Here is a 71,001-nt window from a genome sequence, read left to right on the forward strand (position 1 = left end):
GAATCGGATGGTATTACACATCACTAGCTTGGCCCCATATTTTCAGCATCGTGTTCTGACATGCTGACTCCATTACCATTGTCTTTTATACTAATATTGTTTTTCACACCAGAACTCCCTGTGGGGGAAGGAAATCCTTGAAGCCATTCACTCAAACCTTCAAAGAAGGACCTTGAAGAGCACTCACAGAGAGTGTGGGAAACTTTGGAACAGGGAATAATGCTAAAAAGCTGGCTTTCCCCTTTTCCCATCTGTATGTGCACCACTGTTGTTTTCCCACTTCTAGCTGTTACATAAAGCTCCCTGCCTGATGAAAAAGGTTTATCCATTTTTCCATAGTGTTGGAAACTTCCACCAGTTTCTTTCAAAACTTGTGAAGCAGAGATAACCCATAAACCTGCAATACAGACTGCAGCTTTAACCACTGGCACTGAAGATTGGGGTGGGGGAAGCTGGGGATTAGAGCAGACTGCAAGTTCCTATAGCATGCAGCTTTTCAGGCTTTTTTTTCTTTTTGCCAGCTAAATGCTTAACCTTTGCTAGCAAACACCTCTCTTAAATGCCAAATCTTTGCAAGTGTTACATCGCAAAAGTCCCTAGGAAATGACAATTTACACTGCTTAAGAAACGTGGTAAGTGGTGTTTTTAGTTGTAGAATCATACTATTTATAAAAATAATAAATCACTCAAGATTTGTTTTCTCCCCCGAGCAGACGTTTTTTTCTTTCACTTCCGCTTTGACATATTCCACAACCCACACGATCATTAAGTGACTACACTTTTACAGGAACTTCCGTGGTAAAATAAAAAAAATTCCATCTAAAACCGAAGATACAAAGCCGTGTGCATGTCTTGTGGCTGCTCATTATTGACCCTGATTAAGAGCGGTGCACTGCTCTCTGAGCTTCATACTAAATGGAAACTGCTGAGTTCTATTACGTTTATTATTTAGCTCAAGATTATCTGCAGTATGTGCTTCAGGAATCACATCTTGGACCAGCCCAAACCAGAGTTGCTCATGTCTTGCGAAACATTGCATCTTCGCTGCAAGATCAAACAGAGGAGGCTCTCAGACCCTTCCTGGACAGGATTGATATTACTTCTGTAGATGTTGCCAAGAGAATTTTCAATGGTGTCATGGATGAAAAATTTGCTGATGGAAATACTAATTGGGGAAGAATTATGACCATATTTACTTTTGGGGGTCTTCTCACTAAGAAGCTTCAAGAACATGGAGTTCAGCTCACTGGAGAGGAGAAGGAGCAGATCTCTTATTTCATTACAGAGTACATCATAAACAACAAAGCCGAATGGATAGATGCAAATGGTGGCTGGGTAAGTTTCAGTTCAGCATCTTTTAATTTTTCCCCAAAATATAGAGTCAGAGATTTTTCTTAATTAAGGAAAACTTGTTACAGACACTTTCAAAAACATTTTATTAAGGGCTTTATGTGGTGGCTTAGTTTATGATGTCTGTAATGTCTGCTTGAGACTTACAGAGAAATCTTTGCTTCTGCTTTAAATGGAACAATGCTAAAAGACATCTTTCTTTTGAAAAAGGCACTTTCTGTTAACAGTCAAAATCCTAGAGTGAATCATAGGATTGTACAATAATTCAGGTTTAGAGAGACATTAGGAAATCATCTAGTGCAACCTCCTGCTCCAAGCAGGTTAAACAAGGCATTCCATCAAAACTTCCCAATATTAAATCTAAAATTGAATGCATCCTACAGTTAGTGTAGCAATTATGCTTTCATAGAGGAGTTGGTCCAAAAATACTGAAGTTCAAAGTAAGGGAAGAATACACAGGTCTCATCCTCACAGTTAAGTCAGTACTTCTGCTGTGGATTTCATGAAGCCATTATTTAATCCCCCAAATCAGTTGACTTAAACACATTTAGAGGTAAGAACGACTGGAGACAAATCTCTTCTGTTTGTTTGGGCTGAGATAATCCTAGAAGTTCCATATATCAATGGTCGAAGCTGAGAAAAGCATTTGTCAATATGTGGATTACTTCGTCAAGCTGCTGAAATTCCCTTCTGCTGGTAGAGGGGAGGTCCCTTTTGCTTTGCACAGTTTCATCCCACCAATACCTTTTTCTATCGCAGTTAGGGGAAGCTGAGTAACAGTGACATCAGAGTTAGTTATTTCCCTGGTACTTTTTTTTTCTTTACCTATTTGTAAATGTTACTTTCTCTTTCCATCCCTTTCTAGTCCTACTTCTCTTATATTTCCTATTTGCTATTACTTTTTTTTTTTCCCTCAGTTGCTTTTTAGTGTTTTTCTTTTCCTTTATTCTCCTTTTGCTTGTTTTGATTCTTCTCTGGCTGGTAACAGTAAAAAAAGGGTGATAATGAGTCATGGACCCTTGATGCATCAGATTTATTGTAGAGGCTTCTCTCTTCATCTCTTGCAAATAGAGTCATTTTTATTTTAAAGAAGTATCAACTCCAGGCAGCATTCTGTCATAACATGTGGCCCATCATAGTAGAAGAAGGAGGCTTAAAGGAAGATATTTATAATCATATTATTATATCAGAAACACAGTACTTGTATCTTCATTTAAGATGTGGGCTCAGATGATATAGTTCACATTCATTTTCTATTTACACAGGGAGGGCACGGTCTTGACTTGGAGATAAAACAAACACTGAGCAAGGTGCAGCTATTTTCACCTACTCATTTTAAAGCTCTATTTATCTTTTTGAGGCAGAGCTCCGAAGAGCTGCCTCTCTATGCACAATGGCGTAGCACTTCGTTAATCTGATACTAGCACAATGTGGTCCATTTTTCCTGTACATGTTGCTTCTAAGCTGTCCCTAACTGTGCATGTTCTTTTCCACAGGAAAATGGCTTCCTAACAAAGTTTGAAAGAAGATCACTACTGTCTTTCTCCAAAATTACAGACATATTTGTAGCTCTTTTTTCCTTGTTCAGAGAGTACTACTGAAATAATGGACCTGCCATTCATGCACAATCTAGATATTGCCACAAGCTTCATTGCTAAGCTTTCCTCCAAGCAGTATCAACTAGAAAATAATTTTACTGTTTTTTGTTAATTTATTTGTATTTATTTTGACTAAATGCAAAGTTTAGCATGCTCTCCTAATTGCCAAACCTAAAGAAAAGACCCCTCTGAAGAGGAATCGACACAGCAACATGCAGCAATGCAAGCCAACCTTTCCAGGCAGGACTGCTTCGAGAGAGAGAGAGATCGTCCCCCACATCCAGACAGTTCTTGGAATCTCTGTTGCACCTCCATGAAAGGACATTGATTTACTGAAATACAATCCAATGGGTTAGGAAACAAACTTTAATCTCATTTGTTTTGTAAATGAATACTATTGTAATGCATTTTTATTGCAACATTTGTATAAGTAAAAGGAGGGGATTCCTCTGAAGAAAAAGGAAATGCAAATTCCAGTGTAAAAGTGGGTACAAATTACTGGCACAAAGCAATCTTCATAGTTAGAACAAATAGTGGAAACTATCAACTTGGACTTGTACACGCACTCACTGTTAATGCAAGGGTATGTGTTTCTTTGTTGCATTTTTAATTGCTCATATCTACAGTGACTGTTCCTTCAAAATTTTGTAATGTAGTCACCTGAACTTTTTTAAACTAGATTTTTTTAAATAGAGAAATACAAATTATTTTAAAATAAGAAATTTGTGTAAATACACTAATATTTTTGAAAAATACATTAAAATCTGTATTTTAAAGTCTTATGATTGGCCTCATCTCTTTCAGAAAAACTGGAGGAAGGGGAAAGATCTACCTGGGTAAGATAACTCTCAGAAAAGCTGTTACAGAGCTACTGGAGAATCTAAGTAATAGATGGGTTTGAGCTGAAGCCCAGGGATGTCAATACTTTAATTTTCTGTAGTACTCTTAAGTGTTATATGGTAGTTTATACAAGAAATGGATAGCTTTTTGCAAAATTAATGAACTGGATCAGCTTCAATGACAGTAATTGGTGTTTTGGGATACACAGCCTAGTCAGCAAATTCACAGGTAGTTCCTAACAGATTTCCAGACTTTTATAGTCTGGGACAACTATTGTTTTGACTCAAGTTCCATTTGCTTTCAAACTTTAAACTGTCAAGAATTCATTTTAGAAGGGTTTTCTTTAGCTGTAGTGACTGCCCTACATTTGGGAACTAAGACTAGGTCTAAATAGTCTTCTTTTGTAGACATGGTGGGAGGTGAACCGAACAAAGGCAGCCACGGGCGTGTGGCACACAACAGCAGTATTCCTCGAGACAAATCCTCTATACCATGAAGGCTTTATGACACCAGCAGAATGAACCAGCCTCCTTCTGGTATTGGGCTCTCTCTCCAACTTGCTGGGTTTAACTAGAGAACACACGCACGTGTTAACATTCGCAAGAAACAGTACTGCTCCCTCTTCCTCTCCCATGAAAGCAATAAAGATGATTTAGCATGTATAGCAGGATTTCTGAGATTAATTTTGTTGCCGTTGAAGAAGAGATGGCAGCTTCCTGAGGGCATATGGCAGCTAAAGGAAAACATCCCCTTCAGGACAACTATGGAAGTTTCTGTCAGGAATGACATTTTAAATGTATTTTGTCATATTTATTTATTTATAGTCTCAGTCTTCAGGACAAGGGCAATAGTTCTTATTCAGTTCCCTTTCTTATGCCATTTAAAGCTCTTACTGTGTTATGGCTAATACCAGCCTGTTAATACTATATTCACCTCCTTTTATACTAATCTAGTAACTTATTTTATACTAGGGAGTACAATTTTTGAATTAAATATAAAAGACTATCCAACCCTCTAAAATGTCTAGATGTTGTAATGATTTGATAATTGGCCTTTCATGGATTTAAATAAAAGAAACTTAGACCACTGATAATTCCTTAAGCTCTAGATTATCTTCACTAGGACATAAATAATGTGTTTGTTCTGCATTTAAGAGCAAGAAAAGCTGGGCTGAGAGGCTGCACCTCGAGTTCTGTGTTCAGTTTTGGGCCCCTCATCGAGGCCCTGGAACGTGTCCAGAGAAGGGCTACGAAGCTGTTGAAGGGCCTGGAACACAAGTCCTATGGGGAGCGGCAGAGGGAACTGGGGTTGTTTAGTCTGGGGAAGAGGAGGCTCAGGGCAGGCCTTACTGCTTTCTACAACCACCTGAAAGGAAGGTGTGGGGAGCTGGGGTTGGCCTCTTCTCACAGATAACTAGTGATAGGGCTAAAGAGAATGTCATTTAGTTGTGCCAGGGGAGGTTTACGTTAGAAATCAGGAGACATTTCTTCTCAGAAAGAGTAGTCATGCGTTGGGACGGGTTGCCCAGGGAGGTGGTGGAGTCACTGTCCCTGGGGGTGTTCAAGGAAAGGTTGGACATGGTGCCTGGGTACATGGTTTAGTGGGTGACATTGGTGGTAGGAGGACGGTTGGACTGGATGACCTTGGAGGTCTTTTCCAACCTTACTGATTCTACGAGTCTATGAATCCAGAACGAGTCCAGAATCTAAACAGACTATGTCTTAAAACAGCAGTGATAACAGTTAAATCTTCTAAAACAGTATAGATATGCTTTATTAAACATCATGGGTTTATGTATGACACTGTCCGACATGTATTGCCCCCCATTCCAGGGCAGTGCTGTTTCACCGACAGCAGCTGCCAGGCGGTATGTTGGAGAACACAATGCTCTTTCCAGAGCAAAAGATGCAGCCAACAAGCCGCACGTGGGACAGCCGGTGACATCAATACACACAACAGTTAGATTGAGATGTTTCTCAGTAACACCTACAGCAGATGTATGAAAGTGCCTATTCCCATATTCCTGCCAAGGGAGAAACCAAAGGACACTTGCAGCGTCTCCGTTTTGACACCCCCATCACCCAGGCCAGCACCCGTGCTGTGAGGGGGAGTGAGGCTGCCATGGGCTGGTGCCAGCGCAGCGCTTTCTGTTCCTCTCAGGGCACAAAATCTCCCCTGCATTCCAGGTCCACCAGCCACCGCCAGAGCTTGTAGGGATGTGAAACCATCTGGCAGGCAGCGGTCAAATATCCTGCTGAAGTGTAATTTCCCTTTCTATAGCAAAATTAGGAAAGGGGAAATTCTTTGCAATGAACGCTAGATTGACATTGAGCCTTGAAAATGGTTCTGCATGGCACAGGGCTCACCCTGACAGGCTGTGGTGGCTGGTCTGGAGCAGAGACAGTGGGCAGAGCACACCAGGCCTCCAAGCCACGACCTTTCGCTGGGAATCACCCTGCAGGGAAGGCTGACCCCATGGCAGTGAGGGACAGAGGAGGTGGCTGCCCCAAGCAGGGATGGAGCCCTGCCAGGCTGCGTGGCCACCGGGCACCTACCTTCCCCCAGACCTGGCCAGGGCACCCTGCCCAACAATCCCCTCCCCGGACAGCGGGGCTGTGCTGGGACCTCAGCTGGCTGGAAGCCACCCGAGAACCCAGTCCAGTAGCTCCACAACGCTGCCCCGAAGCGCTGCGGCCCGGCTCCCCGGGGCTCATGGAGCCGCCGCGGGAGGGCGGCGGCGGCGTCCCCGAAATGGCGGCGGCGCTGCGGGCCGCCAAGCGGGCGCTGCGAGCGGAGCTGCGGCAGCGGCTGCGGGCGCTGGGCACGGCGGAGAAGCAGCGGCAATCCCGCCTGCTGAGCCGCAAGGTGGGTGCGAGCCGGGGCCCTGCCGTCACCCGGAGGCTTCCAGGAAGAGCGGAGCCCGGGGGCGGCTGGGGAGGACCGCCGGGGGGTTTCCAAGGCCCGCTGGGGGCCCAGGAGGTGACTCGGGGGCGCCGCCAGCTCCTCGGCCGCTGCCCGGATCCCTCCTGGAGCAGCGGGGTCCGCTTGGCCATTGCCGTGCCCCGTCCTAAACCGGCTGCCGCCCTCCCCGGCGGTGATCAGGCCGGAGCAGGGCGCTGGGAGAGGACGGGGCAGGGATTTCAGCCCCTCACAGGGATTTGGGGTGGCTGCTGCGAGCGGTGCTGCCCAAAACGCCGTCACGCGTGCGGTGGGGCATTTGTGAAACTGGGGACGTGCTCTGTGTTGAAACCCAGCGCAGTGGGGTTTCACGTGGGTCCGTGGTGGGTGTTTATCTTAAAAAGTTCGCGTCGGCCTCGTTTTATAGCGAGCGCTGTGTAAAAACTTAGCGACTGTCTCACCCCGGCCTTTTGCTTAACTGGCTGTAATTTCCCTTCTGTGTCCTTCAGTGTATTTCTTCCCGGCAATTTTATTTCAAATGTAATTTTTATACTTTAAAAGGTATCAAGCGGGGTTTACCTAACTGGTGTCATAGCACAGCGTGATACCAGTGTGTTCTTTTGAAATGTTCTGTTTGCATTTGGATTGCAAAGTTTTTATATAGATGTATTTTATCATTTTAATAAACACAATAAAATTTTATTTTTCAGTCACTGCATGTAATAGAACAGTCATCCTTTTTTTTTTTTTTTCAACACCAGAGTGTACTTCCAGATGATCTATGTTTATATTGTTATTTTCCTGCCAAAGGATCTTAAATCATATAAACTTTGCTTAATACTAATGTGTAGCGACCTCATGAATGTGACATGGCAGCACGGAAACTTTAGGTCATAGGTTTAGTTGGAACTCACGTAAACTTTTTCATTGCTTTCATATATATATATTACATATATATAATATATATATATTACATCCTACTACAATACAAATATATTTTAATAATCTCACACCCTAGACTTAAATCACAATTTTTACAAAATACTGTCAGAGTCCTCTGCCAACTTTATAAGCACCCAGGCCATATACAGAAGTTTTTGGAGCTCTCAGCCTTAGTCTAACTGTAGCTGATAAATTCAGCAACCGGACACTTATTTTTCTGGGTGAGGACATACTAAAAGGTAAAGCTTTTGTTTTGCTTAGAATAAGTCATTGGGAAATATGACATATAAGTTGATGTTATCATGCCGTTTTAATAATACGGCACAAGTTGAATCATGAGCTTTCTTCAGACACAATGGCTTTGCACAGCTGACAGAAAAGAGAGTCAGCTTCCTTATAGGAAGGTAATGCAGCTGACATGAAGAAATTCTTGAAAATTATGAGAAAATACTTGGAACAATATGAGGCTGAAAGTGTAGCTCTATAATGTATATAAGTAAGCGTAGCTAATAAAAGCGAGTATGTTATTTTATAGGACCTGAACAATATTTTTAGTAGTAAAATGTCATCTCAAAATGATCTTTAAATTCAAACCAAAATTGCTTATCTTCTGGATGACTATTCTTTTTTAATGTGTCTATTCACGATTAAAGTCATGCTGTTTGCATGCTCTAATTCTGCAGCAACAGCCATCAACTGATGTGAACAAAGGGCACACAATATTTGTAAGTGCGGAAATTTTCTCACTCTTCTCAGAAACTGCTTAGAGTCTTAGCAGCTTCGTCTTCACGTTTCTGAAAACATTTGAAGTCATGCCTTTCTGATAGCTTGTGGTTTTACATCTCCAACCTCACTTCTTTCTGTAGTGCATAATCATTGTGTTGTTGGACATGTCAGAACAGATTTGACCCGTGTGGTGCCCACAGAACCTCTTTGACAGAGGAGAGTTTTGCGTTTCAGTTTCTCAATGCTGTCAACCCATGAAAAGGTTCAGCTCAGGAGCCCCTCAGTAACATGAATTACAGGCATTGTCTGGAGTCTGCAATTTGACTAAATAGTTGGTTTTTTCAAACAAAGGCTGCCATGGAAATTCTGTTGTTTAAGAGCTTAATCACTTAGTTGGAAAAATCCATGTGCAAGGTTGAACAAATTACAAAAAGAAGTAAAGTACGCTTTTGAATTGTTAGGCACTTCTATGGCCTAGCAACACATTACCATAATTTGGGCCAGCGTGTTTCATTATATCTTGCCTTACAAAATATATCCATCTTTTGAATATTTCGCCTGGGCTTTTAGCTGGTGTGCTAGAAAGAAAAAAAAAAAGAATGAAAACCAATTCTCAACTCAGATATGGGCATATATCTCTCAAAACAGGGGAAGGGCAAGGGGTAAAGCTCAGGAGAGCAGTTACCCTGCAGTTACGCAAACACAGAACGGAGGATTTGGTGTAAGCACAGTTTCTCAATTGTCTGAGATATTTCTGACAGCTTTTTGCAAGTGCGTAGAATAAGCATAAATCACATTTAAGTCAGAAGGGACACATTTGTATTTGTCATGTCTTGATGTAAGTAACAAAATATATAAGGTACTGAAGAAAGAGAAGACAAGCCTTAAAAAAAAACTCCTCACAAATTTTAATGTGGAATTTAACCTGGAATTGGGCAGAGACATAGTAAGGTATGAATCTGTTAACACTTTTACACCATATAAGCATTTTTTATTTTCCTTCCTACATTCGATCTTTCATAAGTCCAGCACAGACAACCTCATGAAAATAAAAAAAAAAATGGCAAGGCCATCTTTCCTTCAAGCTCTGAAAAATGTGCAGTAATAAGATCACCTATCAGAAGCAGGTGGTGTTTGTAGTCATATATCTAAATTTGCTGGAGGTAAGGCATTTCAGATTTAAAAAAAAGAAAGAAGGGCCTGATCTTGCAAGACTATGAGCTCAGCAGTCAACTGCTTTGATGCTAATTTTCTTTTGAGTTATTTTCATTGATGCACTTCTCATCCTGCCTAGGCCCAGTTGTGAAATGCAGCATGTAAAAAGGGTGGAAGAAAAGGAATGCAAAATCCTCATGTCTTGTATAAGCTGGCAGTTCTGACCTGCTGTATCTTTCTCAAGTGATGTTTGGTGTTTGAGGATGCCTGCACTATATGGCACAAATATTTAAAGGATCCGGACTGTCTCTAAAACTGTTTTTTGATGGCCCAAACCTGTCTTACAATTTTTTGTTCACTGGGTGCAAAAATTTGCCCATTTTGATTTTGCTCATGGTAGCAAGTAGGAAACAAGTCAGTTTATTCTCTTTGTGATTCGTGGTAGTTTGTATCTCTATTCTTTCCAATGGATATTTTTCTCCAGTTGTGTTTTTAATTAAAATAAACTCGATCGTTTCGTAAACTTCTCATAAACTCATTACAGCAATTTCCTGTATAGGTGATTGGGCATTCAAGGTACCAAGAATCCAAAAGAATTGCAATCTTTCTGAGCATGCCAGATGAAATCCAGACAGAAGAAATCATTAAGGACATTTTTAAGCAAGGCAAGGAGTGTTTCATCCCACGTTACAAACCTGACAGCAATCACATGGACATGCTAAAGTTATCATCAGCTGAAGACATTTCTTCACTTACTTTGACATCCTGGAATATTCTTCAGCCTAGTGACGATGACAGTGCAAGAGAGGAAGCTCTTGCTGGTGGTGAGTGTTTTCCTCCTACATTGCAGGGTTGTTGATCAGGAGTAGTCAGGATGCTGGTAAGAAGTAATCAGATAGCGAGAATTAAATTAAATGTTATGCTTTGGTCTAATGTGTTGTGGTAGAGATGCTGAAGTCGATGTCAGCAGGTGCTACTTTCTCTTGCCTGTTTTTCTCTAACCTGTGCCACCCCTGTGATATGCCAGCAGAGCTGGCAAGAGCAATACTGCACAGTTGATCCAACTGAAAATAGTCTTCTCTCCAGATAAATTCACTCCCTGGTCCCCTTCCACGGACAGGCTCAATGCAGTCTTGGGAAGCACAGCACAGGGCCTCACGGGGGCAGGGGCTTGCTAGGAGTTGCTTGGGCTGCCATTGAAAGTCATAGGGATTCGCAGATATTTTCAGACACACTCTGAGAACTTCAGTTTCCACTGCCTGAAAGGTACAGATCTTTTCAGGTGATGCCTGTAGGCTGACAAGAGGATTTTCTGAAATCTTTGATCCTGCAAATTGTATTGCATGGATGAATCACAGTGCTGATGTGGAGCCTGCCAATGCAGAACAGCTTTCTGGACTGAGACCTTAGACTGAAAATAAAAAAAACTTTCTTGCAGGCTTGGGTAAACATTGCAAACTCTTTTCGATCATTGTCTCTTACATTTTTGTTTTGATCTTAAAATGCTGTCTCAGACACTGGATTCTTCACAGAGTTGGAAAGTTACAAGTTCATTTAGGTTTATCTATGACATACGTGTTTTGGTCCCAAAAGAACCTCTCTCTTAACCTAAAATTCCCCAGCTTTTACAGAATTGTAAACAAACTTACTTTTTCTGTGTCTGCATTAATTATTTTCATTCTTTTTGTAAACACATTAACGTCTTCCTGAAACATCTGCAGAAATGTTTAGTGGATCAGGCTTGAAACCTCAGGCTGGGGAAGTTTTCTTTAGATGGAAATTTACCATGCTGACAGCTTCCATACCTCACAGACTCACCAGCTTTTTAATGCTCAGTACAGGAACATAAAATTTATATGAATCTGTTTGGTTGAACTGGGTTTTGTGTTTGTTTTGGGATGCCAATGTGCTTTCCCAGAACACTGCCCTATAGCCAATCATGCTGGAAGCATTAGCTCTAGTACGTAGTCGTCATTTATCAGCATTTTCACTGTGTTTGTTTCTCTTTTTTTTTTGGATCACTACCTCTTTCTTAATTCAGAATCTTTTCCATGTCCACAATTTAGGCAGCGATGGATTTAACTGCTTCATACATCTGTCTTCTTTGCATTTAATATTTAGCACTGTTACTTGTTTTCCTTTTTTTTTTTTTTTTCTGTAAATTTCTGTATATCGGTGGTATCTAGTGGCTTTTGAAGGTAACCCTTAAAGTGTCCAGGGTTCTGTTGATTAAGTCTGGTTAGGTACTTGGGACAAACTTTTGCACTACTAACAAGCTGCTGTTTGTTGAGTTTAACAAGTCTGTTGCAGAGATCACAAAGGAAACATACAATTTTAGGTGTAATGGGAGCAGGGACTACCAGGTGCAGAGTGCACTGGGATGGACCTGCTGCAGATGGCCCAGATGTGGCAGTGAAGATGCAGGAAGGCAGGAGCAAGCTGTGGTACCTGGCTAGCCCTGGAGCTGCTGTTTCATTCTCAGCCCTAGGGTATGCTTATGGGCAGAGAGCGACGCCAAGAGAGCTACAGCGGTCCTGTGAGTCCTACATTTAGGCTGCTGACTGCAGTGAGAGATCAGGGGAAGAGTTGTAAGAGGCATTTCACAGAGATCCCATGTATCGTGTTTTGAGGAGCATAGAATGATAAGAGTGCATTTGCTCAAAATTACTCATACTTCTGTTTTGATGTAACTTTTGAAATGGTATTCTGTTTTTCTGATCAGCAGTTGTAACAACTGATATAAGGCCACGTCAGTCTTGTCCCGTCTGAAGCTTGAGTTTAGTCTGTTTATACTCTATAATGCAGGAATAATTTATTGTGAATTGGAAGTCAGATCCTGGTCCTTTTTCCTTGGAAAGCTTTTGAAGATTAGAGAGTAAGTTTAGTTTTTTTTGCACTATTACATAATTGTACACATACACTCCAATTTGTCCCCACAGAAACAGACACTGTATCTCAGTGCATCTTTGAAATACTTCTGCTATATTTTTGTGTCAGTTATATCTTTTGAACTTTGGTACATTTGCAGGAATGCAAATTGCCTTGCTACTACATTTGTCCTTCATTGTTGGAATTATGCATGGATGAAACATTTATCTTTGTGATGTTATCAAATACTGTGGTGATCTGAGGCATTTACATTGTTATAAAGAGATGACATGGTGTTATACTAGTAATGTTCCCATTGCTTGCATAAGTTGCTATGTAATTTCCAAGGAATACCCTGCAGGTACATAAATAAGTCATGTCACTACTGAGTGTATTCATCTTGCATGACAAAAAGCTTAAATGCAGACTGTTGTTAACACTTCTTTCCTCTTTTTAAGGCAAAGTTATTGTGAAGAACAGCTCGAATGTAAAACTAGGTATAATTTTTACATAGTTTCCCAATCTTTGGTAGTACTCGCAGGCCATGTTTACTGGACATGAGCCCCTCCTCTGGGAGATGGTCCTTTTTCTGTTGGATCAGGATTTACCTGTTTTCATCTTGACAGCACAGCACATTACACCTTGTTGTCATAAACAAAGATCAGTGTAGGTTCTGTAGTAGAAAGTCTGTTGTCTTCTCTACCATGCATGGATAACTATTTTAATATGAAAAGTTCCTTTCTTCAGGTCAGTGGACACAGAAACAAAGAACAAAGGTGGAAGAAGTTCAGATATATTACTTGGAGTAAGGGTGTATGTAAGTGCACGACTTGTTTGATTTCCAGGTATGCCCACTCTAAGATTTAGACAAGTTTTGGAACAACCCAGTGGTACATTTTCTCAATAGGTCTGAATTCACATGCTTATATCCTTGCCCACCAGAAATATAAATATGCACTGGTATAGTTTGTTGCCCAAGGTAATACTTTGGATGAAACTTTAGGCAGGTTGCAGCAATTGTTTACACGAGTGTAAACACCTTGCACAACTATGGAAGGAGTAAATCAGATAAAACCATGCTCCCTGTTTGCTTCTTATCACGACTCCTACAGAAATTTAAAGGACACCTTCCCAGCAGCTCTCATTTCAATGTGGTTTAGGGAGGCGGTATGATTCAGCAGGCTGGACATGGGTTTCCTCATTTGTAATGTTATTTATTAGTATTTAAATCTACTCTTGAGTGCTATAGGTGAAAAGCTAAGTTGTTCCTCCTAAAAAACAATTATTCTTACTGGGACTTGAAAAAAATGATTGGGTTGAATATGTCCCTGTGGTAAAATTCTTGGAGGTGACTTTTTTGAAGGGAGTCAAGTGACCAACTTCGGCCTCAGGGATCTCAGCTGGAAGTCTTGCATCCAGTGCATATTACAATTAAATGTCCATAAGCAAATTGTAGAGTGGTAGTTGAAGATGTACAATAAATTATAAACAACTTTTAAAACATTCACCTGGATGATGGGGAGAGGAATTTGGGCCTAGACACTTGTTTTTGGCTGAAATAGGTATTAGAAATTGTGGCTCTGAATCTGCTAACTCTAGTGGGTTGTGAGGTACTCTCTGAAGAAATGCAAGAAGCAGGATTACATGTACAAACTTAGTTCAGCCTCTTTATCTGTGTATATTCTGCCCCAGTCTTCAAGTAGGCCATTACATAGTCCTTGCCCATTGGATCTGGAGTCATTCAAGATGAACCCCGATGCAATAATCTAGACTCTTTCAAAGATGCAAAGGTTGAACGCTGTTAATGAATGCCGCTAATAAGTATGCATTCAGTCATTGTTTTTTCCCTTTTGTTCAAGTTAGAGCTGCAGGCCTTTTTTGCTGTGCATTATTCAAACTATGACACAAGTCTTCATTTCTGTATGGGCTCTTTATCACTATAATGTGATAAAGGACCAGCAGAGGCTCAGGACCCTGGGTTCCAAGCTAGGCTGTAGGGAGGAGTTGCCCCCAGTGAACACAAACTCTTTTGCCTGTCTTTCCAAACAATATGGCTTCTTCTCTGTTCCCTCCAAAGTGATTGCTTCCCAGTCTTGTCTCATCCTTGGGCTGGACCCCTCTTTTCCAAGTTTTAATTTCTCTGCCAGCAGAATGCCTGCCTCCATCCCTCCTGCTCTTTGCCCGGAGTCTCAGTCTCCCTCCCTGTGTCCTTCTTGGCCTTTCTGACCATACTCCCCATTTCCTTTTCCTCCCAGTCATAGGCTGTCATTTCCTGGGCAGCTGGGCCAACATAAATAGCTTGGCACCGCCAAAAGGAAGGAGATCATGTGCTTTCTCTTCTTTCGCTTGTCTGGGTCCAGACATACATGATTCCCTGTCCCAGTTTTCTCATTTTCTTCCTCACTGTTGTGGCTTCTTTCTCATGGCCTTAGAAAAAAAAAAAAAAAAAAAAAAAAAAAACCTTTTCTGTTAAATAGTACTTGTACTAAACAGCACAAAATTGATTCTGGAGTACTGTGTTCAGGTCTGGGGCCACCAGCACAAGAAAGACGCAGAAGAAACTTGGAGAAGAGAAGGCTGTGGGGATACCTCACAGCAGCCTGCCAGTGCCTAAAGTGGGCCTACAGGAGAGCTGGGGAGGGACTCTTTGTCAGGAAGTGTAGTAACTTCAGTTTAAACTGAAAAAGGGGAGATTTAGATTAGATATTTGGAAGAAATTCTTTACTATGGGGGCGGTGAGGCACTGGAACAGGTTGCCCAGAGAAGCCCTGTGCCTGGAAGTGTTCAAGGCCGGGTTGGATGGGGCCTGGGCAACCTGGTCTGGTGTGAGGTGTCGCTGCCATGGCACGGGGTTGGAATTAGATGATCTTTGAGGTCCCTTCCAACCCAAACCATTCTGTGATTTTGTGACTCTCAAGCAGAGTTTTGTGATCCTTTCTTTTGGGCATCGCTGGATTAAATCAGCCGCTGTCCTGTCTTGTTGCCTTCTGTTTGTCCCAGACCTCTGCTGTGGTGCCGGTACTGTTATCCGTGTGGCACCACTGCAAGCTGCACGGGGAAACCCTCCACCAATTTGGACTGGTGCAACTAAAGGCTTGGCAGGAAGCTGGTGATGAGGGGTTGCATAAACTGGTGACTTTCCAGAAGAAATGTTAGTGAAACTCCAGCCCTCATTTCCTTCCACGTTTCAGTTCCCAGTCTCGCCCCAGTCAGAGGGACTGGGGCAACCCCTGCAATAAAAGTCCTTCTGAGTCCTCACAGCTCAGAGTGTGGATCTGAGCCTGCAGCTCCATGTGCTCTTCTTTGCCTCACTGCTGGCCTAGGGAGTTCTCCCTCCCTGTAATTTCAGCGTATTCCTACACCAGCCTCTCTGTGGCAAGCTGGATCAATGAGCTTCTCTGGATGAAAAAAACATTTTCCTCCTCTCTGCCTGTTTTGGTTTGGAATTTTGTAACCCAGATAAGTGAATGCATCAAGTTTGCCACGTGGCCATCCTGATGCAAGGTGCGTGGGGTGGGATTGGGTAGCCAGAATGGAGACAGTGTCCCTTATAAACTGGCACTAGTTCCTGATGAGCTGTGGGGCTATCCATGCGCTTGCAGCTCCAGCACTGGTACAGAGGGCAGCATCCTCAGGGAGGCCCAGCATTAACCCTAACAAATCTTTCCTAAGCCTGTGCAAATGGCAGATTTTCAAACATTTACAATATTTTATAAGACCAACTCAAATGGATTTGAGTGGCTAAAGCCACATCGTTGACACAGAGGCTACTCTGATCAAGTTTTCTACTTGCCTCAAAACATGGAGCAATGGAAGTTTCCTGGTCGTTTTTTGCTAGCATTGTTCTTAGAAACCAGTGAACCATTTTGCCTTGAGTAAAAAAGAACATAAAAAACCTTGGTTTGTCATAAATGCCCAGACTGAAAAATATAAGCACTTGGAAATACAGCATCTTATATATAATGGGGAATGCTGAATAATCTGGTACTACTCTCCTGGAGCATAATGTATTTTTGCTTCCAGAAATGAATGCATTAAGAACTGGACTTGTATTTTGTAATTTAATTTGGAGACTTCCAGAATTTTTAGTTTTGGAAACAGTAGTGGCCTACTGATGACAATATTTGTGTTGTCTTCATATTAATTAGTAAGATGCTAACTAGATAACCAGTGATATAAATACCAGAATATTTATTAAGGAAAAATCCAAAGTTCAAAGTGAGGAAATGCTAACATATGTCTATCAGTGACTTATTGCTACTTCATTTTCACATAGGTCTTTGTACGTTAGCTTTTGAGGTTAGAGGAGTTATATTTTTCTGTCCTTACAACCTGCAGAATACTTTGAGCCTTGCTGTAACATAAATGACAGTAATATGCTGGTAGCAGGAATGGACAGGGACAGCTTGCCTGTGTGGATTGTATTTGGTTTATAAGAGGTATTTACACTGGGAAGTGTGAACCTCTTGCAAGCAAAATGCTGTCTACCCCTAGACTACAATTCCGAGCAACTCCAAGTAGTTTGAAATTTTTCCAGAATGACCATTAGCCCCATTTTAGAGTTTGCCATTGGGATCTGCCCTGCAGAAACATTTTAGTCTGTGAAAGCTCTGTTTCACCTGTCATTAAAGTCCCACAATTTTGTTGCACATTCGAAGAGTCTGCATGTGCTGCCAGGACTGATGGCCTTTTGATGACATTGGTATTCTCAGTCATTCCAAATTTTAGCAAAGTTCTTTAGAAATGTGGCTGAGGTTGTGGCAATACAGTCTTAAGAGGAAGAGATTAATTTACAGCTGCAAAGTAAAATAGGATGTAAAAAAAAAGATAATGGGTTAGAACCCACTTCCCCTCCTGCCCCCCCACCCTCCCCAAAATGCACCAGAAATTGGAAGATTTTGAAATATAAGGCTAATGAAAGTTTAGAAATAAAAATGCAGTGTCTTGAAGCACAGGGAAGGTCTAATAAGCTACTTCAGACCCATTGGAGGTTGTAGAGTTGTACATGGAGGCATAATGGGAACATAGAAAATGGTGTTAATCAATCTGAAAAAACGCTTGTGGTAAATAATACTTGCGGGTAACTGTGAGATATTTAAGTGATATATGCAGATTGGAAAGTATCTGGAATAAATGAAATACAGGTTTGTGGAAAGCAGACGTTAAATATTACTGCTTAGTTAAAAAAATGTGAAGTGATCGAGGGTAGTATTAGATTTTCTTTTCCTCTGGGAGTCTTGATTAAAACTTACAGTACAATATATGTCAAGGGGTAGATTACAATTTAAAATCTTTTTACACTGGTCATAAAAAAGAAAATCTGAGACCATGGGATGAAACAAAATTGAAAATCGAGGCTTAGCTCTTAATATAATTTATTTTTTAATGATATCAGAAGTTTGGAATGAACTGCTTGGAGACAATGAGCCATAGTATTGTGATATGCATGAGGAGAGCAAATTCAGTGCAAGTGAGGCGTTAACACTCTGGTGGTGAGTCTACTTGTGGAGGGAGGATGCTTCCCCCACGCAGTGCAGGGTCACAGCACTGGCCATTCAGTCCAGCATCATGAGTTTTACAAGACATAGGAAACCTCACAGCTTGCAGCTGTGTTGCAATAGCTGAAATTTCTTCCTACCACTGCAGCTGCAGTTCCTGGCTTATCCCCTTGCAAACAGGTTCTGGTTTTTCTTTACCTGTGGGCATTCTGGTCATTCCTATAAGCAACTATTTTTATTTCTATTAAGCCCTTGGTTCTGCAACCTTCTGACAGCAGTGAGTCGTAGTCAGTTAGTTGTAATGTGAAATACTATGTTCCTTGTTACGTTAATATTACATTATGTTCCTATGCTATGTGAAATGTTATGTTCCTTGTATTCATTTTAAATTTGCTGCTATCTGTTCAAGTGATACCTCATTCTTCTACGATAAGAAGTAAATAAGGATGTTTGATTTACTTTCTTTTTATTATTCATTGCTTGGTTAAACCTGTATTATATCAATTGTACCTTTTTTTCTTTACTAAATATTTTCTGTTTTCTTATTCTCATATGGAAGTTTTCTAGATCTGTAGCAGTTCTACCCATTGGTCTGTCAGCCTTTGCAATTTTGGAGAAAATATGCCTGAGAAAACGTTTTACGCCCAGGTGAAGAAATGTTGTGAAATACGTGTAATAACAGTGTACAAGTTAATTCATTCTGTATATGCCATAACACAGCTTTCAAATCAGCTCACTGGGCAGGCCTTTTTTACTGGGTTCCACACAGGTATCCCACAGCTACAAGTCATTACAAAAATGTCTGTTCCAGTATTCCTGATCCATAAAACAGACGAGATAAATTATTCTGTATAAGGTGTTCCCTAACAAGAAACGCTAGGAAAATACTTGCTTGGAAATAAAATAGTTCAGGTTTTGGACCCAGCTGTGGCAGCAGCTGCTTCCCCAAGGTTTTCCTGCATTCCAGCCTTCAGTTGCAAGCTGCACAACTCCATCCCCATGCCTGCCCTGCGGTCTGCACCACCTCCCACAGCTCTGGAGCAGCCTAATAACAATCAGCACCCAATTTGCTGGGCAAACGCCCATACTTTTAGCTGGGCTTCTCCCAGTACTTCTGTTTAGAAACATTCATGCTATGATATACACGGAATCTCTTCTTTGAAAGACTTTCGGATAAAAAAACTTTGAAATGCAAAAGTTGATGTGTTTCTTTGGCATCACTTTGTAATGCCCTTTTGCTATTCTTCAGTCCTGAATTTCCTTGGTGCAGACTAAGCCACGAACACTGTGGTTTAATTTTAATACTGTGTCTGTGCAGAGGTATCCTGCAGTGAACCTGGAGGTCTGAGAGCTCTGGAATACTCAGGTTTTTTTTGCTTTTGTTAAGGTCATTAAGGCTTCAAAAGTGCTTTTCTTTGTAATCATCCTAAGTGTAACATCCATATTTGCTTTCTTGCAGAAAACATTCTCCTTGCACTCAGCAAAACAACTAAAAAGATTACTTCTTCTGTCATCAACTAATGTTGAACAAGAAGTGAAAACAACATAGGCGCAGGCTTTAAATTCACTGCAAGTGACTCTCAAGTGTTTTGTTTCAGAGGGCTATTTTGCTACAGTGTGAATAGTGGTATTGTCATTTTCTTTATACTGTTTCCTAGATACAGGAGTCTTTCAAAACCAAATAAGAGGTTAGGTTGTTCTGTGGAGTGTGGCATGGGTCTGTATACCAAACTAGTCTAGGGAAATGCAAACATGCAAGTATCTTTGGCTGCATTAACTAATCCAAACAGATTTTTGTCTCCCTTTATTTTCCTTTTTGGAAAGGAAGAAGAGGCACCAAGCTTGTCTCTGTGCCTTTGCACACATAATCTGGATAATCTGGAGGACAGGAGAGGACGCCTTTACCTGGTGCTCACCTGTGTACAGTGATGTGGACTGAAGATGCAGTTTGGTGAGACAGCTGAGCCCTGCAACTGGTGCCTGGAGGGGCAGTTCTGCTGCCTTTTCTTTGCTGCCAGCTCTGTTCTCCCCTTGTCCTCACAACAATGCTGATGTCATCTCTGGTGAGCAGATTTAGCTCATGAATCTGGCAGAAAATTACTTTCTTTTTTTTTTTTTCCCCCTAAGATTGGTTTTCTGCCAGCTTAGTGGGCTATTAAATCAGGTCAGCACTTTTCCAGCTACAAAAAATTTGTCCTCCTGGCACAGATAATCCCTGAGATTCAAAATACTCTGTCATTTCCCCTGTACGGTGGGAAATCCCTTGGACCTGGAAGGGAGCTGCTGGCTTTCAGAGGGCAGGATTCACATGCTGCTGTTCCACAGTGTAATGATAGCTCATAACTGCTTAACTTGCTCGTGATGCCTTTTGTATGTATGGGACGGGCATCAGTTTTTGGGTGTAGATGGAGGGCAAATTACTGTCCAGGAGTGATGTGAAGCCCTTTGCCGGCAGGTGTCAGTATTCCATAGATTTACTATGGAGCACTGGTGTCATTTAGGCAGTTTTCCTATAATTTAAGTCTCATCCAGGCAGTGTCAAACACACAGAGAGCTGGAGGGAGGTGGAGGATTCCAGGGATGGTGTTTTTTTTTTTTTGTTTGTTTGTTTGTTTTTTTGGTTGTTTTGGGTTTTGTTTATTTTAAGCTGTGCAAGTTTTAAAAATAAAACCTTGTGATGGAAAGAGCTGGATTACTCGGCTGTTGTGACGTTAACATGTTTGACATTAACAGTGAAGGTGCTGTCACCTACAAACCAGCTGACTACATGTTCAGCAAACCCTGCCTGGAAGGATGCCTAATGTTTCTATCAAGTGGTGTAACTCCCTACCGGAGTCAGGTTTATGCACTGACAAAGAAGTTGATGATATTTCACAAGTGATTCTCTGTATTTTGTGATAGGCTATCTGCTGACTGAGTCAAGGGGTGTTGGAAATACTGATAGTGATACATGATGTGTTGAAAAAATCCCCAGATGATTCACTTGTGTCATATTTTGATTTAAAAATATCCAGACAGCAGCAAGCAAAAGAAGACCAAGAGTAAAGAAATGAAGTGCACATGCACATGTATCAAGTGGAAGTATTTAAATAAGTGCTTAGATAAACACTATGGGAAATGTAGCTGATAAAATCTTAATGAATCTCACACAAGCACACACAAAGATGCACAAAGATCCTTGTATTTTAGGTTGTAGCAGAGTTATGACAATCCCAACATCAACAGCTCAAGCTCCTGTGCCTTGTTAGTTTCTCTGAAGGAGAAACTCTGCAGTCAGCATTTTCTGATTTAACAGGATGTGTTGATGTGCTCTAAAGTGGATGTAATGCAGTTTGTTCTCCCTTCAGAGTTGTTCCTTTGCACATCTTGTTTCAGAGTATTTTGGTGGTTTAAAATCACAGGAGAGCACAGGTGCAACCATTAAAACCAAAAATCTTTCATTGCCCAAGTTTTCCCAATCAAACTGTTCTAACTGCTCAAATGTCTGAATAGCAGAAGTAGGTAAGTCATTTTTCACAGGCTGGTAACTAAAGCATTTCTAAGCAATGATTTCCTTTACTTTGAATTTGCAAAAACAGACATTTTTGTAGGTGGCATTGAGTGATTATGGTTTATTTACTGTGCCTTTGCCAACTTGATGAATAATAGCGAAATAGAAAAGAGCTAGTTCAAATTTTCTCTTAGGTAGACATTTGGCAAATTCTGAAAATGAGACTAGACCTCAGCTGACAATAACTTAAACCTCAGGGGAAATGAGTGTGATGGTTATAACCTCACACAGCCTTCCCACATGGTGAAACCAGCCAGAATTTGAACAAGTCTTGGCCTTATACAGTAGCTTCACTGATGACACATGAAAGGATATTTATTTGTGGGGCAGGACAGGGTTGTTCGTGCAGGGCTGAAGTACCACATATGAAGCTGTGCAGTGCCCTTAACCTCTCAAATGCTTTGCCACTAAATTTTGTTTTAAATAAATTCAACTTAGAAGGAGGAGGATGTTTACTTTTCTGAAGCTCAATAGCACAGCAGCTGATCAAAAGGCATTATTAGTGGGTTTTTCAGGTTTGATAACAGGAGAGGGACTGATACTCCGTTGTTTTAAACCTGAATGACTGATGGCTATCATGTAGCTTCTCAGAGAGAAGTATAAATATTTTATTATGCCGTAGTTCAGGAGGGCAAGTGTGAACTGCAGAGACCAATGTTTCATGCTGACACGAAGCACAGACATGGATGAGCAGACAGATAAGTGCTGAGTTGCTCCATGCTTGTTTGTAGATTCTGCTGATGGTTCTATTTTCTGCAAAATATTTTATTGAAGCAATAACAAAAGCTGTCTCAGTCATTCTATAATGGACCAATTACCTGTGGCACATGGATGGCAGAGGAGATAGTCTACTTGACGCATATATGTGTGTAAAAGAGATTGGTGGGCCACGTGTATGCGTGGATGTAGATAAAATGTTGTTTTCCAGAAGACAAAAGGACACAAAAACCTTCCTGGTGCCTACAGTGCCCTTAAACAAAGAGGAATACAAATGAAGCAAGTGAGCACCCCTGGATGAGGTGAGCATTAGCCTTGGGGACCTCACGGCGTACCCCGTACCCAGAGCAGTGGGACCTAGTGTGCAGAGGTGCTCAGGGAGGCTCTCCTTCACTCTATGGGTGGTGAGGGGCTCAGCTAGCCCTTGGCATGGGTCTGCAGGCAGTCACGCCCTGCAATGCTTTGGGTTTTGATTTCTGTGCCTGGCTAGTACATGCAAGCATCTCTCTGGCTTTCCTTCTTGGGGGAAAGACTGTCCATGAATAGTCAGAAGAAAGGAGGTCGTGCCGAAGTGCTGTGGTACCGCACAATTAAAGTTGTTCATGTGATGGAAACACCTGGAGGACGAGCTCATGTCTGCGGTTTAAAATGAGCTGTATTTTTAATCTAATACGAAACACAATTTTTAGTCCTGTTAAGTAACTGTGTTTGGGATCACAAGGAGACTACAGAGTGAGCTCTCTAGGAAAGCTTTAGAGGAGAGCTGTTTATGAGCAAACAACAAATACCTACAAGAGAAAAGAATTGATTTTCCTCAAACATGTGTCAGTAACTTGTGATACTTCCTATGTAGTTCTCAAGGTCAGTGCAGAGGGGACTCGGTGGGACAATGCTGATTTACAGTAACTGAGGATCTGATCCTTTATGTTGTAGCTTAGGTTTCAAAGGAGATGAGGATTCATGCTGAGCTTCTGATATTGATTTTCAAAGGCTATGTGAAAAGGCTATGTATGTCATGTGAACAAATCAGAAATGAAACTCTTACCAATATTTCTTTTTCAGGGATTGTATTTGCATTTTAGCAGCCTGTCTGGGGCAAAGTTAAACAATGCTCTTGTTTATGGCTGTGATCACTTGTGCTAGTGGAAAAACTTGCCATAATTGGTCCTGGATGAATGACTTTTTTTCAAATGCTTATCAATTGCAGCGAAGGGTAATGCTTTTGTCTCCTTGCGCATTAGATTGGGGTGATAACGCCACATGGCTTCCAGAGCACAGCCTTTTGCTGGTGGCAGGAGTGTGTCCTGAAGGACACGAGCCCCAGAGACCAGGAGCTGCGGGATCACGGCTGGCTCCAGGTCCTGCCATCTGTGCTGTATACATCGGTGCTGTACGCTGTTCCTTACCCTCTCCTGGGCTTAGTCAGGATAATGAGCTGGTTTCCTCTGGAAGCAATCCCAGCTCCGGGAAGCACACACACCGGGTGGGTTCAGGATTAGGCCTGTAGTGAACAGATTTGTCATTTCCCTTTCTGAACTTCTACTGTGGCAGGTGTGTAATAGCAGAGATGCTGTGCTTGAAACCAAGAGCAAGTTTTTTCCAAAGGGCAGAAAATTTGCATTTGGAAGGAAGTACTGGGCGGTTAGCAACCTCAGTAGCGGTGCAAGGGGCACCCAGGGCATTCCAGGGGGAAAGCTGAGTACTGTTTCTCTGCAGCATAATTGAAATATTTACTTCTGTGGAGTTGTTTTCCCTGAGGTCTGGTGATTAACCGAGAGCACACTGTATTAGGTGCTGTGGAAAGAACAAGATGATGATCTGAGTCCTACAGAATATATGTTGAGAAGCTAGCACTTACCCAAGAGGCCTAACTGTGCTGATGCTGATGCTGACAGTAATTAAAGTTATAGTAATGATTCTGCCATTAATTAGAACTTTCTCAGTTATTCCAACTCATTGGCCCATACCGTGCATGTCACCAAGAGTGATTCTTTCAATATTAGGATCAAATGGATTGAGTTAATGTTTTCTTCTCTGCCGGGGCAGCAGATACAGAGGCAGCAGGCAGTTACCGTGTCCTTTTCATTCTGAAAAGTAAAGTTTTCCTGCGTAAGGGTTTGCTTTTCCTTCATTGTGGTCTTTGGTAGATCATGAAAGCACCAAAGTCAGCTTTCATTCCTTGTAAATGAACAGCTTTCAAGTACTTGTCAGCTCTGCAGAGGCTGCGCGTAGACTGATCTGACACTGCTTATGGTGAGCATTGTGCAGAAAGGCGCTCCTTTTCTTTAAACGGAAAATTGTTCTTGGCCTAGTTCTTCATGGCCCTGCACCTTATGTAACCTTTTATATCTGAGCAAAGCAGAGGGAGTCCCTAATGACCACTGCGGAATGAGCTGTGATTGGAAAAAAAAAAAAAAAAAAAGCAACTGCTCAAGAGCTCGCTGGTGCCGCAGGCACCGTGCTGGGAGAGCCCAGGCATCACGTGGGGACACAGCAAGCCCTGCGCAACTGCTGGGCTTGGGGGAGATATGTCCCCCAAGAGAAATTGTGGGATAAATGTCCCTCACAGCGGGGTGGCAGCGGGCTGGTGGCACCTCTACACGTCTGGGAGGAGAGGGGCCACACCGGCTGCTCCGTCTGAGGGCAGGCCAAGGCCCCAGCAGTCTTTCCATGACCCACGTCTGGTGCACTGTGCTGGACTCTTCTATAATTAACCATTGTCAAGAACACTTCAGAAAACGCCGCTTGGCATTTCAAATAGGAACATCAGATTAAGGAGAAGAGAGGTAATGAGGTGCAAGGAGAAAATCCTTCCCTGGGGATCAAATCAAACTTGATATTATCATAAAGGGTAATGAGAAATGCACTGCCGAACTGAGGAAATTCACCGCAGCTGCCTAGAGGAAGCGAAACCGTGTATTCCTATTTAAAACAGCAGAGAGAGGATGCTAATGTTTCGGTCTGCTGGGTAAGTCAGGGGACGCGCAGCATGCACACCTGCCTTTTGCATGTAGTTTTGCCACACATTTCCTGAGTCCTCAGGCCAGTCATTTCACTTCTCTATGTAGACATAAGGTATGTAGACCTAGATGTTGCATGTCAGTGCAGACGAAGCGTGCCTGTACACCCACATGGCAGGTTCTGAAGCTGTGACTTGATGCTGCTAAATATAGTGGGGCCTAGTAGCACAGACTGGTCCTGTCCCCACCACACAGGACTTGGCTTGCCTCCCAGCATGTGGCCTTGTGGCAGACCGTCACAGCAGTATTTTCGTAGCAAGAAGCCAAAGATTTGTGTGGCATAAACTGAGATGGGGCAGGAAAGCCTGTGTCTGGAGGAGCAACACCAGTTTGGATGGTGTAGGAGGACTGTGCAGGGTGAAAGGGGCCAGACCTGCACACTTCTGTCTTTGCTGCTCACGGGTACTGGCAGAGCCAGGCAGCATACGAACAGATAAACAGTGTGGACCACCTGGGATCCTGTAAATGAGTTTGCTTTCTGGTCCTGCTTTATTTAGCTGTATAAATGAAACCTTTGTGGCCATGTCAGCACGGCTGCATGCCCACGTTGGTAAGTCAGGGTGTATTATTTCACACACGGTGGTACACAGTTGAAGGAGCTGTAGCCACAAGAGCTCGTGTCACAGGTAGAGTGAGTATTAGGTGACAGTCATCATAATTGCCAACCTTACTTGGATATCCTGTAGCTTAATTAAAGTTTATAAGAAACATTGGTATTCTCTTCACAGAAGGCCGGGGCTGGTGCAATGTATTGTTGCTTGTGTGTTTTCAGCCCTCAGCATTTTGCAGACCACCTGAGAAAAGCATTCTGAGAGAACTGTCGATTAACCACAGCAAAAGACCTCTCGACAGTGGTTGTGCTTTTCATGGTTCTGTGTCCTGGGCTCCTGGCCTGTTGTCACAGGAGGCTTAGGGATTCCTGAGCCAGCAGTTAATGACTGCAGGCACATGGGGGACAGAAGGCATTACAAGGACAGGAACAGAAGCTGGTGGCCATCAGGAGGCCTCATTTATACCATTTTACAAGGCAGTAAAAACTGATGGGTGTTTGATGCTCAAGAACCTCCTCTCTCTTCTCAGGGACAAGGATGTGGGAAAGGAACAGGCCTTCAGGGCATCCTGAGTGGCAATTCGTGGTCCTGCAGGGCTGGAAGGGCTAGTGAGCGTGAGGAAGGCCACGTGCCTGGAGGGGCAGTACGTCCTTCCCCTCACCTGCCATCCTGTTGATGTATGCTCACCGCTGATAGTAATCTTATATGTCTGCAATCTTGGTCTCATCTGTGTGTCACCCTCATCCAGCAACAGCTCTTCCCCCGCGCTGCCACAGGCACCGCAGGAGGTTTTGTTGCTCCCCAAGTTATGTGGAGGGGAATTGTTTTCTCCATGCAGCTTTCTGTCATTCCTTCTAGCTCCCAGGGCAGGATTTGGGAATAATACTGCTTGAACTGCCTTCAGGCTCCTTGCAGGGAAGCTGTGTCATTTTTCTACTGAAAGTCTTGCTTGGTATTTTGCTTAAATCTTATGCGGTGTGAGTTGCGTGGATATCAGTGTGTTGTGAGTCAGAGTAAAGGCATTCAGTGTCACACTGCTCTAGTGGAAAAAAAATATAACGGTAACTATTACAGTATTTACAGCATTGTTTTTTATATTGAGATTTGCACAAGCTTGTTTGAGTTATTCGGCGTAAAAAATCCATGATTATAGCGGAGCTAACTCATTAAAGTAGACTCCATTTCTTCAGAGAACCCAGAAGAAAACACAGTGCTTTAATACATCTGAATTCAGTCGAGTGTGCCCTGTGCTATCAGTTAAACGACACAGAAAATATATTTCTTCCCTGCACTGTTCCTGCCAATTCCCTCTTTCCTTAGTGCTTCCCCAGCTTGTCTCTTTCCTGTCTGTAATATAAATGTAAAGAGAAATTGCACCTTTTTCCTCAGCAGATTTGCCCCTTGTGTACATTCCTACCTGCCAACAGTAGCGACGGCAAATGTTTTCTGCTTTTTTCCATGAGTCACATGGAGTGAAAACAACTAAAAAATGTGTACGCCAGAGTGTGTTTCTTTTTAAACATGATTGGTGCTTGGTCTGCACTGGTTCTTGGACCACCTGTATGCCTGTGCAAAGCCAATGTGAGGCAAGTCATGGAGAGAACAAGGAATGAGCACAGGATTAACTGGGGGACGATTCGACCTGCAGAACCTCCATTATCGACCATGCTAACGGGGAGAAGACCAGCTGGTTTCCAGGTCCTAGTCTATAGGCCTGACAGTTGGCAAATACCTATTTTTATTTGAACACTCAAGAGATTTGACAAGGTATGTCCAACATGGTGTACACGGTGATACCATAAAAATGTTATCCCTATCCAAGTGAGACCATATTTCTGCTCTCTTGCCTTTTTTTTCTGTTTGCTATTCACCATTTGTCTGTCTTAGGAAAAAAAGTTGACTGTAGTGTGGTAAATTACTGAGGCTCCCTTGTAATTCAACCAGTAATATTCTGTAGCCTCCCCGTTGGCTAATTCCCTCCTCATATTTCCTTGACCTCTTTAAAAAAAATATACTTCTTAACTGTGTGATGCCATATTTACAAGATTAATCTTCTCCAAGCATCGCATATGCATTGTCTTGCATATTTTATGTCTGTGTTCTAGTTTGGTCAGGTCATGATGGATGGGTGTTCACATCAGTGACTCTTCCCTGAAGGATGAGCAGTGGAAGGTGATCTCCAGGAGCCTGAGAAGGATGTGCAAATGCATTGCTCTTCTGTGCATTTTCAGCATACTCTTCCAAGCTGAGTTCAGAGCTGATACTTGGTCTCACATAGAGTTCTGTGGAAACTGAAAAACTCTGCTTAGCTCTGGTTTTCTCAGTCCATGCTCCCGTGTATCTCCTCGAAAGCTGAGTGTTGTCCCTCAGCTAGATGTGGTGAGAGCTGTGCAGTTCAAAGTGGCAGTAGAGAGTTGGTTTGGAAAAGTACTGATGCATGCTAGCTCTGGTGAAGAAGCAGAAGGTAATTATAAAAATGCTTCTTAAGGCAGTACTGCTCCTATAAGGAAGAAGCAGTGGACTGGGATGCAATATTTGCTTTCTTTCTAAACTCATCTGAGTTGTGTTTTAGTCTGTGCTAGCTTTCCCCTGCCACTCCTGCTTTCCTCTTCTTAAGTGTCTGTCTGCTACAGCAGCAAGTAATGAAAGACTTTATTTACATTGTGAAACTAGTAAGTGGTGTGTTCCTGGGTTCAGCGGTCAGTACCAGGCCAGCCAAGCTCATTTGTTTAGAGGATGTCCTTGCAAGACTTCTAACACCAGCAGAACAAGCCTCGCATAAGGGATGGAAGCTGCGCGCTGGCTGCTGTGCGCCTGGCGGGTGCTCAGCGGGGCAGCCCGTGCCCTTTGCCTGATGGCAGAGGTGTGACCAGCTCCTGAAACGAGTGGGCAGCAGCATGTAAATTGGAGCACTGATGCTCCTGGCATGATGCTGCTCCACATCTGGTGACAGAGTATGAGCAAAGCAAGTATGAAGGGCTTACTTGATCCCGTCTCTTCTGTCTGGAGCTGGCAAGTGGGATCTGTAAGCAGGGTTTCCCCAACCGCTCAGATCCGTTTTGCCCAGATAATTGGCCAGCTAAGCAACTTGCTTCAGTATTTTAACCGATTCTGAGTTCCAATTGTACAATCTCAGAAGGGTCTCAGAGAACGCATACAGTCCTCTGTAAGGAGAGAGATTCGGGGGAGGCAGGCAGAACACCTTGGTGTGCTGCTGGAGCAACACAAATTGCTGGAGACCCGGCAGGACAGTCCTTTAGGAGAGGAAGCTCACAAAGAGACAGCCCTTCAAACCTTCATCGCAATGTAAGAGGGCAGATAACCACTTTCAGAATACTTTGTATTCAAGCCTCTTTGAGTCATAGCATCTTACAGTTGTGTCAAGAAGGTACTCTCTGTCTTACACATCTTCTTTTCATTCTTTTTTTCCTTTCTATTATTGTGCCTGATGTAGAAGTTCATTTGATTTTCTGATTCTTCCTGCATTTAATTTCTCTGAGTTCAATCTCTGTCTAGATTTAGAGTCATAATCATTAGTATTTGGAAGTGTGAGGCTAGAATGATATAATAAATTTGTTATAAGGTAGGTTTTTTTTTCCTTCTAGCTTTTCAGGGTCTAATTATTTTACAGCTGATCTAGTATGCAATTGGTAAGATGAAAATGTAAATTCACAGGTTTAGTATTCAAGGTATTTTTCATCTGATCAAAGAGAGGGTAGCATTTTGCAAAACACAAAGCTAGCATTTTTGCTATGTATGAAATTATGTGCATGTAGTCCAGCCATCAGGAGATCCACAGTGCATCCACTAATGTTTATTTCATTTTTCTACAGGGGGTCTTGACCTTATCTTCATGCCAGGCCTTGGGTTTGATAAAAAAGGCAACAGATTGGGAAGAGGGAAAGGATATTATGATACCTATCTTGAAAGATGTATGAAACATCCCAGTGGAAAGCCTTACACGATTGCCTTGGCCTTTAAGGAACAGATTTGTGAATCTGTGCCTGTGGCAGAAAATGATGTCCAAGTAGATGAAATCCTTTATGAAGACTGCTGAAAGTATCTTGATACCAACCCGCCTTCAGAGTGACCGACCGAAGACTTCAGATCCATCAATCACAACTTTTTAATAGTCATATATGATGTTGGGAGCAATAAATACATTATTTGTATTCAAACAAGAAAATAAACACAATGTAAATGTGGTAATAGTAATGCAGATTGCATTGATTTGCTTCTAATTAGCAAATATCTGGAGTGAATTCTTGTTCTAGAATCAATAAAAATAAGAATATGTGACTGTTTATTGCAGTAAGAATCATTTCTTCTCATCATACTTGTGGGAACAAGCTACTTGATACCTAACAGTTTTATTATTCCAGTTTCAAAGTGAACTGTCTGCTGATGACATTTCTTGATCCATTCTGATATTTGTTATGGTAAACTTTCTTAGTACTGAAATATTTTGTGCATCTGTGAGCAAAACAAGAAACCACCAGATAAGTCATAGAGTAAGCTGGGCAAAAACTGGTGATTCAAAATAAGTTTTAATTGATTTTAGTGTATGCAAGGAATGTTGACTGTTTATTTGGCTCTGTGATCTCATAATAAAAAGAATATCTGTTAAGAACAAGTTTCATGTCTATGACTTTCATACATGTTTGTTTCTTTTATCTGAATATAAAAATGTCATGTGGTCTCAAATGTGGGCAGGGAGTTCTTGATCTGGAGAACAACTTATTTTTTTCTTTTTTATTGTAAAATAACATTCAAAATTATTTCAACCTCTACAATTTTGTACATTCATAACATCCCAGAATATTGTAGGAAGTATGGGAACTATGTTAAAGGATGAGACACTAAGAATTGCAGAGAATGGTTTTTATGGATTGACTAAGGTTTTGGGTGGGAGGTTATTATTTGCCCCAGGCAGATTAAAAACAATATGTATGTAATTACGCTTTAAGTGTAATGATGTCGAGGGGCAGATTGGAGGAAGATGGACACCCATTAGTTAGGTGGATGTGGCAGAGACTATCAATCCTCCAGACCATCCTGGAAGTCAGCAGGAGGACAATCAGTTTTCCTCTGCAAGCTGTCCTCACGGTAACAGGACACAATATTTCTGACTCTGGATCAATCACAGTCAAAATTCGGTTTCCATACCTAGTGGTCCAAAAGCCTTACAGAGTTTTTGCTATGCAGTCGCGCATCGCTGTGTGTGCTGCATGTGTGAACTGGAACTAGAGCAAACTAAAGCACAACTCTGTCTTGGGGTCTGCACAGCATCGAAAATGTGTGTGCCCAGGAAAAGTGTGGTACCCACTCAGGGGGAGGATGCTAGGTTTTAGAGTAAAACAGGTTTGGGAATTAAAGGCCAATAATAGGTGATAACGAGGGTGGCAAAATGCTCCCCTTCTGTGCTATTAATAATCCTACCTGCCTTCTTCAACATGACTTCACTTTTCCTATATGTGTCTAATTCCTCAATCAATAAGTCAGCGCATTTATTTTAACCAAACTACTCCATGTTATCATTAAAAATTCCATGAATTCTCAGGGACCAGATGCAGACCAGAATGCCCTTAAGACTTTGTCCAAGGTAACTGTCCTTGTGAACAAAACCATGCCTATGTGTGAAGATATGAGTCATCTCAGAATGCTTGTATTCAATTTTATTTCCATTTTTGCCAATACAGTAACTAATTAAACCCTCTTACTCTGGGGTTAACATAGCTTCGTTAGCTCAGGTCTCTCTGGCCTGTGCTCCCTGGTGTTTCTTTACCCCATGCTAAGGAAGGTCCATCTGCCTAGGATGAGCATGCACCTTCAATATTGGCCTGCTGGCCTTCCCACCAGTGTGCACAGCAAAGCTGAGGCCTGAACAAGACGGCTGGTAGCAGTCTGCAGCACGGGCTATTTAGTAAAACGATGGTGATCAGACTTGGCTGTCTGTCGGTTCTTTATCAAACTGAATCCTTCAGCCAAATGAAAGATGCATTTTCTCACTTGGTGTGTTGCAAACTATGCAGAATAAGTTGTGTTCAGGTGTCATACAGCGTTGTGCAAGCAGAAGGTGAGATGATGGTGTTGGTGCATGCAGCAGAGTGTTCACCAGCTTCTCTCAGCTCTGCAGCGCTGTCAGCTGTTCTGCTGTACAGGAGGAAGGCAGACTCTTAAGATTCAAGACCTTCAGGGAATAAATGTGATGAGAAAATTGGACTTTTTCTTTTTTCTTTTTTTTTTTACAGAATCTATCCTGGCAGCGTTTTAATCCCTTCTTCATTTCTGAACTTCTGTTGGCATATGGAGAGCAAAAGGAAAAGACGGGACAGGCTTCACGTGTAGCAGGTTTGTCTGCAAGGCTGTTAGAGTTCACCGGTCACCTTAGGATGAGACCTATGCCAGATGGCACTGCCTGCCATGGACATCAACAGAGCTATGCTGAAGCCAGTATTTTTCACAGCAGAAACCTGGATCCCAATCCTGATAAATGTTTTAAATGCATATACTAAGTCCAGCCCTATTCAAACAGCCACGTCCTTCCATCCCACCCAAATTGGGGTGCTTATAGTGGCGTCCTGCCTCTAAGTCTAACCCTGGCAGCTTAGCTGGAGTCCTGAGACATGTTTCTGTGCTTTTGGTTAGTGTGACACTAAGCATGACTGCGTCAACGCCACTCCAGTCCCACTTTAGGCACAAATTGAGAGCCTATGGCAGCATAACAGAACATAATCAGGCACTAATGACCTCTCGCTGTTACATTCAAGCTGAGGGGAAGCCATGATGTGTGGTTTTGAAGCTGAATAATTTTTTTTGACTCCGTTTTATTAGAATGCTTTATATTATATAAATCAAATAGCTATTCAGAAAGCCGCCTTTTTATCCAAAACCTCTGTGTCTTGCGCTTTGCTTTTCTTAGGCATTCTTTACATAAGAGGGTATTTATTATTATTATTATTATTATTATTATTATTATTATTATTATTATTATTATTATTACTTTATTTTATTATTATTACTATTATTTGACCAGTTAGATATGAGGTTAGTCACAACACTTTACGGGCCTTTTGGATTAACTTTCAGTCCTTCTGGCTGAGCTTTGGTGTGTTCACCAGAACAAACCTTGGTTTGACATACGTATTTCGCTGCAGGTGATAACAGGTGAGCAGCTGTGCACAACAAGGCTAGCAAATGATGCAGAGACTTCAAGGCCAGCACTAACAGCTGTACAGAAACTAGAGAGAACTGAGGACTTGGTCACTCATTTTGGTGTGGGGGAGTTTAAAATGGGGTAAAAGTAAAAAGCAAGAATTCGGCTGCACACTAGGGGCTCCTGTCCAGCACAGCCGCAGGTAGATGCCAAGCCACGTCTTTGTGGGCCAGCTGGAAATAATTGGTACAGAAAAAGAAAGCATACTTTGAAGGCCTTCTTGTCTCACCGATCACATCGCAGGGCACCACGGAGCCGATCTCTGCCGCTTGCGCTCCCAGCCGCCCTGTTGGCTACGGCTGTGATTGGAAAGAAGGAGGGAGGTATTTAATGCACCATGTCACTGGGAACAAGAGGAGCAGGCACTGTGCTCCTTGCCAGCCCCTCCTGGGTCGGAAGGAGATCAGCACAGGCCTGGGGAGCCTCAGGGCCCCAGCTGATGCAGACAGCCCTTAACATTTGGCTGGTGGGGACAGTAAAGCAATATTTATGTATATCGTCTCGAGAATCACAGAGCTAAATAAATGTGACAGCTTTCATTTGACACCTAAAACTTGCCGCTGTCGCTCTGGGTTTTTCTGTTTGCCACATAACATGAAATCACTGTCAGTTTGATGGTATATAACAGTGTTTCTGAAGCACAAAGGTTAGGGGGCTGGTAGGTGCGTCAGAATTATTTACGTTTGCTATGCATAAAATGGCACTTGGGGAGCAAGGCAGGCTGCCAAGAAGGAGAGGAGCCTGGGCTGTCTGTATGCTCCCTCATATCAATGCTGAATTGTCAGGGTAGGATTTATAAAAATTACTTTGAAACGGTATCATCCTTCCCCAAATGGATGTGCCCCTGTCTGTTGCAGTGAATGTCATTATTGCTCTTCTCATGACAAAGCGCCTATCAGGCTTTACTTTGTTTATAAACAAATCTGCCTGCCCTGCATAAGAAATGGGTAGTTTAAGGAAAAATACCATTACCAAAGGAATAAGGTAATTATATTTCAGGATCCCAGCAGGGAATGCTATCTCAGAGTATTCAGTAAGATCTGACCAGTGGAGTTATAATTAAAAAACATCCCCAGGGAGGAACTTGTAAATTATTTACTGTAAGGGGCTTTTCCAGGCTCTTTTAGTTTAATTACACACTCTGAAAGAGAAAGGCCTCGGAAACAAATTAACTAAGAGGTTGAAATGGATTTGTTAAAATCATGTTCACGGCTAAGCAAGTGGAAGACTGTGAGTAAGGTTCAAATACAGGACAAATCTTTGGAAGCCAGCGTTGTTCGTGGTTTAAAGTCAGATGGAAAGTACCAGAATGTACATGCATGGAAATGCAGTTGGTGGGTTTGTCCAGGATTTCCACTGGCCTTTGTATGTACTCCAGGGGCTCAGATCCAACAGTGCTTCATGTCCTCACAGCCGTTTGCTTTGTGAGAGGAGGAGCTGATGTTTGTGAGCCTTTGGGAAGGTGCAGATGACGTCCCAGTGGAGGGGAATGAAGGATTAGAGGTGATAGAGAGGCACAGTCAGAAGGTGCTGGGACAGAATGAATTTTCCATTGCTCTCACACCTCCTGTGGCATTTTAGCTCAAACTAGCCTGGTTTGCTAACCCTTGGTGGAAGGTGGTCTGAATGTGGCCCTTGGTGCTGAGCCACAGGCACCCGTACCATTAACAGCTGTCTCCTTTTCAAATGCCTGGGTGAAACCTGACTTGCTTGCTGGAAGGCAGCTGGAGTGATTGATCTCTGGTCAGATGTGGAGAGGGGGAGTCAAGAGGCCAGAGCTCTCCTCTCATCTCAGCCACTGACTCATTGCTTGGCAGAGAAGGAGGCATTATCTAATATCAGTTTGCTAAGGAATAAGGCAGCCAGTAATACTATATCTGCCTGCCTGCCGATGCCAAACCTTATGTATGTAATGGCCCTTCTAAGCTGCTTTTCTCCTTGCATTTATCTCTTTCTGAAAATAAATAAATAAATAAATAATCCGCTGTGGCACCCTTAGCAAACAGCCAACTGGCTGAGCAGAGCAGCCTACCAGGCCCATGTACATGCATATAGAATTTCTCTTTTCCTTGTGTTTCCTTTTTCTTTCAATTTATTGCACTTACATGTCTTGCTTAGATGGAAACTGCCCCAGAGTTAGCAGTATTTCTACCCCCTGCATGTGCACAGTCTTCACCACATGCCATTTGGTTATAGCCTCGAGGTTCTGCTATAATGTCCTAAACAATAAGTTCTCCACCTTCAGGCAAACTAGCTGAAAATCTGTAGATGAAAGCTGCTTTAGTCATTCATCAGGCTGATGAGACCTCAGCTTTTATTTTGTTATAGTGTAAATCTGCTGCTTAGTTTTCTAGTCTCTCTGGAAACTACTGAATCATAAAATGCTTGTAGCAAATGCCATCTTGCCTGTCACCAGAATAATACATTAAATGGCTTATCAACTCCAGGAGACGACTACAATACCTTCGAGATGATTTGGATGTATAGTTAGGGAACAAAATATGTTGACAGTTTTAGAATTGTCTTGATCAGTAGATTTTATTTTGTATTTTACTATAGTATCCAGTAGTACCTGGGGAGGAAAGAGAAGACCACTAAATTTCTGCAAATCTAGCTTATTCGTGGGGAAAACCATAGAAGAAAAGTGGAGTATAAATGTAAAATGAAGGACTGTTCCTGAAAGGGCAGAACTGTGAGGTTTGACTATCCTCAGCAGGAGTATTGCCATTTAATTATTAGGAGTGGTAAGTCCATATTAACCTTTACGGAAAGGTACTATAGACCATAATAAAATTGAATATTTTTCTGTAGCCTTTTGTTATTGCCATGTCAAATTTAATAAAAAATTATTAATAAAGAAATTCCATTAGAACGACTAAAAAATTACTGGAAAGGATCATTTGCTATTAAATACTGTAGATTCATAGAGTGATTGTTATTGGACCATACAAAAGCATGTATGACTTTCTCCTTCTGCATACGGCTGGAAAATGTAGTTACAGATAAACCTCAAAGGGCCCTGGCTGATGTTGCTGTGCCTGAAATGAGTGCCCCAGGCAGCTCTCCATCACTGCCTTCCTACACATGGGGTGCGTCGAGTATGGCCAGGGGCTGCCCCAGACTGACCCAGCTAGGACAAGAGCCACATGTAAACCTTGGATGAAGTGAGATAGCCCCAGCGATCCCTCCAGGTTGTCTGTGGGTTTCACGCTGAAGCAATCCAACCAGGGCCAGCTCTTTGGCTTGCTTTCCCTGGATGTGTAGGTCAGGATGGCTCGCCAGTGCCCTGGAGAAGGTGCCCCTTTGCATGCTCCTGGCACTCCAGTTCTGCACCTTTCTGCAGAAATCCTGCCGGTGTGAGGCTTCTCGGCAGGCGGATTGTCCAGGGTTTCTCTCCTGGTCTGTCCTCAGTAACTCAGGTGGGAATCTGGGGAGGATTAGGGGAAATCACGTCATGCTGGAAAAACAGAAAAACAGGTCACTCTCGGGGAGCTGAGCTGCGCTAGGTGTCCCACTGGGAGGAGAAAGGGCTTAGCTCAGACTTCAGCAAACAAGGGTTTTGCAGATCCCCTCCTGAGCAAGTGGCCAGATGCAAACTGCTCTTTTTTATGAGCGTGATAAATACTCTCCACTTTGCAAGGGCTAAAAAGGCGACTTTGCGGTTTGTGAGATGGGAGAGATGCCTTGCCCTGGGACTTCTGCTGCTTAAACTGGTGGTGCTTTAATAAACTTCATCTGCTGCAGTGCTACGGGACATGCCGCTGTCTCCCTAACAGGAAAAGCTCATGTATGAACAGTGTTGTTATAATAAATTAGGACTAGTGGGAAAGGCCGTGGAAGTTAGCCATAAATCTGGTGGTAAGCGCCAGCGAGCAGCAGGGGCTCTGCTGTACATCGTTAATAAAGATGTTCGGGAGGCACAGCAGCGCGTTGCTGGGGATATTGTTACTCGGGTCTCCACCACAGCAGAGCTGGGCTTTGATACGCAGCGAGACCATCAGTCAAAACCTCTCCGCTATCATCAAACAAGCCAGGTTGCTCTCGGTAAAAGCTGCTGGTGGCAGCAAGGTTATTGTTTCATTTTTATTAAAAAAAAAAAAAAAAAAAAAGTGTCCAGCTTGATTTTTCAACATAATACAAATTTCTCAGAAAATTCCGCAGCTTGTTGAACAATGCTGCAAAGACTTTGTTTTGCATTATTTGCACCAAAATTGAAGCGAGGTTTTCAGCTGTTTAGGGCACTGGCCTTGGCTTTGTGCACACAGTCTTCAGCATGACAGGCCTCTGACTGGTATTAATGCCAGCACAATGCAGATTATTAAAGAGGGAGAATAAAGAGGTGAGAGGAGGGTATTTTAGTGCAAGAGGCCTAAATCTGGTTTTGAGTAAGGTTTGTGGACCAACAGCAGGATCAGTCGGGCTATTTTGTCACCACTTTAATAGTTCAAAACAGCCTAGATAAATAATTTTAGAGCATTGTAGTTTTCTCTAATGGCTACCCAAATTTCTGGAATAACAGTGTTCTCCTTCAGTGTGTGTAGGATGCTCTGAGGCCCATGGGCAGACTTTGAGGGGCACGGCAGGTGTCTTGCTCATGTTGGCACCTAGAAATTGAAACGTTTTTCTCACTGGACCTCAGTTAGCGGTTTGAATCCATCTGGGCATCGAGGATGGGGAACGAGGATCTGAAAGTGCAGGGCAGCGGAGCAGGAAGGGGACCAGCTCTGCAGCTGGGGCTATCCCAGATTCATCCCCTGTGAGTCAAGAGCAGGGGGACTTTACAGGCAGAGCCCTGGAGAACACAAGCATTTGTGGATTGTGGGGGGAAATAGAATGCAAATTAAATTTTGAAGCAAGCATTTAGCTAAAATTAGCGCCCATGGGCCTGATGTTCTGTGTAGGCTGTGACAGGAGACATGGCTAATTGCAAGTGAGTTTCCACCCCACTTGATTATTGTTGTGACACACAGATCATTAACATGATGGTCTAAACATGAAACAAATTGTTTAAATATTAAACTGTCAAGCCTTTCCTCTGATCTCTAAATCACTACCTAAAATAGGGGGGATGTGTGTGTAAAAAATGAGTTTCGGGCTCTGCCACCATCTGATACCGTGTTGCTCCCTGTCAGCATGGTGACTGCTGCCAGGAGGCTGCGAAATGGTGTCTTCCATCACCTGCTTTGTTTGCAGATATATTTAATAACTGGTCACCTTCCGCAAGCTCTCACGCAGGCATGGAGGCCGCTGCCTCTTCTGTGCCTCCCTCTGGCCTGGCTCTCCGGCACAACTGGCCCTAGCCATGACTTAGGGCATTTAGAGCAAGTGAGATGAAAAAAGAGGCCATCTGCCAAACTCTGGCCCCTTCTGCTGTGGTTCCAGGTGGGAGCCATTGAGCAGTGAAAAACTGCAGTGTCCTACTGTCCATCCTGTGCTGAGTTACAGCTGGTCCTGCAGGAGCTGGGTGGCTTAGAAGAGCCCCAGGAGCAGCTACAGGCAACTTCTCTGCTCCTAGGTAAGAAGCCTCCTTTTTCACAGAGCCGCAAGATCCACAGGTTTGTAGGATGCCCTAATTGCCAGCTCTTACGCTTTCAGAAACACTGGCCTTCAGGTGGAGGAGGGCCACCACAAGCAGCCCTCCTTGTGATGCAAGAAGGCTGTTGGACATGTAGGCAAGGCCCACACCATTTTCTCATTTTCTTAGTCCTTAGGGCACAGAACAGCACAAACATCCCCTTGATGCTCCAAGTGCAGTAATACTAGATTGGATGTGGACTAGATGATCTTTCAAGGTCCCTTCCAATCCCTAACATTCTGTGATTCTGTAATACACTTCCCAGAGAGGAAGAATTTGTTTGTGTCCAAGCACTTCTTGTCTTTGAGGGTCCCCCCAACACCATTTCTCCATGACATGACCTGTGTTCAGCGTCAACTTCCAGATAATATAGGATAAAATGAGTGTAAAAACACTGAACTTCCATCATTTACCGTGCCGACCTGTTGAATTTTATATCTCAAATAGCTGTTTTGCCATGCAAAAAGTGTTAAGTATAAAAGACAGCAGAAGAGACAGAATAGAAACTGTTTAGCAGTAAAACAATGCTGTTGAGAGAAAAATACAAGCACATTAATGACATTCAACCAAAGGGTTATCAAAGGCAATGAGACCAGGGAACTTATTTAGGAAACTATTTATTCAAGGAGGAGACTCTAACAGGTTTGGATTCATGGTTTCCTTCCTGCGTAATACATGAGAGTGCAGGAAGCCAGCTCTTGAATTAATAGGTCATAACCTTATCTGCTGAAAAGCTTGAGTAGGATCAATTTAAAATGAGTCCTAGCAGTCTTCTGCTTTTCCCCAAGAGCACAGGAAAATTAATACACCACTAAAGTTTCTCTCTGTCTCAAACTAGAAAATACACATTTGTGCTGATAATTACTTTGACAGCCATCACATGTGCATGTTGTAAAGGATCAGCACAGACACAGCTTCCAATGTGATGATAGCCTGTGGTAATAGCTACTACTAGGAGGAAGCTAATTAGCATGCATTACCCACGCAGTCCCTACAGTTCACTGTTCCTTAAGAAAATTTGCATTTGGGAAGAGAGCCTTATTTTTAATATACATGGACAGTGTTGCCTGCAGACGTCTATTGTGCTACACCACATCCATTTGTACCAAAGCATTCTCTGCAGTATCTCACCACATATAGCAGCTTTCTTTAGCACAGCAACAAAATTCAGAAAAAGCTTTGTCCTAGTTCTCCCTATAGACAAGCATGTACAAAAATACCAAGCAATATTTAGCAGGAACAAAGATTTTAGAGGTAACCTAAGGAATTTTGTTCAATACTACTTTTTCAGAGTTCTCTCAAAGACTACCTGCTGGCAACGTAATATGTAGAGTAATGGAGTGAGGATAAGTAAATCTGTTTCTCACACACACATTCCAAAACTAGATTCAGAATGAGTTGAAGCTTTTGAATAGCACTTTGATTTCTAAGTCATGTAAGTATTTGCAATTTTACCCAGTATGAAGTTGCACATGCAAACAGACGAGTTTCAAGCAGCACGAACATACTCAAATTCTTTTGTGCTGGAGGTATTAATCCACATATGGGCATTCAATTACTATCAGAGCAAACTGTTCAACTGCACTAGAATCAGATAAAAATATGCAAAGCAGGTAGCTGGAGGCTCATTTATACTACAATTCCTTTAGCTATTTGAAGAGACTTTGTAATGTCAGTATACTCCCACCTGAGTATATTTTTGTTGTGAGCATAGTAAAGTGGCCTTCTTGTATGCGAGAGCTGGATCTGAATATATTCACTTCAAGGATGCAGGGCTTTTTGTCTTAAGATAAAAATGACCAAATAGGAAAAATAACCTAATTATTTTCTTTCTTTTAAGAACTTACGGAACTTATAGAGTGAGAATCTGTGAAAAATAAATGAAAACCTGGATTCTACTTCTCTTGTTTTCTCCTGCTCATCGTTTACCCTTTCTTTCTAGTTCTTCCCCCCGCCTCCATACTATCGTTCTTGCTATTCTTATCAGCATAATTGGTTTTGTTGGCCTCCAGCTCAAAGGCCTGCCATTCCATCACTGTTTTAGTTTTTCAGATGCAGGGGGGAGGTTTAGGATAGAATCCCATCCTTTGGGAGCCCATGGAGATACATGGAAAAAAAAAAAAAAAAGCAGATAAGAACAGTAAGTCTATAAATCTCCACATCTATAAATCTTAAAATGGATTACTGATGACAGTGACTCTTTAATGGAAAGAGTGACAGTCCATGTAGACGAAAGGCAGTGTAATTCATGGAGGCTATTAAATTTGAGAGGTCTTTTCATTCTCATTTGTCTTTCAATGTTATGTGTCGATTTCTGGGAGATTATTCTCTGGGGAGATATGTGCCCTAGTCATCAAGGCCTGAAAACTGCCTTTGTTTATTTGTCTGGCATTGGCCATGGTGGGTATTATATTTGTTCCTTCTGCAGCTGGGGCAACAACCCCCAGCACTTTTGGGGGCTGTGGTAGGGCACCCATGTGCCCTGTCCTGCCCTACTCATGATGTTTGAGAGCCTGCTGGTTGCACCCACTGAGCTTTGGGGGTGAAAAGGGGCCAAAAACACATCACAGGGCAGCAGGACACCCACAGCCAACTTCTACATGTCTGTTGATCATCTGTGATGCAGCTGTCCCCAGACAACCGCTTCATAGCATGGCACAAAAATCACAGGACAGGGGTCACCTCCATGGCATGGGACGTGTTGGTGGGGCTGTTTTCTGGGAGCTCCTCAGCTGGAATTTCGCAATGGGACCGAGGTCTAGGATGAGACTTCGAGGCACTACTGACCAGCAAAATCAGTCTGTGGATTTTAAATGCTCATACATCAGAATGAGAGCGCAGGGTGGCAAGTGGGCTCTGGGGGAATTTACATCTCAAAGCACTCCCTTTGCCAAGGTTGCATTCCTTCATTTTGATCACGGATTACGAAGCTACTGTGCAACAGGTTCCCATGGGAAAGTAAAGGGCAGCCGAGTTTCATCAGGAAACAAGTTGCTGCTTTGAATCCAAAGAGGCCAGGAACAGGATGGTTTCACTCCACGGCGCAGGAGGATTTACTGTAACACAATCACTCCATGCAGGTGATTGACTGTTACTGCTGCCTGCGAGAGCCTGAAATCTGTTGCCTTTGCGTCCTTGCCGCTAGTACGATTGTTCATTCACGGGCTGAGACGCTCTTGGTGCATCCAATTCTGCTCTGGGTAAGTGGATGCGATCCCCATCAAAATCAATTGCCTGAAGTCAGGCCCTACGTCTCCAGCTGCTGAGGGGAGGCAACAAGATGGGCGCTGGTGCAGAAAGTCACTTAGCGCTCCCAGCTGCTTCATGGCAATGGGGGCTGGGAGAGGAGAAGCAGAGACACGAGCAGGGTCCTGCATTACCTGGGAGTCCTGGGGATGTGGGTGGGAAGGAACCTTGAAGGGGGAGCTGCTCCTTAACCATGTGTTAAAAGTGCCCTTTTGATCTGCAGGAAATTAATTGCTATATATTTGTTTACTTACTTATACAGCTAAAAGGATTGAGGGCATTGCTGTCAATCTGCAGGGCTCTGGATCCACATACTGTCACTACAGCCAGGTGCTCCAGTGCTCTAAATTCCTCACTAGATGCAATTAGCCCCAGGCTGGCCATACCTGCTCCTTCCCAGGTCCATACCTATGCAGCCCAGGTCAGCAGTGGTGACCTAAAATCGCTGCCTTTCCCCCCACAGAGAGGGTGCGTTGGCCTCACGCTCCACGCCGCTGCCTAGAAACTTTGTCACAACACCCCGCTGCGTTTTGGCAGCCTTGCTGTTGTTTTGGGGATGAGTCACAGGAGACTGAGCTATCTGGTCCCAAAGGCTCGGTTTCGGTGCTGAGTCACTGGCAAGGCGGTGTGGGCAGCCTGGGGCTACGTTTGTGCCTCCTGTTTGACAAAGGACTTTTGCTTATTTTTTGCCCATATAAAAGGTCATGCATCCGTAGGCCTCCATTTACAGATGTTTCTCCAGCACATCCAGCCAAGGATGGTGTGGCTGGTTCGTGGTCCTCGCTGGGTAACACAAGGCTTCGTCACGGTGCATCACCCTTGTGCTCATCGGGGCTGCCTCCCGCCTGGCTCTGACTCCAAGGCAGATTCCATGTACTTATTTATTTATTTATTTATTTTCAAATAAAACCAATATTGTTATTGTTATGTATTATTTATGCTGTGGAAAATACTGAGAGGGAGAAGTGGGAAAAAATTAGCTCATTCTTTCTAGAATCTGAGAGCGGCTGAAAGACAAAGAATATAGAATTTAAAAAAAAAAAAAAAGCTCAGCTAATTTTGGAACGTTTCATCTTCACAAGATCCTCTCATTTCATAGCTAATTCTTTATAAACCGTTATTCCTTTTGTTGCAAGTTTGGTATCATTTTACATTATGCCAAGTTCAATGATAGAAAGAAAGGGAGAGATGGTTTGAATTATTCCCCATCCCCCTATCCCACAAGTAAAACTTGGGTTTGAAGATCACTTTTTAATATGCAAGAATCCAGCCAAGGACGCCCTTGCTAATCTTTCAAAATGCAGCATTGTGCTCCTTCAAAGTATTAAAAGCTGCTTGGATTTTGATGGAACGTGTAACCCTGTATTAAACTTCTAATGGCTAACGAGACAGGACTTGGTTATGAAGGCTAAAATATAGAAAATATAAATCAGCAGCCTGGAATGAACACTCATCCTCTTTTACTTTCATTAAATCCATTTTAAACTAACTTTACCATTTATCTTTCATGAGATTTTCATTACTTTCCCATCCATTGAGGACAAGCTGGAGCAGTCAGTTTTATCGTTCATTTGTCTAATCTTCCCTTCACTGTGGGTTATTCAAGCATCTGAGCGTGATATTTTGCTGCCAGCCCAAGCTAGTGTTTTAGTGTGCACTGACCCCGCTCCTCCTCCTGTACCGTGCTGTACCGGCAAGTGGAAGGACAGAATATGCACCTTTAAAACAAAAATACTCCCTTCCACTTTCATTCTAAGCTGGAGCAAAGAACGGAAACGATAACAGTGGCTTTAGTTCATCCTGTTTCCCCCTAGAAAGTTGCTTTGAGTTACATTGGGCTTGCTTTGTGTGAAGGAAGTAATGAGGTTTGGTTCAGTAATGCCAGGGGGATCTCTGACTTTGTCTGAACCATAAATCTCTAATTTTGTTAATGCACACCTATGGAATCCCCAACAGCCATGGCTCCTGGCACCTAGAAAACAGCTGAAGGACAATATCAGGGTTTATGTAAGTCACTTATTTGTGGGGACTACGCTGTAGCTCTGCTGGAAATAATGGTAATTCTCCAGTAATTTACATCAGTGAAGTGATGTTATTCCCCGATTGCTCCGCAGTTAGCTTGTGCCACTGCTGTAGCCCAGGAGTGGAGCAGGTAGGATACATTGTTAAAGCAATCAGTGCACTTTTGAAGGTGTTCCTTATGGCCACCAGCCCCCAAAGAGTCCCTATGCTTAAGGAAGAGATGGACAAGTGGTAGCAGTGAGGATCCTGAAGTATTTTTCAGGACAAACTTACAGTTATTGATGAGGTTGCATGTATGGGAACCTTACCCCGAAGGGAGAAGTGGTGGTGTACAGAGAAAGAGCTGCAAATTGGCCAGGTGAGCAAAGATCGGCATCCAGCCCTGGTGTGTGGATGGCCTCCAGCTCCATCACCCTTCCTTGCTCAGGCCTGGCTGGAGGGGTCTGGCACTGAAAATGATGGAGAAGCTTTCCCAAATCTTAGCAAAAAATATGAATACCTATATTAGTTAGAATGGACAAGGGAAGGGAAGGTGCATAGGCTGTTCCTTACGAGAAGGGCTGGATAGGGGGGTGAAGATTTATTATTTGTTTCTTTAAGGAGTTTTTTTTTTTTTTTCAGGGATCAGATGAATGTGATTGCTAATGGGAAAAACCCAGTGCCCACAACAAAGGCACGCGGGTGTCAGGAGCTGCCCTTCAGCCTGCTGGGGGGGAAACTTACAGTGATTGATCCCTTCATCCTGGTTAAAGCGCGGAAAGAAGGCAGAGGCTGGATGTGCTGCAGAGTTATTAGCAGCAGTAATTCCCTCCCCGCCGCTGCTGTCAGCTCCCTCTGCAGCAACCAGCCACCGGAGCCGAGCCGGGAGAGGCTGAGCGGTGCCATGTGGCACGAACGCATGTCAAGTCCCGAGCCCCAGGGACAGAAACTGGGACAGGGAGCTCCCAGCAGGAACCTCGGCAGCTTCTTACAGCCACTGCTGGGTGCTGGAACCTCCCCAACCTATTAGCAGGCAAAAATAGGGCCGCATGGCTGCGACAGGGACAGATGATGCTGTTCCTCTGAAAGCAGATGTGCATGGCTGGGGCGTGCCATGGTTTCTGCCTCAACAGCTGGATCGCATCCTAATTCTTACTGCTCACTAATGCTGTTCCAAAATTAGCTGCACCAAGCGCTTGTACATTCAATTTAAGGTTTTCAATTCTCCTTATAGAAAGTCACACCCAATAGTGCATCGCATGAGGTGGTGTTGGGCTGGTTTCCATACAGACCTGCAGTGCTAGATGCTGAGGAAGAAAGTGGAGAGGAAAGGCTTGCTCCTCTCAGCAACACCACCCAGGTAAATGGGGCCCATGCCACTTTGCAGGCTGTTCGACAAGGAATAAATCACCGTGGTTTCAAGCTTGGCAGCTTGTTTCTCATAATTCCTTGAGAGACAGTAATTAAATATCACTGCATTAGTACCAATATGTCCCAAGCAGAGAACAAACTCATACTCATAATTATGTAGCCATCACATTAAACAAACGAGCTGCTCATTAAAAATAGATGCAAAAGATTCAATTAGATCTGGTGCTGTATTAAGAATCTGATGACATGCTGGCTTTATTTCCATTGGTTCTAAGCAAGAACGAAACAGCTTTTTGTAGTGACCCAAGAGGAATATGTTTCTTTTTTAAATACCCATTTCCTTCCTAATCTTAAAACTAGTGTTAAGCAACTTTTCCTTTAAGTGAAGAGGGGAAAAAAAAGGAGCTTTATTGTTTTCTAGCATTCCAGTTGCGTTTGGAGGCATAAAAGGTTGAGGGAGCCCAATCTTTATTCTGTGCGCTACCTGTAATATAATTCAGGACAATGTAATAAAGAATCAAATCCCTTTAAGGCTGATTATTGAACACACAGAAATTCTTCTAGCTGTTTTCTGCCCCTCCTTCCTATGCTCAGAGCACCAGAGGAGCCAGGGCAATGCGGTGCTGGTGATGGGAGCGTTGCCTTCGGCGTGTGCTCCCCAGCCAGCTGGGCACTGCCTGCCCAATCTCAGAGGGCTTTGGCATCGCCTCAAGCTTAGCAAGTGGTCTTGTTCTCCCAGCCTGATATCATTTAACCCCCCTGCCTGTGGCCCTGCCCCACGTGTTTTGGAAGCAAGCTGCTTTTTGCCAGCACACCAGGATTATGCTTGCTCCGTCTCTGCTCTCCTTCCTCCTGAAGTGCTGCCCAGGGGACTGGGCTGTAAATTGCATTCCAGCTCTGTCTTAATCCATCACCTGGACCAAGCAGGAGAGTCCTAGCAAGCACTGAGAGAAAAATCAGCTTTGCTTTCCCCCTGAATCTCTCACCTAGTGCGCAATACTCTGCCAACTTCTAATTAAGTGTGGGCAGATTATCCAGATTCAAATAGACTGTGCTACACCAAAAATAAAACATTTTTATTCCTGTCTTTGACCTTTTTCTACATCATAACTCCAGTTTATACTAAGATTAATATAGAAAATAAAACACTTATTTTCACAATCTGATTTAACTCTGGTTTTGTTCAACTGTGCTTTACTTTATTTGAGTTAGTTCCGCTCCCTCCCCCGGGTCTAGATAATCATGAGTTGACTGAATATAGTGTGGAAAGACATATTAAAATTTATACTTATAAAATAGCCTGATGCAGCGTCTGCTGTAGATGGCAAAATAGATTGGATTGATTGGGCATTTGTCTCCGAAACAGAGGGTGGTTTTGATGTATGTGCATAATTTGTAAGTGAATTTGCTTCTCCCTAGAACTGCTGTGTTTGATGCTGCATAATTAAGAATTTCATCACCAGCCTGAAAAGTGCCCTTTGGTTTGTACTGGGGCTTGATTTCATGGAGAAATCACCTTCTGGACACAATGCACTTGGAAACCCCAAGAATCCCAGCCTCTCTGGGACATTTCATATGATGGGAATTTAAAGGACTGTGAGTTTATGGGCGATATCATTATAATGACCAATTTCTTGACACCACCTTGCAAATCAATATATTCTAGCAAAGGGCACTAGCGTGAAAAGTTGTCCACCTAATATGCTAATCTGCAAGAGACATGAAAAAGGAAATATTTCAGGTATCTTTACAGCCAAATTTCAGCTCTTGCTACTGTGTCCAGCCTATAGATGGCTGTGAAATCTCTCTTCTTTGCCAGGTGCATTGTAGCGTGAGGAATAACTTTGCAGTGCCACCAGTGCAGAAGAGGAGATGGTGGTGGGGATGTGAGCTTGCTTCTCCAGTCTGGTGCTTGCTGTGATTTCACGTTCTCATGAAGATACAGATTCCTTCAGAAAAGTAACAGATGTTGGCTTTGTGTGCAGTGCATACAAACCTGTGTCTTCAGGAGGAGAACTGCAGGCTGGAAAGCAGAGCACTGGCAGTTGCTGCTGCTGTCTCTGCTGAAACTTGCAGAATGTATGTTTTTTCCACTTTTGCCCACATACTTTTCCCTAGCCAGCTCATTTCCCTTTTAAAAGACATTCTTTTCCATTTTTTTTTTTTTTCCAAATGAGTAACAGTTTCTTATGTGCCATTTTACTGTCATCTCCAGGAAGGAGCAAGGAGTTGCCATGAGTGGAAGGAATTTCTCTGTACATTTCTTCTGCTAAGGGGAAAACTGTGACCGTCCACAGCCAAGCTGCTGTTAGCGTTTCCCTTTGCATGACTCTGTTCTGAAAGCTCTTGACTGGAGAAAAAAAATATGCAGAAGGTTAGGTTTTCTTTACACTTATAAAGCCTTTCATCCCCCAATGACTGAATTTATTTCATCCATAAAACAAGAGTCTCAAAGGATCCCACTCGTCTGTATATGGGATGGGTTGATTTGTATTCTGCTGCTGTTTTCTGTAAGATAACAAATACAGGAGGAGAACATCAATCCTGATATTTTTTTTTCTTTCTTTATCTACCCTCCCATTCTCTGTTGTGCCACGACTGCTAATAGCATTTTGTTTTAGTGGTGGTTGTAATGAGATACGGATGCTGAATATTGTCTTTTTGTACCTGTTGCACATATACAGATGCTGACTGCAGGCTTCCCTCCTCCTCTCCTGCTTCTGTCTGAGCTGAAGTCATTTACCTCAAAATTACAGATCTGTAGTTGTAAACCCACCGGGTCAGGGAGATACTTGGAAGAAAGATGTAGTCCACTCACCCCTCCTGTATACTCGTACGTTATTATCACTCCCTTGCCTCCCTTCTTTCTTTTTTTGAAAACAAGGGACAAATACTCCATCCTTCGGCTTCAGTCTCACATCATTCACTACAGTCATTGTGTGTAACTAAGTTTAATTATTTATAAAGGTGAGACTTTCTGTACTTGTAATAAATTTCTATACTCATAAAAAGCTGGGGATTCATAATACCCAGAACTAAATTATTTATCAGCCAGAAAGACTGTGGGAGCCATAGTGCCAGGGTGCTTCTGAAGACCTCAGCTGCCCAGAAGGGTCATCTCCTTTGGGCAGAGAAGGGATTTGACCTCGCTTTTTCTACTCCCTTGAGCTTTCCAGACAGAGGAAAGTGGTTGGCATTAATCAAGCACAGGCTTTGAAAATTATGCATTTGCTAGGAAAAAAATACAGTATGGAGACATGATTTGAAACTTAGGAACTGGATATCTGTTCCTCATACATCAAATGGGAAGAGCAAAGGTGCCCATCAGAGATGCTTGAGAAGGGCAGCACCGACTGTAGCCACTCTTGTTTTGCCCAGAAATACAACTTCACTGGTGTGGAGAAAGAAGGGAAGAAGGAAGGAAGGAAGGAAGGAAGGAAGGAAGGAAGGAAGGAAGGAAGGGAGGGAGGGAGGGAGGGAGGGAGGGACAAAGGAAGGAAGGACGGAAGGGAGGGAGGGAGGGACGAAGGAAGGAAGGAAGGAAGGAAGGAAGGAGAGAAAGAGAAAGAGAGAGAGAGAGAGAAAGAAAGAAAGAAAGAAAGAAAGAGGAGAAAACAGAAGGAGAAGAAAAAAATTTCCACTTGTCAGAGCTATTAGATGAACCTCAAAGCACATTCATAACTCTGTTGTTCACCAGCAGCAGGACTTCAGGAAAAAAATCTCCATAGCAGCCAGCAGCACAGGTGATATAGTGCAGAGAATCAAGGGCAGGAAGTCATCCCCAGATTTGTATTATTGTAAGTAACTGAGAATTTCAGTTTATTTTCAAGACAAAAGAACTGAGCAGGGAAAAAAAAAAAAAAAAGTGTGGCTCCTTCCATCATGAAATACATACTGTGGCAGAATGCTGCATGCCTTGTGTCAAAGGATCCATAGTATTGATTTCTTGAAATGAAAAATAAGTTTAAGGTGGAGTGCTTGAAAAAAAAAAAATCAATAAAATTTAAAGTGACTGAATAGAACTATCAATTGTAATGACAGCAGTCAAAAAGCCTTATCCACTTCCATAACATTTTGGTGTCTGGACCTTTATTTTCATTACATTTGTCATTGACAGAACTCTGACCTTACCTTACCAAGCTGTCTGAAATTAGATTAAAATTAGTATGGCTCAAAAATGCCTCTTTTCATTCCTCAAAATGTTTGTAGGCAAAAAATGGAAAACAGAAGTGCAAATGTCTGCAGTGCAAATTGGGATGCTATGACCCAGCCATCTGGGAATAATATTAGAAAATACATCCTGAGATTTAGGAAACAGACTCAGCTTCCAGCAGCTACCACCCAAACCACCTCCCAGGCTGCAAGACCAGAACTTGAGAACGTGGGGCTGTTACAAACCCCTTTTTCATTGTTTTTGCCCTTTATCCCCACAAGAGCCAAATCAATAAACAACCAGCCCACGTATGTCTGAGGGCAGTTTCCCCCTGTCCGCCTGACTCACGACTTTCATCTCAGCCTTGTCCATCGCCACCACCATCACCATCACCACCACCATGGTGGGGCTCGTGGGAGGACTCAAGGCTCGTGCCAGCCTCGGGACCCCTGATGCCCTGCCCAGCATAGATATTAACAGTTCACAGGGCAATGCTGGGGAAAGGTATATGTGGGGAGATGGGGTTGAAGCAAACACTTTGCTCTTAGAGGGTGTCAGGTTTGTGCTGTGGCCCCAGTTAATGCGTAGGAATTCATTATTCACTGCTATAAACCATCTTATCTCACTGTACATCACGTAAACAGCGGCATCCTTTTCCACACAAGATGCTCCCTGCACAAGATACCACCGTAACCCCTGCATGACCAAGGCAGTGGCTTTTTTGGTGCCTCAGGGATGAGCAGAGGCCTGGTAGGACCGGCAGGTCTGCCTGCTGCTTGCTCCTTCCCCTGCCTCTCCCTTTGCTCAGTGGCCCAGCTGTGCCATCCGCTGCCCGCAGAGCCTCCGGCTCCGAGCAGCCCTGCAGCCTGCTGCACCTTCCCCACCCATATTTTGTAGCCCGTCCTGAGCAGAAATCAACTTTCCCCCCTCAAGCAAGCTTTCCTGCTCTGCAGCAAGCTGAGCAGCCACCTAGCAAATGCACGGTGATATCTGACCCAGTATCATCAGAGCATTGCCTATCTCTGCCTCCAGGCAGCGAGAGCCCGCAATGGATGGTGCCCATCGCCTGGCTTGGCCATCCCCAGACACCTCCTTGGTGCTGGCAGCCCAAGAGGCAGCAGAAGTGTGGTTTTTGGCTGACCTTCTGGAGGCTGCTGGGGCTCTGTTGTTTAGATACTGCCTTGCACACCTACAGCAGCCTGAGATGGTTGAAGAGCCGGGGTGTTGATATCACTGGTTTGCACCCTCACCAAAACCTTATTATTTCTTTCAGTTTCCCCGCCTGTTTGTCCACACTGACCTGCTGCTACTTGTCTTCTCCTGGGGGAGAGGCGATGTGTTTTTGTTCTCTAACAGCACGTAGGAGAGAGAGGCCTGAGCTGCCTGTGCCCGCCAGAAGAGTCATTCCCAGCAGTGAGGACCAGCAACCTCTGCACACCTGGTATGGTCCTGGCCTGTCCTTGTGCTTCTTGCAAAGAGCCAGTCCTTAAGTCTCCCTGAAGCCCAGGGTGTGTGTCTTGCAGCTGCTGGCCACCAGAAGGTGAAGCAGGATGTATCTTTCAGGGTAAAGCACCCTGGCCACCCCGATACTCTGCATTCAACAGTGGGGCCCATGTCCAGGGCTGAGGTCCATGTGCACGGCAATGTTGCTGATGTGGGATGCACCAGATGCTTTTGTCTGGGCTGTCATCAGAGGCTTCATGTCCACCAGTGTCTGGAGGTTGAGTCCTCCTTTCGTGGAGAGTTTGGCCTCTCTTGTTCCAAGTGATGACACTGCAGCATACTCAGCTGATGGGAAGAGCTCTCTGGAAATACTGCTTTGTATTAAAACTAAAAAATCAAGACTCTAAATAAGAAGCTCAGTGGCAAGTGATTTTATCTTTCTTAAAGCCTTTTGAACTTCTGAAAGCTCCAAGTGCTTGATTTACTTCGGGGTTCAGAAGCCAGCTCAGGCTGATTATTTTCGAGACCTGTTCTCTCGTCCCAGGTCACTGAGTTTTGCACTTGATCTTCAAGAGCACCTTGGCTTCCACTGCTGGGCTCCTTCAGGAATGTACGGGTTTGCGCTCAGCTCCAAGGAAAGCAAGTGCAGCCTCCCCCAAAGCACTGGAGTTGATTTACAGGAAAAGGGCCAATTTTTCCTTTATCACTTCTACTGTTGCAGAGAGATGAATTCTCCATGGCATAATAGCGGAACAAAAATAGATTGCTTTTGTAATACACTATACAACAGGCTGGAATGCATCAGCCTTTTTTCCTCAACTCTTCTTTGACAAATGGAACTTTATCTAACTGAGTTTACCACATCGTTCTCCTTCTCACTTTTTCTCCCCTTTCCCAAAGTCCCGCAGGAGCCCAAATGGTGCTGCCTGCAGTAGCATAACTATTAGGGCCATGCATATTTTTTTGACATGGACGTGTACCTGATTTACCAAACCTGCACTGCCAGTGCTGCAGCCAGAGCTGTGCAGAGTGGCTCAGTGAGATTGCAAGCACTTGCTTGCTGGATGGGAGGACAGAGGTTTCCATTTGCAGCTACTGACGAGCAGCAGTGGTAGGATGACTGGGCTTGGGTCAGGTACCGGCCAGGTTTCTGTTATATGGGGCTGGTTTTGTTTTCACAGATGACTCACAGTCATTTTTGCACTGCATTCCTGTTCTGTTCAGTTTTGAAGCAAGAACAGCATTAGGGAAATGCCCTTGTCTATAGAAAACCTTCTAATTAAAACAACTGCTTGGCTGTGTGCAGCTGAAGGTAAACAACTCTGAAGGGAGCATTTGCTTTATCAGTACGTAGAGAAAAAGCAATAAGAGATCACAATCTGTCTAAAAATGGATGTCAAAGTGAAATCCCTATTTTGCTTCATCTACAAAATATAAAACCTTTAAAAAAAAATATGCTTTTTGTCAAACACATTTCAGCCTCTGGAGAAAAAAACATTTCCTTCAACCAGGGTGAAACATCCCCTTCCACATGAGGGCTTTACAGCGTGAGGTGCTGGGGAAGGGTGACCCTTCCCCAGCACCTCAGCAAGGTGTTTCTGTAAAAAAGGGATGTCAAATGAGACTAGCAAGGAAAGCAGTTCCTCCATATATTGTGATTTTATCATATATCTTCACCCCATTTTTTCATTTTCCTTTTTTGGGGGGCATTTATTTCCTTTGCACAATGACAAGTGTTTGTGGATGTTCCAATTCCCGCGGGGCTGCTAGCCCAAACACCAGTGACAGCCCAAATCTGTGCCCACAACCCATCAGGGTCCCCAGGGGACTGTCCCCGTGGTGGCACACAGGGCTTGCAGTGGCACACGAGGGACATTGCCCCAACTGGGCACAGACATGCGGAGCTGCTGGTGGGGAACTGCTCGCATTCAAGACCAAAAAACCACAAACCAAGGCAGCTGATGGCTTTTGGCACTGCCGCGGGGAACCCCTGCTCCGACTCATTCTGTCGAGCACCAAAAGGGCCCGTGCCGTGAGCTACGGCCCCATCAGGCGCTTTGGGTGAGGATGCCAGATTTCGGGTGCGGGGGGTGGGCTGCAGATGGCAGGCACTGTTTGTGAGCTCACTTCTCTACCCTGGGGCCCGCTGGGCAGGACTGATTGTGCCACTCGGAAAGCGGCATTAGCAGATGTTATTGATGTGGGACCGGCGTTATCCACAGCCCATGCTGTCGATGTAGAGAAATACCACAGATGGCATCGTTTTTTAAAACCCCTCTGCCAAAATCTTTTAAAACAAAACTTGCCATTTCTGCTCGCATTGATCCTCCCTCCCTGCTATCGATTTTCGCTTTTTCCCATTACCGGTGTGAGGAGGGGGAGCGCCTTTTGCAAGCCAGCAGGCTGAGGGAAGGAAATAATTTCCAGAAATCCTGTTAATGGTGGGGAGAAACTTGTTTTGCTCAGGTTCTGATTTTGTTTTTGCTCTGCTCTTACTGCTCTATTTAACATCAAAATAACAGGGATGTTAGACTGGCTACCAAGTCCCCAGGTGGCCATAAGGAGAACTTGGTGCTGTATTTATGTGACGGCAGCACGATAAAAAACTATCAGTAAATGCTTCAAGCAGAGAGCTCAGCCCCATCGACTGATATGAACTGGAGCTGAGGAGGGATTTTGGAGCCTGAGAGATGCATTTCCAGGATGACAAGGAGGAAGGAGATTGCTGGATAAGGTAGAAGAAAACCTGAGACCTGGAAGTCTCAGCCTTTCTTCTGTAAAGGGGTCCGAGGTGAGTTTGACATGTTGCAGTGGTTTTCATCACCATATTGCAACTTCTCTGTCTTACTGATAACTCACTGCAGAAAATCAGGCATGGCTTCATCCTTCCAGGAAGCGAGTTAGTCCTAAAGGAGCATCCTTAAGGTGGAGTTGTACCTGCAGAGCTTTTCAGCAACAGAGCTGACCTGTGCCCAACTGCTGAGCTGGAGCAGTTCACTCCCAGTCTGGATGTCCCAGTGCAGCCAAGGAGGCCGTGACCTGCCATGAGGTGGGATTTAGGGGTACAGAGGGTATAAACAGCCGGACCCTGGTACTCGTTACCAGAGCTACCATCGCAGAAGTTGTGATTGCAGCCACCCCTGCCATCTGTGCCGGGAGGAAGATGCAGCATCCCATGGACTCTCCCCACCCCAGCATGTGTATCTAGAGGAAAGCCAGGACAGAAATACAAAAACAGACCTTGATTTTTCCCGGAAAGTGTTGCAACCCTGAGTCCTGTCCCCTCACCGGAACCAAACACCTTTTTCAGCTTTGCAAACAGTGACAACACTGTGCTAATGCAGAAAGCAGAGCAGGGGTAGGTTCACCCCTGCCACATGGCTGCAGGGTCTGAATTTGGCCCTTGGAAGCTCTCTTCTATGGGAAGCTGAATTACTGAAAAATCTGTGCTGCCTTTTGTACCAGTTTGTACCAGATCAGTCCGATCTTTGCAGGCTAGATCAGCCAAAAGAAAGCCATGATGCCTTCTGTGGGATTCTGCTGAGTATTGCCTTGGGCCTACCAGATCAAAAGACATTCACTTTTAACTAATTGGTAACTGTGCAATGCCTGATTAAGGATTGGGGTGGTACCTCTCCAGTGGCAACGTTTGCATGTGAGTTCTCCATGGAGCAAGCAGGGTCTGTGCTGAGGAAGACCCATGGGATGCACTACACCAGAGGTTGGGCACCACATCCCTCTGGCCCCACCGTCTCTGCAGCAAAAGCCCTGGTGGGGCTCAGCACCAGCCCAGCTCAGGACAGCTGGAGGGAACACGGAGGAGAATCAGCCTCTGATTTGTTTTCAGTGCTGTTACGTTTACGAGAACAGACCTCTTCTTGCAATGTATTCACGTGAAGTTTTGTCAAGCAGCAGATAATGGAAATCATCCTGGTCCCCATTACTTTGGTGGCAGCTTACCTTGAATGCAGCATTCAGTTCTGGGCCACATCATTACCAGGCAAAAATAGAGAAGCCGGAGACAATTCAAAGAGCAGCTAAAATGATTTTGGAGTTGAAAAGACTGATTTATGAGGAAAGATGATGAACTAAATATATATAGCTTCACTGAGTAATGACTAGGGTTATGGTTACTATGTTCAGGCAGACAGAAAAGAATTGTTTTGTGTGTACGAAAATGTGATGCTAAGGGAAGCACGATAAAAAAGGCAGAAGCAGAAGTCTGAGCTCAGTAACAGGACAAAATCTCTGTGAAATAGTCTCCTAAAAGGCATGGAAAAAAACTCCCATCTTCTTATGGGCATTTAAGAGAAAACATGGGAAAATGTAGAAGGTGGTTATTTATCCAACTGCTTTCTAATCAATCTATAAGCCAGAAAAATAAACAAACAAACAAATAAATAAATAAAGGGATTTGTTTTCCCTGACTTCAGTATTCTTTAAAAATACCAACAACTATGGTGGAGGAGAAGCTTCACACTATGTAACTCCCAATGAGATCTGGATTTTGTAATCTTGGCAATTCTCAGAACCCAACAAATACTCCCTCACACTGGGGACAACATTTCCAACACAGTTGGTCTGTGGTTTTGGGGGTTTCTTTTGTTTATTGCACACCGCAGAACCCAGAGGACGTGGGCGAGGCGTCCCCGGGTGTGGGGCTCAGCCTGCTCCGGCTGCTGCTGGAGCTGCCCCCAGCCAGCAGCTCCTCGCCAGGCCCAGGACCCTTGCGTGGCAATAACTACGGAGAAACCCAAGTCCCATCCCATCCCTTCGCCCTCCAAGCCAAATTTCTCAGTAGGTTTGCAGAAATGCTTGCCCAGCCCCGGTAAGGGACTATTAAGTAGAAGAGAGTGATAACTGGAAGAATTGGACAAAATGGACAAAATCCCTTTTTCTGCTGTCCACAGGGAATCTCCAAAGCCCTGGAGAAAATGCATGGTGAGTGCTTTTGGGGCTTGAAGGGATTCCAACATCCCCAAATGGTTTAGTTTGAGAAAAACTACTCCTGTCTGGATGGCCCGAATTCATTATTTTCACTAATCTTGGAGGCTGTGGTCAAGGGCCACCATGCTTGGTGCTACACAAAGACCCTTGTTGATGTGGTGTCCAGCTGAGAATTTCATGGGGAAAATCTGCATCCTTAAAATTAGCTAACCAGCAGAATGGCTAAGGAAGTTGTTGGTTAATTTAGATCGCAACAATGCTGGCACTTCGCACAGCCATGCCTGTAGAAGAAGTAGCATGGAACATTAAGTGATATAAGTGAATGTGTCATTAAAGAGCTGAAGGGCTATTTTTTTCAAGATATGTCATTAAAAAAAAAAATCACCTAATTTAAACTCATCCTAAAGCTGTTAAAACAACTTTACACATTGCTGTTTACTTCTGAAGCATGTTGAGACCTTATCTTATTCCCTCCTACCACTGTTCAAGGCTAATCAGAATATATTAATGCATTTACAGTAAGAAAATCTCTTTTCCATTGCAATAAACCAGCAAATGAACTTAGAGATTTCTACATACTCTGGTTACCAAGGACCTGTTCCTTTTCTTGTCCAAAGGCTAAGAAAGGATGCCATGAAGGAGAAGTGAGATGCTGTATGACACAGGCACCTATTCGTGGAAGGGAATTACAAAAAAGCTTAATGGTTAAACAGTGGGAGTTGAAAGCAAGCCTAAAATGACTCAGGGTGTCCTGAATAAGGAGGCTTTCCAAAATCTGGCCATCAGCAGGCTGGTGAAGCATTTTCCCTCCCTAAAATCAGCTCTGTTTCCCAAAGGGGAGAAATATCTGCTCAGTAATAAAAACATGGGCTATCTGCTATCAGTGCACCGGCTCAGGGACATGAGAGATCCTGCATCAGCCATGCCCACCCTGTGCTAAAAAGCATCCTCCCACATACAGCAGGGTGCAGGTAAGGGGGAGATGTCTCGGGCTTTCCTGGGTCTGCCTCCCCCCGTGGGCTGCGGATCAGGGACAGTGCACTGGGCGGGTGCTGAATCCAAGTGTGCTGATGGAACATTTTGATAATGGGGCTGCACCGGGACTTTGCTTTGGGTTGTTTGCTCTCCCTGATTAGGCGGGGACAAGCAATCCAAGCTTGTTTCAATCCCTGTGCAAGAGGCCAGGGAGAAAATTTAGGGGACTGCAGGAGAGACTGTGGAAAGCTTTGGGAGATAAAAACAAACAGGAAACAGAGCAAGACGAGGGGACAGTGCAGTGTAAAGGGTATGAAGATTTGCTCGATGCCTGTGGACGAAGGACAAATATGCAAAAGTATTTTTCTCTCTCACTGCAGTTTGGAAAATTGCCTTTTTTTTTTTTTTCTTCCCTACACCACAGAGACTGATATTTCCCCTGCTTCAAAAAATAAAAATAAAAAAGAAAATCTTGGCTTGGCAAGGGTCAACAGATTTATGGCCAGCTTTAAATCAGTGCAACTTTACCTGGGAGGTTTAGTTTTGGATGTATTCAGAGCAGGGAATAAGCATATGAATTATTCTGGTATAGTGGTAGTAAATAGTCCAGCGGTCTCAGACCAATTTCTGCGGTGCCATATCTCATACGGGCTGATAAATCCAGCATGTGCAGCTGCTGAAAACCAGGCTCCAGGTCTGTACAGCCGGCAACTCGCTGACCATGTCCCAGCCCCACCCCAGTAATGTGTTTTTTGTGATGCCAAGATCTGGTGATGGCCTCAGCCTCCCATGTTTCATTTGCTGTTTCTCAACATTGGAAAAAAAAACATTACCATGTTAGATAGTGAGAAAAGCTCTCTCTGCAGCTGGAACAGCAACTCTTCCTCCCACTACTAGAAATTAAAAACAAAATTATAAAAATATTGTTGTGGATAATTTCAGCCCAGAAATACTGAGCAGCTCTTATGAATGATAATGTTTTCGCTAATGCTTCCTGGTAGAGCCACATCCTTATGCCTGCTGCTCAGAAGGGTGGTTTAACGTGTTTAGGAGGTTTGGAGAACTGTCTGAAAGCAGTCAGTCAGTCTGCACTGCGATATCCTGGCTCTGACTGTATTTTGTTTAAAAAGCAGAAGTAAATGTTGCCTGAGGAAATAAAAAGAATTGAGAGGAAAAATGTGGCTGTGGAAAGCCAGCTGTCAGTTATCCAAAATGTATTAAATCTTGGCAAACAAGTCTCCAATATCACCTCCAGCCCACTTTCTTCTTATTTTCTTTTCCTCCAGCCACACACAGTCTTTATTCCATCAGGGCACTAACAGAGAGTTGATGGCCCCCCAAACACTACCACCACGAGGTCCATTTGACCAGACCCAGCACCAAATGGAAGCCCATGAGGGGCACAGCATGCATGGGACGTATCAGTGCTGAAAATTCAGCGACCTGGATAGCACTGAGCACTGCGCCATGCTGCAGTGGAGTGAAAACAGCCTGTTCAGAAAACCAGCCCTGGAGACCTCCCTCTCACTTGTCTTGAATCATCCTTGACACGAGGGAGGTGTGAGACTGGCACCAGTGTACAGCCACTTGCTTTTGAATTTACAAGGTGGAAAGTCCTGGAAAATTGCCCTTCAAATCCAAACCTGACTTCCCTCGGATAGATAAAACAGCAGGATTATCTTGTCTGCACTATCTCATTCAGCTGAGACTTTATGTGCTGAATGCATTCCTGATGTGCTCTCCTCTGAGGGGCTGCTGGTTGCTGTACGGATGTACGTGGTGGTGGCTTTTTGCCAGAGCATTTCGGTCCCAGCAGCAGAGGTTGTCGGTTCAGCATTTGCTTGATATTGCTCTTTGCTCGGGAGAATTCCTCTCTTCTCTCCTTTCCCTCACAGCTATCGCTGTGCCTCTCCATGGTGCTCTTAGCACCATTTAAACCATGCCAGCACATCCTATTTTTACATGTCGAGAAATGGCAAACCTATAATGAAATATGGGCACGAAGGAGAGAGTACAATAGGTGGTGCAAAATGCTCGCCGTGCAGGTGAGTCTATAAAACAGCAATGTGTAAAACATCGCTGAGCCCTGCTATGTTTTGGCAGCCTATTTCCTTTTGGTTACAATTCAAGCACTAGTACAGTCTGTAGAGACTTGCACAGATTTGCCTTGGGGCTTGCTTGTCTGAAATATATACCTCTGCATCTCTATTGTTTCAGAGCAGTCAGGATCAGATGGGATTTTTTTAGGTGTCTGGTCTGGGAGAGAGCTCTTTGGGGCTGATGCCACTGTACTGCACAAGATATATAGGGTTATTTCTCAAAAAGCTGTCTCTAACAAGTGTTTGATATGGAGAAAGTTCTTTTGAGATGTGGGATTGATGACGGCAACGGCCAAAGGACCAGAGGCTCTCATTCCCAGCCAGGGAAAATGACCCTCCTCCGTGGATTGTTCTGCTGATGGGCATCATGCACAGCTCCCCCTGAAATTATTGCAAGTCAACCACCAGGGGCAAGGAGAAGCCATCTGGAATTCCTTGCAACCTGTGCTCTGACTGAGGATGCTCAGGTCGGCATTCGTGAGGGCACTGCCAGGACACTTCACCAGGCTGGCCTGGGACACCTGATAGAGTATTTCAGATAAGCTGGCACTCCTTAGCTGCTTTCTTAGTGTCACTGGACAGGAAAAGTGCAAAAGTTGGGATATAGAAATCCTTCTGGCTTTTGGGCTTGTTTTTAACCCTGGCCCTGTCCTATTTTTCCTGTCAGTACTGTAAAACACCGATCTCCCCACTCCTGTAAGTGATCACGAGTGGATTGTTGGGCCAGCTTTCAGTCTTTTGGCATGATTTCGCGTGAGGTGCCAGCTGGAGCGGCAGCACAATGCCTGCAGTGAAATGGGCCAAGCACGGCCAGATCTGGCCAATGTTGGTGGGATGCACGGAGGCACAATAGTCCCTCTGTGGAGAGCTCTGGGGCTCTGCCTTCCAATGAGAATGACAAAAGTTTTTTTTTTGTTTTTTTTTTTTTTTTTTTTTAATTTATCCACTCCATACTTGTTCTTTCCATGCCTGGCAGTAGAAACAGGCAGCAATGAAAGCGCCAGTAGTTTTCGATTGAAATGTCTGCAAAATATTCCCGGACTGGGCAGAGTGGCTGAAACCTGGGCACAAAGCACAGCTGATTTTTGTGCTTTTACGACTCTGATTTGCCCGTTCTGACGGCTGGACCTTGCGCTGGGCGAGGGCTGGTGCTCGCCTTCGCCTCTCCGCATCAGTGCTCAATAGCGTGTGAAGAGGGAAGGCTTTGTTTTAGTGGGAGCAGGTGTTTGATTACCTCGCCTTTCTCTTTTCGCATTCAACACATCCCCAGCTCACCTCTCCAGGAGGGATAAACTCGTGGTAGTGAAAGCAGCAAGGGAAATCACTTGAAAGGCGACATTAGAGGTAGGCTGCCGAACAGAGAGCTTGATGAAACAAAAGAGGAAAGAAATGAAAGAGAGCATTTAAAGTATTTTCCCTCCCTGAGGCAGCGCCGCCAGCCTCCCACGAGCCTGTCCCTGGGTGGCTGCCCCAGGCTGCACCCAGCAATGGGGAGAAATTCAGCCCTCTTCCCCATCCCTGGAAGTGTCCCCCCCCAGGGGTCCCTGCTTGAAGGCCCCACCACTGGTAGCTGCTCTCTCACCCCCAAACCAGGAGCTGTGGCTTCCCCTCACAGGACAGGATCCAAGGAGAGCAAAGGCATCCCCAGAGGGGACATCAGATCTGCTGCCGCCCGTGACAAGCCGCAGTCACGCAGCGGGGCTGTGCCGAGCAGCAGCAGCTGAGGACTTGGCACCTGAGCTGCCCTTGGCCCGAGCGCCTGGCTCCGTGTGCCAACACCTAAAGGGCTGGTGGGCCAGAAGCAGGCAGGACAGACACACAGACTGACGTTTTTGGATGCAAAAGAAGAACTGGTGGGGAGCCTGCCTGGTTTTAGCACACCCCAGGTGAGCATCCATCCCGTCAGCTTGGTCCCAAAGAAGCAGACAACTACCATCCAGGCTACGTCTTCCTTTCGAAGATAGAAGGTGGCCATGCCTCAGTGACTCCAAGCCCATCGCTCCGCTCTAGCCATCTGTCAGGCTCGCTGCCACGGTGCCTGGGTGTTTGCTCAGACACTGAAAGGGAATTACCCACCTTATATCATGGCAGATTGTCTTTTGCCTTCTCGCCACTCCATTCCCCTGGTGAATGTTTTGGATCTTTGCCTCTAGTGGCTCAAATGCAGGTGTTGGATGATTGCCATGGAGAGTCAGGGACAGAAAATAAAGAAATTTGTGGTGTCTTTGGATGAGGTTGGAAGGGATTTGTGTCAGCTCTCCCAGAATTTGCAGATACCAGCACAGCACTGGGATCAAAAGATGAGCAAAAATGATTTCTAAGCCACTATTGTTCCCTTCAAATAACATCCTCCTGCGTTGTGCCAGAGATTGGTCCAGAGTACAGACTCAAGGCCAAACTGGGAACATTTGCCTATTGGAAACATCTGCTGTTCTTCTCTGCTCCTCATGTGATTTGCCAAAATTTACTTCTCGTATGTTCCTGGCTCAGAACACTATGTTGTGAGGCTTAATTCGTGGTGTGTAATCTTGTGACACATTGCTGCCTGATGATGTAGGACATGGAGATGATGAAGGAGGATGACTGGAGTCTAAACACATCAGAAAGAGTGCAGTGCCCAGCTTGGAAGTCGGACAAAATATTTTCATAAGCATCAGCTAGCTTTGCTGTTATTAGTCTTAAGAGCCAGAGAGAATGAGAAAGTTGTGCAGCCAAAGATAAAAGGCCTTTCAATGGATGTGCCCATGAATTGAATGCCCTGCTGAAATTTCAAGGTTCCTTTGACCTCCTGATGTGATAGAAATGAGTGTCCTATGCTGGTGTGTAAGCTCCTCATGCCCTGTGTGGACATCTGAACGCCCTCAGCCAGCTTAGGTGCCCTGTAAAGAACACCATTCCCTTAAGAAGACACTGTTGCATGATGTGGTACATGTTCCCTGCCCTAGATAAACACTATGGCTCATTAGAGCCTCCAGCCCTTTGGTTGAAGCATTTCCTGGAGGACTTTGCTGGATCAGAGCAGGGAGTGGTGGGCAGTGGTCTCACTGCACCTCAGCTCTTTGGTTTCTCCAGGTCAGCCATCTCCGGAGTCAGAGTGGTTCAACCCATCCTGAACCTGGGATCTGAAATGCGTGGGTTCAATCTATTTTGCTCTGATAATGCCACGGTCTCTCCTTTAATAGGAGAGGGAGGGAACACAGATGAACAACCTCAGCAAGACACAGGGAAAATCAGGGAAGATGAATCCCCCCCATCCAACAGAAGCTGGGACTAGGTGCTGATGTGCAGCTCCTTCAGAGATATGAATGCTCCTAAAACTGATTTCTTACTTATTTTTGGGTTGTTTGAATCTAGAGGTCAAATACTAGACTTTAGCATTGCAGTCATGCCTTACATGAAAGATGAATATATGAATACTTTATAACAGGCTAATGAACAATTAATAGTTAATTCAAGAAATGGATAATCAAATGTTATGGATTGTTTTACAGTCGGACAGGTCAATATGCTGCCTGTGACCATGGCTGATTGCTACCAATAACACCTTGAGTGATGTGATTAATACCAGCTTTAACACAAGACTTTTGTGTCTGGGCAACTTCTATTAACCCTCTCCCCACTCTTCTAGAAATAGAAACTTCCTCCAATGCATGCCCAGAGTTAATGGGTTATGATAGGAACATAAGGCTGTGGGTTGTTGAGTAGCTCATTTGTAGCTCAAAAACTTGATTATGGATGAGCAGAAAGAAGTAGAGACAGATGAAGGCAGACTGCAAACAACGACAACATCTGCTAACTGAACAGGCAAATCTCTGAGTGCCAGAATCGCGCATCCAGAAGTCAACGAGTGGTGGGACTTTTAATCTGCTGAGGGGTTTTAGGAGGATCCTAGAGATTCCTTCAAGGTTTAGCTGTAAGCTCAAGTGTCTATCTGACTCTCTTAAAATTAGAGTTTGCAGAGCAGGTCAGCTAACTAGCAGAGCAGGTCAGCTAACTAGCCCAGATGAATCTGTGCAAGAGAAATTGCACTTTCATGATCTCAGCTCTGCTACCATACAATCAATTCTGCCCTTAAGTAGTAGAAAAGCTCACTGGAAGTTGCCAGCTCTGATTACAGCGTGAACCATCTAACCTTGGTTTACAGCAACTGCAGTCGCGTTCCCCGTGGCTTGAGATTTACTTGGCCTGAGGCTGTGCTGGGCGAAGGGGGAAAAAAATCCCCCCAGCACCCCTGGGGAGCTGCAGACCACTCACACATGCCATCAGCAAGATGGAAAGGCAGCTGAAGGAACAGCTCAACATGGGCTCGTGTCCTGAAATGCAACCACACAGCCGCTGCTCGTTTGTCCTTGGAGCTGCAAGGATTGCTTGAGTGACGGCCGAGGCATTTCACACACCAGTAAGCACATTCTCCCCAGGTATTTCTGATCGCTGTTCATTTTGTTTGCTGACAAGTTTGTGGCAATATGCTCGCTCCAGCTAAAAATTGCACACTGGCTAAGAGATGAACAGGCTTAATTTTCCTCACTTTTACACTGGTTTTGCAATCACTGTAACTTCAATGACCCTTTACTTTTATACCAGAAATAGTACTGAGGAAATTGGATTTAACGGAGTAAAGAGCTGTTCAGTGTAGGTATTGCAGGAAGGCAAAGACAAACCAGAGACTTTTTTCCACTCTTCCTGATTCTGGCACGGGCTAAAGGCCAAATCTGCCACTGGTACAAAACAAAGCAAACCTCGGACTGCTTTAAATGTCCTTGGTTTGTAAAAGTTGCTAAGGAGCCTTATGGTGCTATGTTTTCTGCGTCTCTGTGTGCAACCCCTCCAAAATGCAAGCAGAGCTGCCGCCCTGGTGCTGTATGCAATGGTTATGATCCCCAGCTGGCTGGTTTCAAGTCTCTGTGCCAGGCCAGCTACAAAGAAACTCTGGTCCAGTGGTCACTGATGGGAAGATTCACTGTTCTGAGGTCTCTGAATCAATTTTTTCTGTCTCCTCTCATTTCTTCTCCTACCTGCTGAGCATTAGATGCTTGATCAGCCTGGTAGAGCGTGCAAATATTAACGTTTTCCTCCAGAAGTGCTAACAGCCATATGAACTTCTTGCCAACAGGTGCAGAGAGCAGGAGATGCCACTGGTGCACCCAGAGACTGTCCCAGGGAGCCAGCTCTTAGGGGACATGGCCAGGTGAGGCAGCAGGAGCAGCTTCCCATCCCTCTGCATTTCTCCTCTGGACAGACAGCCCAGAGGGACAGCGAGGAGGAGGAGCAGAAGATGGGGAGCTGGCTGCGATCCTGCAGGCATTTCAAACCATTTCCAGCTTGCAGTAGAAAATGTTTCTCAGCAGATGAATACCCCCAGGGTACGCACAGACAAAACATCCTTCTCTCAGTACGTGTGTAGATCCCAACGCCAGTATCCAAGTCATTATTGCTTTCTTATTTTATTTTTTTTACCCTCACTAATTTTATAGCAAACTTATCCTTGCTTATTTGCGGACATTTGGGGTTTATGCCCTTCTCTCACATGAACGTAACTAGAAATGGGATAGGAAAGGAAATCTTTTCACGAGTGGATTGTCCACATCTCTGCCACGTCCAGAGTCCATGGGAAGCTTCTGGCTGCCTTGTTACCTGCTCCCCCATTCCCAGGCCCTCTTCCCGGCTGGCTGAAGGTTATCTAATGGGGGAAGGTAAAAAAAATAAACCCTGCTGGCATGCTAATGCCTGCTGAGTGGGATGTGCAGCCTAGAGAGCGCAAGGAGTCCGCAGCACTTGTCCTGGGCAACGGAAGGAATGAATCAATTAATCTCCAAAAGTGGGGACTTCAGAGTTGATGAATAGCACTCAGTGAATATTAAACTCCCTTTTCCGTGGGATGGATGTTCTCCAGCCAGGCAAATTTTGTCCCTGCATACTTTACAAGAACAAGCTGCAGTGCTCTGTGGCTGTGACTAAGGACTGGAAGGGAGAGCACCTGCCTGGGGCAAGTTCCTGTAGCACTTCCAGAAACAACTATCCCTGTTCCAAAAGAAGCTCCAGCACAATTTAAGATTTAAATCTGTTACTCTGAAGGATCCAAAAATGGTTGAATTTAGCAGGGATTTCACTATGCTTTTTAACTATCATAACAAAGGAAATAAAATTAACCTGCTGGATCCACACATCCGGCTCCACTCACGTGGCGCAGGCTCTTGTATTTCCCAGGAGATCGTTTTAAAGCCTCCTCCTTTTTTCCCATGACAGGTGATGATATTAGTATTTATCAGTTAATAAGCTAGCCTGGGAATTCTTGTACAATTTCTGAATGGGGAGAAACACGTGGTTTGTTTTACGGCCCAGCTGACACTGTTGCCTCTCGGTTGAAAAGGATGGCTTCTTCTCCACAGCAGGACGAGCCACGAGACTGCAGGGTCTGAAGGGCTGCAAGAGCCCTCATGCGGTAATGCAGGGTCCCAAAGACACCGTGGGATCTGATGCTTATTTCTAAGAACTGGCACAGATGGAAGCAGAAAACACCAAGCTCCCAGGACCCAGACAAGAAATGAAAGCAGAACAAAGGGAAGGAGCACAGGGCTCTTAAGAGAACGACTGCCCCATGGCAGAACCGACCAGTGCTACCAAAAATACTCAACAGAAATTTCTTTAGTCCCTTCCTAAAAATGTGCCTGTGCAATCAGTGCCAGCACTTAGTTCCCAAGCATCCAAAGAGCTTTTGCTGGTTTCTAACCTCAGAGCTCACTGCATGGTCTCACCCCCAAAAGTGGCAGGCTTCAGCAGATTAGAGCCTAGGACTCAGCCTTTCAAGTATAAAATTGAACAAAACCTTAACTATCAGCGTATTATGCACTCCGTGCAGCAGGCCTGAAGTGGCTGTGGAAAGGATGGAGCATTCACAGTTTTCACAGAAAGAACTTAGAGTAGATAAAGATGAGTATTAACTTCTAAAATAAGGGCTGCATTTCATATAATAACTTTCATTATCTGGTGCTGCTGGCCTGAGCTGTGTTAGCCATGTGGATTTGTGGATGTTTAATCTGAATTGTTCTGCTTGTTATCACCCTGCAGTTACCACAGGGCTCCTCTTCCACCAGCTGTGCAGCAGGAAAGGCTCATCCCTGCTGCTATTTCCCTCCCAAGGCTCTCAGAAGCCTTTGGGACACCAGAAGGCCAGATCCAAAGGCAGATGAAGTCAAAGGGAAGGTTTCCAGCAAAGTGAAGGGGCTTTGGATGAGAAAAGCCCCTGGAGAAGACTCCAGCTTTCACAACTTCACTTCCTTTCCTCTCAGCAGCAGCTGCCTGTGTGGCTGGCGTTTGCATAGCTGGAGAACACCAGGACAGGGCCTGCTTTTTGGTATCCAGAAACTGTCCTTTTTGGGTTACTTTAGCTTCGGTATATTTTCTGCATTGAAGATAGAGTGCAAAAATACACTGTCTGAAAGCAACTTTTCTTGGTTTGCCTGGTTTTTGCTTCTCTTGGAAGAGAGGAACTGCTTTGGCCTTTGGGGCAGGGTACGGACACTTTCTCAAAATGCTGCTAATTATACCTCAGAACTCTTGCTTAAGTTTCATTGCTTATTCTGGGCAAATGCTGCTGCTTTGTTGCAATCACATCAGGCAGGGCATTGCTGGGGCTTTGGTTAACTTCACTGGAAGGACAGGGGACAAAGATCTACTACATTCATTGCGTTTCCTCCCTGCTGTACTCCCCGCCAGCTCACCACACACCACTGCCCATATCTCTCGGCACACTTTGGGATTTCTGGGTGTTGTAAAGCAAGGAATTGTGCCATGACATTTTTCCAGAGGCTAAATTTTTAGCACATACTCAAATGAGAGATTCTTCTGATATGTTAGCAGCAGCATAAGAAGAGAAATAGAGCAGTTTAGCAAGCACACTATGTACTGCCTTGCTTTTGTTTCTCTCCTGAAAAGCAATAACATAATAGTACAACAGCTAGCTGATGAAGTTTTAAGTCTTTTTTTTGCAACAGATCTTCACTGAGTTTTTCAAATTTCTTTCCAAGTAAGTAGCCTTGTTGTTATTCCATCCAAGTACCAAAGGTTGTTTCACTACCATGTGGAAATTTGGGAATCATCAATATTTAACCTGTGTTCTGTTAGTACACATTTGTTTTCACTAATCCCTGCTTCTTTCTGTGATGTAGGTTTGACCTGTTTGAATTTTGCAACTTTCTGTAAACTGAAAGCACTGTCATAACTCAACCAAGCACTACTTGTAAGGATCTTATACAGAAAAAAAATCACTATAAATATATTAAAGCATTACAGAAAGTTTACAGGAAAGACTGCAATCAAATAAAAGTGGGGTTTGATCTCTCTTCCAGAGGAAATAATTTGGATTTTCTTGTGCCCACATCCTTGCTTTATTTCCACTTAAGATACCATCACTTTTTCTTTAAATGTGATCTCCTTGAAACAACTGTGCATTTTCACAAGTGCTGTCTTTCTATCATCAGCTGAGCATTACAGCCTAATCTTAATCCCTATTACCTCTGTTGTTTCAAGAAAAGGAATTAATGGAGCTGATGTTGTTTTGATTTCTAGATTCTTATTGGATATATAAGAGCCCATTTGTTCTGCCTGCTTATTCTATCTTTACACTGCTTGAAACCCTCAAAAAATATTAATGCCCTTGTCAAACCTGCAAACTCAGGAGTTTAGGGTCAGAAGGAACTCACAGGTTTTACAGGTGAGTTTCCTGCTGCTGCAATAATCTCATACAGATCTTCCCATGAACCATATTGAGGGCATTCCTATTCCCTCATCTGTAAAATGCAGATTATATAAAATTTGCTTAATCACAATCTGCAGAGCCACACAGTTAACTGAGACACATAGATACTTCACCAGAAACCAAGTTTTCCTCGCACATGTTTGGGAATGGAGGACTAGTTTGGGCACATACCTGATACAAAACAGAGACAGAATAAAATTCTAATTGAGAATTCTTTTATTTAAAGGAAAATTGTTTCAATTTCATTGCAAAAGCCTGCATGGTTCAGCTTTGCCTCGTTCATCCTGCTGCCTCCCTTCCCAGCTTTAATGCAGAGGAGTATCTGAGAAGCATATGCTTTTTATTAGCAGAAGAGACAGGCTAAATTGGGGCATGATTCATGCTTCTAATTTATGCCTTCTCTTCCTTTATTGTCAATGGCTAATGAGAGGTAATTGCAAAAGCCCACAGAAGGAGGCACTTCTGCAAAAACAGAAGAATTGGAGAAGGTGCAAGTGAGGTTGTTTTTGCAGTTCAGAGGCTTTTCATCCCATTGTTGATCTGTTCATGGCTTGCCAAAGTTGCTGCTCTCAGAGCTTAATGTAATTTCCAAAAGTCAGAAATTGCTTAGGTGAATCAATACATGCAGCAGCACTCTGGCTCTTGCTGCAGGACAGAGTTGGCATCATCAAGTTAAAGTCCAGCCCTTCTTGGATTCATGGGAGAACATGCAGAATTGGGGACCCCAAAAGAGCTTAGAAATTGCCAGCCATTTCCCAGCTTTATGATCCAGATCTCATTTCATCCCAGTTTTCCTGATTTAATAATGTTCATCACTAAAAGACTTTAGTTGAGAATGGACTGGATTCAGTATGAGTCAGAGGCAGCCTAGGATCACTTGCCAGGAGTCATTAAAGGGGAGTGATGACCAGGAACACTTTTCACCCTTTGTCATTCATTTTACCTACAGTTTCCCCAGCAGGAGCCAGTGCCCCTGTGCAGTGGTCACCCCATGCAGACCTTTTCCAGCTTCAGGCAGTTCATGGGAGTGCTGGCCCATAAACTGCGTTCACCAACTGCCACTGACAGCATCATTGGTTAAACCTTGGCTGTGAAAAGACAGAATAAGCGCTCAGGACAGGCTCATATTCCCCAGATCTCACTGCAGTATAGCCTTGCATTCAGCTATGCAAAATAACCAAATTCAAGGATGCCACCATGTGTCCTGGTTGTTTAAGTGACAAAACATCACTGCAGGGGGAAAAAAGTTACATGACCAGTGACAGTCAGCATACAGTTTTGGACAGTTCACGCAGCAACACTGCGATACCTCTGCCCACAAAAACTGGCAGCTCCATGTTGTGCTATAGCTGCACGAAGGGCTGATGTCTCCCTTCAATAAAACTTCTTGGAAGGCCAACATTTGCTTCTATCATGAAGAAACATGCTAGATGTAAGCCAGGCTTCAGGCTGATAAACCATGGATAGCTAGCAGAGAGCTAAGTTGAGCACAGAACCACTAACGTGTTTAAAAATTACTCCTCCTACAATTAGATTGTTTAAAATGATGTTCCTTAGTTGTAGAGTATCAAAGGTAATATTTCAGCACTGTCACGTACACCTCAGGAGACCCTCCTTACACTCTTCTGCCACTATGTTAACATACCTAGACACCATGGCCAGTTGCACTGATGGATTTGGTCTAATTATCTCCTTGTACTTCTTCGTCTCTCTGGCTCCATCTATCGTCTCTCATCTCCTGTCTCAGACTAACGTTTCCAGCTCTGGGACACGGGCTGCCCACCAGGTCTCCCTGATGCGTCACCATAGGAGCTTTATGCACTGGAGAGAGGTGAATAATAAATAAATGGAAGGTAAAATACAACTCTCATCCAGTATAATCCAACATTGCAAGATAGGTTTCCCAGGGAATGGCAGTATATTTGTTTTCCAGATCATTAGCTGATGCAAAGGAAAAGGAGAGCATTTATTAGCCTCCCTCAGAACCACCTTTAACAAGAATGAATATTCACTGCTATAAATAAGACTGTTTCAATTAAGTCTGCACATAAAAGATGCTCCATAGTGTCACAGAAGGCCACGCTATTCAAAAGGAAGTGCCTAGATGAAAGTATGTAAGCCCATACCTGAGAAAAAACACAACTGCCTTATTTCCAGTGCTTCACAGTCACTGAATATTGTGTTTGCATCTTATCTGAACATCAGGTTGCAAGTTGAGATGCAGAAGAAACCTTGGGCTTTCTTTTTTCTACCTGTTAATGGAAATCTGGCACCATAATTGCTTTCTTGTTCAAATTCAGATCTACTGCACCAGCAATATGTTTTGTGCTTGCCTGAGTATCACTACAAAGAGCAGTCACAGTACCTGACTGCAGCCTCCAGGAACATTACCCCCTGATGTGACATAGGGGCCCATCCATCATGTCCTGCTGCACAGATTTGTGCCAGCATAACCCTCTTTTGACAAAAAAAATTTCCAATACCGCCTTCAAAAATCATTATGAATCAACTCCACCAGCCTACAAGTTCACACCACTTCTGTGCCTGGGAAAGCTCAGACAGTCCCAGGCCTTCTGGCTACCAAGAACTGGGAGAACACATTGGCAAATTCCCACAATTTGCCATGATATCTTTGCCCTGTGCCTCAGGAGTCTGCTTTTGGCTGTTTCCAGAGGCAGTCAGCTGTCTGACCCAGTCCAGCTATCGTCATGTTCTGTAAATGACATCATTTACTGAAAATGAAGAGGAAAATAAAGAGAAATCAATGCTTCTGAAGTCAAGCATTGGCCACAGGAAAACTAAAGAATTTCATAAATGGGAATAAATTGTTGAACAACCTCTCCAAGCCAAACTTTTCTTTACCTCTTCATTTACAGAGCTGTGTTGTGCAACCGCTGTCCTTCAGTGGATATTCGCCCCTTGAAGGATAGGCCCCCCTCTCCTTCATGGAAGTAAATTCATCTTTTGTAGTAATACTCATCCTATTAAGAACTCTAGAAGAGCTTATTAAATACCACTGAAAAACATGATGCCAGTAATTACAGGGAATCAATGAAGATATTTTCTGCAGTCAATAATCTAAATTACCAACAAAAATGTGGCCAGTATAAGCAGTTCATCTATACTTCTCAGGGATAAAAATCAGAGTCTGCATCTAACATGGTATCAGTGGCAACAGCAAATGGTTCCAGGAAGGATTTACCCTGTTGCAAGACTGCCACAATGCAGAAAAATGGTAATCTACTCTGAAATTACACATTACATTCAGTTCACTCAATTCAAACAATTTCAGGAAAAGCTGCATCAAAACTGGAAGCCATGACAGCTATGTCACCCCAAGTAGCAAATACAATGAGGCTTTGAGATGAACACCTACTATTAAATCAAAGAGTAATCTATGGGCAGTCACAGCTCAGACATCCTGATTAGCATTAATTAAAATTCTGGTGATCAGGTGGCTACAGAACAGACAAAACTTTAAAAGAACTTAAGGAAGAGAAAGGC

General features: G+C 43.8%; 2 protein-coding genes and 1 long non-coding RNA gene across 6 annotated transcripts in view; 2 read left to right on the plus strand and 1 right to left on the minus strand.

Moving 5' to 3' along the window:
• Positions 1 to 756: 756 nt before the first annotated feature.
• On the plus strand, positions 757 to 3,729 carry BCL2A1 (BCL2 related protein A1). Its single transcript, XM_040570351.1, has 2 exons — positions 757 to 1,335; positions 2,847 to 3,729. The coding sequence occupies exons 1-2, from the start codon at positions 916 to 918 to the stop codon at positions 2,949 to 2,951; spliced, it is 525 nt and encodes a 174-aa protein (XP_040426285.1). The 5' UTR covers positions 757 to 915; the 3' UTR covers positions 2,952 to 3,729.
• Positions 3,730 to 5,624: 1,895 nt separating this feature from the next.
• MTHFS (methenyltetrahydrofolate synthetase) lies at positions 5,625 to 32,132 on the plus strand. Of its 4 annotated transcripts, none has more exons than XM_040570186.1 (4): positions 5,625 to 6,653; positions 10,069 to 10,333; positions 19,704 to 19,826; positions 29,547 to 29,672. In XM_040570186.1, exons 1-3 carry the CDS (start codon positions 6,129 to 6,131, stop codon positions 19,802 to 19,804), a joined length of 891 nt encoding a protein of 296 aa, XP_040426120.1. In that variant the 5' UTR covers positions 5,625 to 6,128; the 3' UTR covers positions 19,805 to 19,826; positions 29,547 to 29,672. The 4 variants fall into 4 exon arrangements, 3 of the variants coding, with proteins under 3 accessions (XP_040426120.1, XP_040426121.1, XP_040426119.1); XR_005823335.1 differs by having other exon boundaries at positions 6,064 to 6,653; positions 19,700 to 19,826; XM_040570187.1 differs by lacking the exons at positions 19,704 to 19,826; positions 29,547 to 29,672 and adding an exon at positions 31,965 to 32,132 and having other exon boundaries at positions 6,068 to 6,653.
• A 28,157-nt stretch (positions 32,133 to 60,289) lies between these two features.
• Positions 60,290 to 71,001, minus strand: part of LOC121076184 — a 15,489-nt gene continuing 4,777 nt past the window's right edge. The window contains exons 2-3 of the long non-coding RNA XR_005823383.1: positions 67,442 to 68,585; positions 60,290 to 66,666 (exon numbers count right to left, since the gene is read on the minus strand). This is a non-coding gene — a long non-coding RNA (uncharacterized LOC121076184). The remainder of the gene's footprint in view (positions 66,667 to 67,441; positions 68,586 to 71,001) is intronic.

Source organism: Cygnus olor, chromosome 11, assembly GCF_009769625.2.
Source record: "Cygnus olor isolate bCygOlo1 chromosome 11, bCygOlo1.pri.v2, whole genome shotgun sequence".
NCBI lineage: Eukaryota > Metazoa > Chordata > Aves > Anseriformes > Anatidae > Cygnus > Cygnus olor.

Excerpts from the sequence above, each read along its gene's own strand:
- BCL2A1 (XM_040570351.1), top strand. The coding sequence starts at position 916 with ATGGAAACTGCTGAGTTCTATTACGTTTATTATTTAGCTCAAGATTAT. Across the intron at positions 1,336-2,846 it reads TAGATGCAAATGGTGGCTGG|GAAAATGGCTTCCTAACAAA; the intron begins GTAAGTTTCAGT and ends TCTTTTCCACAG.
- MTHFS (XM_040570185.1), top strand. The coding sequence starts at position 6,129 with ATGGTTCTGCATGGCACAGGGCTCACCCTGACAGGCTGTGGTGGCTGG. Across the intron at positions 6,654-10,068 it reads CCCGCCTGCTGAGCCGCAAG|GTGATTGGGCATTCAAGGTA; the intron begins GTGGGTGCGAGC and ends TTTCCTGTATAG. Across the intron at positions 10,334-29,546 it reads AGAGGAAGCTCTTGCTGGTG|GGGGTCTTGACCTTATCTTC; the intron begins GTGAGTGTTTTC and ends ATTTTTCTACAG.